This window comes from Heptranchias perlo, unplaced genomic scaffold (assembly GCF_035084215.1).
Source record: "Heptranchias perlo isolate sHepPer1 unplaced genomic scaffold, sHepPer1.hap1 HAP1_SCAFFOLD_52, whole genome shotgun sequence".
Lineage (NCBI taxonomy): Eukaryota > Metazoa > Chordata > Chondrichthyes > Hexanchiformes > Hexanchidae > Heptranchias > Heptranchias perlo.
Window position 1 is genome coordinate 6,621,094 of NW_027139537.1, and position 72,089 is coordinate 6,693,182.

Sequence of the window (72,089 nt, forward strand, 5' to 3'; positions counted from 1 at the left end):
GTCACTCACTGATATACAGAGGCATCCTCCCTCTCACACACTCACTGATATACAGAGGCATCCTCCCTCTCACACACTCACTGATATACAGAGGAATCCTCCCTCTCACACACTCACTGATATACAGAGGCATCCTCCCTCTCACACACTCACTGATATACAGAGGCATCCTCCCTCTCACACACTCACTGATATACAGAGGAATCCTCCCTCTCACACACTCACTGATATACAGAGGCATCCTCCCTCTCACACACTCACTGATATACAGAGGCATCCTCCCTCTCACACACTCACTGATATACAGAGGCATCCTCTCTCTCACACACTCACTGATATACAGAGGCATCCTCCCTCTCACACACTCACTGATATACAGAGGCATCCTCTCTCTCACACACTCACTGATATACAGAGGCATCCTCCCTCTCACACACTCACTGATATACAGAGGCATCCTCTCTCTCACACACTCACTGATATACAGAGGCATCCTCCCTCTCACACACTCACTGATATACAGAGGCATCCTCTCTCTCACACACTCACTGATATACAGAGGCATCCTCCCTCTCACACACTCACTGATATACAGAGGCATCCTCTCTCTCACACACTCACTGATATACAGAGGCATCCTCGCTCTCACACACTCACTGATATACAGAGGCATCCTCTCTCTCACACACTCACTGATATACAGAGGCATCCTCCCTCTCACACACTCACTGATATACAGAGGCATCCTCTCTCTCACACACTCACTGATATACAGAGGCATCCTCTCTCTCACACACTCACTGATATACAGAGGCATCCTCTCTCTCTCACGCACTCACTGATATACAGAGGCATCCTCTCTCTCACACACTCACTGATATACAGAGGCATCCTCTCTCTCACACACTCACTGATATACAGAGGCATCCTCTCTCTCTCACACACTCACTGATATACAGAGACATCCTCTCTCTCACAAACTCACTGATATACAGAGGCATCCTCCCTCTCTCACACACACTGATATACAGAGGCGTCCTCTCTCTCACACTCACTCACTGATATACAGAGGCATCCTCTCTCTCTCACACACTCACTGATATACAGAGGCATCCTCTCTCACACACACTGAAATACAGAGGCATCCCCTCTCTCACACTCACTCACTGATATACAGAGGCATCCTCTCTCTCTCACACACTCACTGATATACAGAGGCATCCTCTCTCTCTCACACTCACTGATATACAGAGGCATCCTCTCTCTCACACACTCACTGATATACAGAGGCATCCTCTCTCTCACACACTCACTGATATACAGAGGCATCCTCTCTCTCACACACTCACTGATATACAGAGGCATCCTCTCTGTCACACACTCACTGATATACAGAGGCATCCTCTCTCTCACACACTCACTGATATACAGAGGCATCCTCTCTCTCACACACTCACTGATATACAGAGGCATCCTCTCTCTCACACACTCACTGATATACAGGGTCATCCTCTCTCACACACTCACTGATATACAGAGGCATCCTCTCTCACACACTCACTGATATGCAGAGGCATCCTCTCTCTCACACACTCACTGATATACAGAGGCATCCTCTCTCACACACTCACTGATATACAGGGTCATCCTCTCTCACACACTCACTGATATACAGAGGCATCCTCCCTCTCACACACTCACTGATATACAGAGGCATCCTCTCTCTCACACACTCACTGATATACAGAGGCATCCTCTCTCTCACACACTCACTGATATACAGAGGCATCCTCTCTCTCTCACGCACTCACTGATATACAGAGGCATCCTCTCTCTCACACACTCACTGATATACAGAGGCATCCTCTCTCTCACACACTCACTGATATACAGAGGCATCCTCTCTCTCTCACGCACTCACTGATATACAGAGGCATCCTCTCTCTCACACACTCACTGATATACAGAGGCATCCTCTCTCTCACACACTCACTGATATACAGAGGCATCCTCCCTCTCTCACACACACTGATATACAGAGGCGTCCTCTCTCTCACACTCACTCACTGATATACAGAGGCATCCTCTCTCTCTCACACACTCACTGATATACAGAGGCATCCTCTCTCTCTCACACACTCACTGATATACAGAGGCATCCTCTCTCTCTCACACTCACTGATATACAGAGGCATCCTCTCTCACACACTCACTGATATACAGAGGCATCCTCTCTCTCACACACTCACTGATATACAGAGGCATCCTCTCTCTCACACACTCACTGATATACAGAGGCATCCTCTCTCTCACACACTCACTGATATACAGAGGCATCCTCTCTCTCACACACTCACTGATATACAGAGGCATCCTCTCTCTCACACACTCACTGATATACAGAGGCATCCTCTCTCTCACACACTCACTGATATACAGGGTCATCCTCTCTCACACACTCACTGATATACAGAGGCATCCTCTCTCTCACACACTCACTGATATACAGAGGCATCCTCTCTCTCTCACACTCACTGATATACAGAGGCATCCTCTCTCTCCCACACACTCACTGATATACAGAGGCATCCTCTCTCTCTCACACTCACTGATATGCAGAGGCATCCTCTCTCTCACTCACTCACTGATATACAGAGGCATCCTCTCTCTCACACACACTCACTGATATACAGAGGCATCCTCCCTCTCACTCACTCACTGATATACAGAGGCATCCTCGCTCACACACACTCACTGATATACAGAGGCATCCTCTCTCACACTCACTCACTGATATGCAGAGGCATCCTCCCTCTCACTCACTCACTGATATACAGAGGCATCCTCGCTCACACACACTCACTGATATACAGAGGCATCCTCTCTCACACTCACTCACTGATACACAGAGGCATCCTCCCTCTCACTCACTCACTGATATACAGAGGCATCCTCCCTCTCACACACTCACTGATATACAGAGGCATCCTCTCTCTCACACACTCACTGATATACAGAGGCATCCTCTCTCTCACACACTCACTGATATACAGAGGCATCCTCTCTCACACACTCACTGATATACAGTGGCATCCTCTCTCTCTCACTCATTGATATACAGAGGCATCCTCTCTCACTCACACACTCACTCACTGATATACAGTGGCATCCTCTCTCTCTCACACTCACTGAAACACAGAGGCATCCTCTCTCTCACACACTCACTGATATACAGTGGCATCCTCTCTCTCTCACTCATTGATATACAGAGGCATCCTCTCTCACTCACACACTCACTCACTGATATACAGTGGCATCCTCTCTCTCTCACTCACTGATATACAGAGGCATCCTCTCTCTCTCACACTCACTGAAACACAGAGGCATCCTCTCTCTCACACACTCACTGAAATACAGAGGCATCCTCTCTCACACACTCACTGATATACAGAGGCATCCTCTCTCTCACACACTCACTGAAATACAGAGGCATCCTCTCTCACACACTCACTGATATACAGAGGCATCCTCTCTCTCACACACTCACTGAAATACAGAGGCATCCTCTCTCTCTCACACTCACTGAAACACAGAGGCATCCTCTCTCTCACACACTCACTGAAATACAGAGGCATCCTCTCTCACACACTCACTGATATACAGAGGCATCCTCTCTCTCACACACTCACTGAAATACAGAGGCATCCTCTCTCACACACTCACTGATATACAGAGGCATCCTCTCTCTCACACACTCACTGATATACAGGGTCATCCTCTCTCTCACACACTCACTGAAATACAGAGGCATCCTCTCTCACACTCACTGATACACAGAGGCATCCTCTCTCACACACACTCACTGATATACAGAGGCATCCTCTCTCTCCCACACTCACTCACTGATATACAGAGGCATCCTCTCTCTCTCACACTCACTGAAATACAGAGGCATCCTCTCTCTCTCACACTCACTGAAACACAGAGGCATCCTCTCTCACACTCACTGATATACAGAGGCATCCTCTCTCTCTCACTCATTGATATTCAGAGGCATCCTCTCTCTCATACACTCACTGATACACAGAGGCATCCTCTCTCTCTCACACTCACTGAAACACAGAGGCATCCTCTCTCTCACACACTCACTGATATAAAGAGGCATCCTCTCTCTCTCACACTCACTGATATACAGAGGCATCCTCTCTCTCTCACTCATTGATATACAGAGGCATCCTCTCTCTCTCACACTCACTGATATACAGAGGCATCCTCTCTCTCTCACTCATTGATATACAGAGGCATCCTCTCTCACTCACACACTCACTCACTGATATACAGGGGCATCCTCTCTCTCTCACTCATTGATATTCAGAGGCATCCTCTCTCTCACACACTCACTGATATACAGAGGCATCCTCTCTCTCTCACACTCACTGATACACAGAGGCATCCTCTCTCACACACACTCACTGAAATACAGAGGCATCCTCTCTCTCTCACACTCACTGAAACACAGAGGCATCCTCTCTCTCTCACACTCACTGATATACAGAGGCATCCTCTCTCTCTCACACTCACTGATATACAGAGGCATCCTCTCTCTCTCACTCATTGATATACAGAGGCATCCTCTCTCTCTCACACTCACTGAAACACAGAGGCATCCTCTCTCTCACACACTCACTGAAATACAGAGGCATCCTCTCTCACACACTCACTGATATACAGAGGCATCCTCTCTCTCACACACTCACTGAAATACAGAGGCATCCTCTCTCACACACTCACTGATATACAGAGGCATCCTCTCTCTCACACACTCACTGAAATACAGAGGCATCCTCTCTCACACACTCACTGATATACAGGGTCATCCTCTCTCTCACACACTCACTGAAATACAGAGGCATCCTCTCTCACACTCACTGATACACAGAGGCATCCTCTCTCACACACACTCACTGATATACAGAGGCATCCTCTCTCTCCCACACTCACTCACTGATATACAGAGGCATCCTCTCTCTCTCACACTCACTGAAATACAGAGGCATCCTCTCTCTCTCACACTCACTGAAACACAGAGGCATCCTCTCTCACACTCACTGATATACAGAGGCATCCTCTCTCTCTCACTCATTGATATTCAGAGGCATCCTCTCTCTCATACACTCACTGATATACAGAGGCATCCTCTCTCTCTCACACTCACTGAAACACAGAGGCATCCTCTCTCTCACACACTCACTGATATAAAGAGGCATCCTCTCTCTCTCACACTCACTGATATACAGAGGCATCCTCTCTCTCTCACTCATTGATATACAGAGGCATCCTCTCTCTCTCACACTCACTGATATACAGAGGCATCCTCTCTCTCTCACTCATTGATATACAGAGGCATCCTCTCTCACTCACACACTCACTCACTGATATACAGGGGCATCCTCTCTCTCTCACTCATTGATATTCAGAGGCATCCTCTCTCTCACACACTCACTGATATACAGAGGCATCCTCTCTCTCTCACACTCACTGATACACAGAGGCATCCTCTCTCACACACACTCACTGAAATACAGAGGCATCCTCTCTCTCTCACACTCACTGAAACACAGAGGCATCCTCTCTCTCTCACACTCACTGATATACAGAGGCATCCTCTCTCTCTCACACTCATTGATATACAGAGGCATCCTCTCTCACTCACTCACTGATATACAGGGGCATCCTCTCTCTCTCACTCATTGATATTCAGAGGCATCCTCTCTCTCACACACTCACTGATATACAGAGGCATCCACTCTCTCTCACACTCACTGAAACACATAGGCATCCTCTCTCTCACACATTCACTGAAATACAGAGGCATCCTCTCTCACACACTCACTGATATACAGAGGCATCCTCTCTCTCACACACTCACTGAAATACAGAGGCATCCTCTCTCACACACTCACTGATATACAGAGGCATCCTCTCTCTCACACACTCACTGAAATACAGAGGCATCCTCTCTCACACACTCACTGATATACAGGGTCATCCTCTCTCACACACACTCACTGAAATACAGAGGCATCCTCTCTCTCTCACACTCACTGATATGCAGAGACATCCTCTCTCTCACACACTCACTGATATACAGAGGCATCCTCTCTCTCTCACACTCACTGAAACACAGAGGCATCCTCTCTCTCACACACTCACTGATATACAGAGGCATCCTCTCTCTCTCACTCATTGATATACAGAGGCATCCTCTCTCTCACACACTCACTGATATACAGAGGCATCCTCTCTCTCTCACACTCACTGAAACACAGAGGCATCCTCTCTCTCACACACTCACTGATATACAGAGGCATCCTCTCTCTCTCACTCATTGATATACAGAGGCATCCTCTCTCTCTCACACTCACTGAAACACAGAGGCATCCTCTCTCTCACACACTCACTGAAATACAGAGGCATCCTCTCTCACACACTCACTGATATACAGAGGCATCCTCCCTCTCACACACTCACTGATATACAGAGGCATCCTCTCTCTCACACACTCACTGATATACAGAGGCATCCTCCCTCTCACACACTCACTGATATACAGAGGCATCCTCTCTCTCACACACTCACTGATATACAGAGGCATCCTCGCTCTCACACACTCACTGATATACAGAGGCATCCTCTCTCTCACACACTCACTGATATACAGAGGCATCCTCCCTCTCACACACTCACTGATATACAGAGGCATCCTCTCTCTCACACACTCACTGATATACAGAGGCATCCTCTCTCTCACACACTCACTGATATACAGAGGCATCCTCTCTCTCTCACGCACTCACTGATATACAGAGGCATCCTCTCTCTCACACACTCACTGATATACAGAGGCATCCTCTCTCTCACACACTCACTGATATACAGAGGCATCCTCTCTCTCTCACACACTCACTGATATACAGAGACATCCTCTCTCTCACAAACTCACTGATATACAGAGGCATCCTCCCTCTCTCACACACACTGATATACAGAGGCGTCCTCTCTCTCACACTCACTCACTGATATACAGAGGCATCCTCTCTCTCTCACACACTCACTGATATACAGAGGCATCCTCTCTCACACACACTGAAATACAGAGGCATCCCCTCTCTCACACTCACTCACTGATATACAGAGGCATCCTCTCTCTCTCACACACTCACTGATATACAGAGGCATCCTCTCTCTCTCACACTCACTGATATACAGAGGCATCCTCTCTCTCACACACTCACTGATATACAGAGGCATCCTCTCTCTCACACACTCACTGATATACAGAGGCATCCTCTCTCTCACACACTCACTGATATACAGAGGCATCCTCTCTGTCACACACTCACTGATATACAGAGGCATCCTCTCTCTCACACACTCACTGATATACAGAGGCATCCTCTCTCTCACACACTCACTGATATACAGAGGCATCCTCTCTCTCACACACTCACTGATATACAGGGTCATCCTCTCTCACACACTCACTGATATACAGAGGCATCCTCTCTCACACACTCACTGATATGCAGAGGCATCCTCTCTCTCACACACTCACTGATATACAGAGGCATCCTCTCTCACACACTCACTGATATACAGGGTCATCCTCTCTCACACACTCACTGATATACAGAGGCATCCTCCCTCTCACACACTCACTGATATACAGAGGCATCCTCTCTCTCACACACTCACTGATATACAGAGGCATCCTCTCTCTCACACACTCACTGATATACAGAGGCATCCTCTCTCTCTCACGCACTCACTGATATACAGAGGCATCCTCTCTCTCACACACTCACTGATATACAGAGGCATCCTCTCTCTCACACACTCACTGATATACAGAGGCATCCTCTCTCTCTCACGCACTCACTGATATACAGAGGCATCCTCTCTCTCACACACTCACTGATATACAGAGGCATCCTCTCTCTCACACACTCACTGATATACAGAGGCATCCTCCCTCTCTCACACACACTGATATACAGAGGCGTCCTCTCTCTCACACTCACTCACTGATATACAGAGGCATCCTCTCTCTCTCACACACTCACTGATATACAGAGGCATCCTCTCTCTCTCACACACTCACTGATATACAGAGGCATCCTCTCTCTCTCACACTCACTGATATACAGAGGCATCCTCTCTCACACACTCACTGATATACAGAGGCATCCTCTCTCTCACACACTCACTGATATACAGAGGCATCCTCTCTCTCACACACTCACTGATATACAGAGGCATCCTCTCTCTCACACACTCACTGATATACAGAGGCATCCTCTCTCTCACACACTCACTGATATACAGAGGCATCCTCTCTCTCACACACTCACTGATATACAGAGGCATCCTCTCTCTCACACACTCACTGATATACAGGGTCATCCTCTCTCACACACTCACTGATATACAGAGGCATCCTCTCTCTCACACACTCACTGATATACAGAGGCATCCTCTCTCTCTCACACTCACTGATATACAGAGGCATCCTCTCTCTCCCACACACTCACTGATATACAGAGGCATCCTCTCTCTCTCACACTCACTGATATGCAGAGGCATCCTCTCTCTCACTCACTCACTGATATACAGAGGCATCCTCTCTCTCACACACACTCACTGATATACAGAGGCATCCTCCCTCTCACTCACTCACTGATATACAGAGGCATCCTCGCTCACACACACTCACTGATATACAGAGGCATCCTCTCTCACACTCACTCACTGATATGCAGAGGCATCCTCCCTCTCACTCACTCACTGATATACAGAGGCATCCTCGCTCACACACACTCACTGATATACAGAGGCATCCTCTCTCACACTCACTCACTGATACACAGAGGCATCCTCCCTCTCACTCACTCACTGATATACAGAGGCATCCTCCCTCTCACACACTCACTGATATACAGAGGCATCCTCTCTCTCACACACTCACTGATATACAGAGGCATCCTCTCTCTCACACACTCACTGATATACAGAGGCATCCTCTCTCACACACTCACTGATATACAGTGGCATCCTCTCTCTCTCACTCATTGATATACAGAGGCATCCTCTCTCACTCACACACTCACTCACTGATATACAGTGGCATCCTCTCTCTCTCACACTCACTGAAACACAGAGGCATCCTCTCTCTCACACACTCACTGATATACAGTGGCATCCTCTCTCTCTCACTCATTGATATACAGAGGCATCCTCTCTCACTCACACACTCACTCACTGATATACAGTGGCATCCTCTCTCTCTCACTCACTGATATACAGAGGCATCCTCTCTCTCTCACACTCACTGAAACACAGAGGCATCCTCTCTCTCACACACTCACTGAAATACAGAGGCATCCTCTCTCACACACTCACTGATATACAGAGGCATCCTCTCTCTCACACACTCACTGAAATACAGAGGCATCCTCTCTCACACACTCACTGATATACAGAGGCATCCTCTCTCTCACACACTCACTGAAATACAGAGGCATCCTCTCTCTCTCACACTCACTGAAACACAGAGGCATCCTCTCTCTCACACACTCACTGAAATACAGAGGCATCCTCTCTCACACACTCACTGATATACAGAGGCATCCTCTCTCTCACACACTCACTGAAATACAGAGGCATCCTCTCTCAAACACTCACTGATATACAGAGGCATCCTCTCTCTCACACACTCACTGATATACAGGGTCATCCTCTCTCTCACACACTCACTGAAATACAGAGGCATCCTCTCTCACACTCACTGATACACAGAGGCATCCTCTCTCACACACACTCACTGATATACAGAGGCATCCTCTCTCTCCCACACTCACTCACTGATATACAGAGGCATCCTCTCTCTCTCACACTCACTGAAATACAGAGGCATCCTCTCTCTCTCACACTCACTGAAACACAGAGGCATCCTCTCTCACACTCACTGATATACAGAGGCATCCTCTCTCTCTCACTCATTGATATTCAGAGGCATCCTCTCTCTCATACACTCACTGATACACAGAGGCATCCTCTCTCTCTCACACTCACTGAAACACAGAGGCATCCTCTCTCTCACACACTCACTGATATAAAGAGGCATCCTCTCTCTCTCACACTCACTGATATACAGAGGCATCCTCTCTCTCTCACTCATTGATATACAGAGGCATCCTCTCTCTCTCACACTCACTGATATACAGAGGCATCCTCTCTCTCTCACTCATTGATATACAGAGGCATCCTCTCTCACTCACACACTCACTCACTGATATACAGGGGCATCCTCTCTCTCTCACTCATTGATATTCAGAGGCATCCTCTCTCTCACACACTCACTGATATACAGAGGCATCCTCTCTCTCTCACACTCACTGATACACAGAGGCATCCTCTCTCACACACACTCACTGAAATACAGAGGCATCCTCTCTCTCTCACACTCACTGAAACACAGAGGCATCCTCTCTCTCTCACACTCACTGATATACAGAGGCATCCTCTCTCTCTCACACTCACTGATATACAGAGGCATCCTCTCTCTCTCACTCATTGATATACAGAGGCATCCTCTCTCTCTCACACTCACTGAAACACAGAGGCATCCTCTCTCTCACACACTCACTGAAATACAGAGGCATCCTCTCTCACACACTCACTGATATACAGAGGCATCCTCTCTCTCACACACTCACTGAAATACAGAGGCATCCTCTCTCACACACTCACTGATATACAGAGGCATCCTCTCTCTCACACACTCACTGAAATACAGAGGCATCCTCTCTCACACACTCACTGATATACAGGGTCATCCTCTCTCTCACACACTCACTGAAATACAGAGGCATCCTCTCTCACACTCACTGATACACAGAGGCATCCTCTCTCACACACACTCACTGATATACAGAGGCATCCTCTCTCTCCCACACTCACTCACTGATATACAGAGGCATCCTCTCTCTCTCACACTCACTGAAATACAGAGGCATCCTCTCTCTCTCACACTCACTGAAACACAGAGGCATCCTCTCTCACACTCACTGATATACAGAGGCATCCTCTCTCTCTCACTCATTGATATTCAGAGGCATCCTCTCTCTCATACACTCACTGATATACAGAGGCATCCTCTCTCTCTCACACTCACTGAAACACAGAGGCATCCTCTCTCTCACACACTCACTGATATAAAGAGGCATCCTCTCTCTCTCACACTCACTGATATACAGAGGCATCCTCTCTCTCTCACTCATTGATATACAGAGGCATCCTCTCTCTCTCACACTCACTGATATACAGAGGCATCCTCTCTCTCTCACTCATTGATATACAGAGGCATCCTCTCTCACTCACACACTCACTCACTGATATACAGGGGCATCCTCTCTCTCTCACTCATTGATATTCAGAGGCATCCTCTCTCTCACACACTCACTGATATACAGAGGCATCCTCTCTCTCTCACACTCACTGATACACAGAGGCATCCTCTCTCACACACACTCACTGAAATACAGAGGCATCCTCTCTCTCTCACACTCACTGAAACACAGAGGCATCCTCTCTCTCTCACACTCACTGATATACAGAGGCATCCTCTCTCTCTCACACTCATTGATATACAGAGGCATCCTCTCTCACTCACTCACTGATATACAGGGGCATCCTCTCTCTCTCACTCATTGATATTCAGAGGCATCCTCTCTCTCACACACTCACTGATATACAGAGGCATCCACTCTCTCTCACACTCACTGAAACACATAGGCATCCTCTCTCTCACACATTCACTGAAATACAGAGGCATCCTCTCTCACACACTCACTGATATACAGAGGCATCCTCTCTCTCACACACTCACTGAAATACAGAGGCATCCTCTCTCACACACTCACTGATATACAGAGGCATCCTCTCTCTCACACACTCACTGAAATACAGAGGCATCCTCTCTCACACACTCACTGATATACAGGGTCATCCTCTCTCACACACACTCACTGAAATACAGAGGCATCCTCTCTCTCTCACACTCACTGATATGCAGAGACATCCTCTCTCTCACACACTCACTGATATACAGAGGCATCCTCTCTCTCTCACACTCACTGAAACACAGAGGCATCCTCTCTCTCACACACTCACTGATATACAGAGGCATCCTCTCTCTCTCACTCATTGATATACAGAGGCATCCTCTCTCTCACACACTCACTGATATACAGAGGCATCCTCTCTCTCTCACACTCACTGAAACACAGAGGCATCCTCTCTCTCACACACTCACTGATATACAGAGGCATCCTCTCTCTCTCACTCATTGATATACAGAGGCATCCTCTCTCTCTCACACTCACTGAAACACAGAGGCATCCTCTCTCTCACACACTCACTGAAATACAGAGGCATCCTCTCTCACACACTCACTGATATACAGAGGCATCCTCTCTCTCACACACTCACTGAAATACAGAGGCATCCTCTCTCACACACTCACTGATATACAGAGGCATCCTCTCTCTCACACACTCACTGAAATACAGAGGCATCCTCTCTCACACACTCACTGATATACAGGGTCATCCTCTCTCTCACACACTCACTGAAATACAGAGGCATCCTCTCTCACACTCACTGATACACAGAGGCATCCTCTCTCACACACACTCACTGATATACAGAGGCATCCTCTCTCTCCCACACTCACTCACTGATATACAGAGGCATCCTCTCTCTCTCACACTCACTGAAATACAGAGGCATCCTCTCTCTCTCACACTCACTGAAACACAGAGGCATCCTCTCTCACACTCACTGATATACAGAGGCATCCTCTCTCTCTCACTCATTGATATTCAGAGGCATCCTCTCTCTCATACACTCACTGATATACAGAGGCATCCTCTCTCTCTCACACTCACTGAAACACAGAGGCATCCTCTCTCTCACACACTCACTGATATAAAGAGGCATCCTCTCTCTCTCACACTCACTGATATACAGAGGCATCCTCTCTCTCTCACTCATTGATATACAGAGGCATCCTCTCTCTCTCACACTCACTGATATACAGAGGCATCCTCTCTCTCTCACTCATTGATATACAGAGGCATCCTCTCTCACTCACACACTCACTCACTGATATACAGGGGCATCCTCTCTCTCTCACTCATTGATATTCAGAGGCATCCTCTCTCTCACACACTCACTGATATACAGAGGCATCCTCTCTCTCTCACACTCACTGATACACAGAGGCATCCTCTCTCACACACACTCACTGAAATACAGAGGCATCCTCTCTCTCTCACACTCACTGAAACACAGAGGCATCCTCTCTCTCTCACACTCACTGATATACAGAGGCATCCTCTCTCTCTCACACTCACTGATATACAGAGGCATCCTCTCTCTCTCACTCATTGATATACAGAGGCATCCTCTCTCACTCACTCACTGATATACAGGGGCATCCTCTCTCTCTCACTCATTGATATTCAGAGGCATCCTCTCTCTCACACACTCACTGATATACAGAGGCATCCACTCTCTCTCACACTCACTGAAACACATAGGCATCCTCTCTCTCACACATTCACTGAAATACAGAGGCATCCTCTCTCACACACTCACTGATATACAGAGGCATCCTCTCTCTCACACACTCACTGAAATACAGAGGCATCCTCTCTCACACACTCACTGATATACAGAGGCATCCTCTCTCTCACACACTCACTGAAATACAGAGGCATCCTCTCTCACACACTCACTGATATACAGGGTCATCCTCTCTCACACACACTCACTGAAATACAGAGGCATCCTCTCTCTCTCACACTCACTGATATGCAGAGACATCCTCTCTCTCACACACTCACTGATATACAGAGGCATCCTCTCTCTCTCACACTCACTGAAACACAGAGGCATCCTCTCTCTCACACACTCACTGATATACAGAGGCATCCTCTCTCTCTCACTCATTGATATACAGAGGCATCCTCTCTCTCTCACACTCACTGATATACAGAGGCATCCTCTCTCTCTCACTCATTGATATACAGAGGCATCCTCTCTCACTCACACACTCACTCACTGATATACAGGGGCATCCTCTCTCACTCATTGATATTCAGAGGCATCCTCTCTCTCACACACTCACTGATATACAGGGGCATCCTCTCTCTCTCACACTCACTGAAACACAGAGGCATCCTCTCTCTCTCACACTCACTGATATACAGAGGCATCCTCTCTCTCTCACTCATTGATATACAGAGGCATCCTCTCTCACTCACACACTCACTCACTGATATACAGAGGCATCCTCTCTCTCACACACTTACTGATACACAGAGGCATCCTCTCTCTCACACACTCACTGAAATACAGAGGCATCCTCTCTCTCACACACTCACTGAAATACAGAGGCATCCTCTCTCACAATCACTGATACACAGAGGCATCCTCTCTCTCACACACTCACTGAAATACAGAGGCATCCTCTCTCTCTCACTCATTGATATACAGAGGCATCCTCTCTCACTCACACACTCACTCACTGATATACAGGGGCATCCTCTCTCTCTCACTCATTGATATTCAGAGGCATCCTCTCTCTCACACACTCACTGATATACAGAGGCATCCACTCTCTCTCACACTCACTGAAACACAGAGGCATCCTCTCTCACACTCACTGATATACAGAGGCATCCTCTCTCTCTCACTCATTGATATTCAGAGGCATCCTCTCTCTCATACACTCACTGATATACAGAGGCATCCTCTCTCTCTCACACTCACTGAAACACAGAGGCATCCTCTCTCTCACACACTCACTGATATAAAGAGGCATCCTCTCTCTCTCACACTCACTGATATACAGAGGCATCCTCTCTCTCTCACTCATTGATATACAGAGGCATCCTCTCTCTCTCACACTCACTGATATACAGAGGCATCCTCTCTCTCTCACTCATTGATATACAGAGGCATCCTCTCTCACTCACACACTCACTCACTGATATACAGGGGCATCCTCTCTCTCTCACTCATTGATATTCAGAGGCATCCTCTCTCTCACACACTCACTGATATACAGAGGCATCCTCTCTCTCTCACACTCACTGATACACAGAGGCATCCTCTCTCACACACACTCACTGAAATACAGAGGCATCCTCTCTCTCTCACACTCACTGAAACACAGAGGCATCCTCTCTCTCTCACACTCACTGATATACAGAGGCATCCTCTCTCTCTCACACTCACTGATATACAGAGGCATCCTCTCTCTCTCACTCATTGATATACAGAGGCATCCTCTCTCTCTCACACTCACTGAAACACAGAGGCATCCTCTCTCTCACACACTCACTGAAATACAGAGGCATCCTCTCTCACACACTCACTGATATACAGAGGCATCCTCTCTCTCACACACTCACTGAAATACAGAGGCATCCTCTCTCACACACTCACTGATATACAGAGGCATCCTCTCTCTCACACACTCACTGAAATACAGAGGCATCCTCTCTCACACACTCACTGATATACAGGGTCATCCTCTCTCTCACACACTCACTGAAATACAGAGGCATCCTCTCTCACACTCACTGATACACAGAGGCATCCTCTCTCACACACACTCACTGATATACAGAGGCATCCTCTCTCTCCCACACTCACTCACTGATATACAGAGGCATCCTCTCTCTCTCACACTCACTGAAATACAGAGGCATCCTCTCTCTCTCACACTCACTGAAACACAGAGGCATCCTCTCTCACACTCACTGATATACAGAGGCATCCTCTCTCTCTCACTCATTGATATTCAGAGGCATCCTCTCTCTCATACACTCACTGATATACAGAGGCATCCTCTCTCTCTCACACTCACTGAAACACAGAGGCATCCTCTCTCTCACACACTCACTGATATAAAGAGGCATCCTCTCTCTCTCACACTCACTGATATACAGAGGCATCCTCTCTCTCTCACTCATTGATATACAGAGGCATCCTCTCTCTCTCACACTCACTGATATACAGAGGCATCCTCTCTCTCTCACTCATTGATATACAGAGGCATCCTCTCTCACTCACACACTCACTCACTGATATACAGGGGCATCCTCTCTCTCTCACTCATTGATATTCAGAGGCATCCTCTCTCTCACACACTCACTGATATACAGAGGCATCCTCTCTCTCTCACACTCACTGATACACAGAGGCATCCTCTCTCACACACACTCACTGAAATACAGAGGCATCCTCTCTCTCTCACACTCACTGAAACACAGAGGCATCCTCTCTCTCTCACACTCACTGATATACAGAGGCATCCTCTCTCTCTCACACTCACTGATATACAGAGGCATCCTCTCTCTCTCACTCATTGATATACAGAGGCATCCTCTCTCACTCACTCACTGATATACAGGGGCATCCTCTCTCTCTCACTCATTGATATTCAGAGGCATCCTCTCTCTCACACACTCACTGATATACAGAGGCATCCACTCTCTCTCACACTCACTGAAACACATAGGCATCCTCTCTCTCACACATTCACTGAAATACAGAGGCATCCTCTCTCACACACTCACTGATATACAGAGGCATCCTCTCTCTCACACACTCACTGAAATACAGAGGCATCCTCTCTCACACACTCACTGATATACAGAGGCATCCTCTCTCTCACACACTCACTGAAATACAGAGGCATCCTCTCTCACACACTCACTGATATACAGGGTCATCCTCTCTCACACACACTCACTGAAATACAGAGGCATCCTCTCTCTCTCACACTCACTGATATGCAGAGACATCCTCTCTCTCACACACTCACTGATATACAGAGGCATCCTCTCTCTCTCACACTCACTGAAACACAGAGGCATCCTCTCTCTCACACACTCACTGATATACAGAGGCATCCTCTCTCTCTCACTCATTGATATACAGAGGCATCCTCTCTCTCTCACACTCACTGATATACAGAGGCATCCTCTCTCTCTCACTCATTGATATACAGAGGCATCCTCTCTCACTCACACACTCACTCACTGATATACAGGGGCATCCTCTCTCACTCATTGATATTCAGAGGCATCCTCTCTCTCACACACTCACTGATATACAGGGGCATCCTCTCTCTCTCACACTCACTGAAACACAGAGGCATCCTCTCTCTCTCACACTCACTGATATACAGAGGCATCCTCTCTCTCTCACTCATTGATATACAGAGGCATCCTCTCTCACTCACACACTCACTCACTGATATACAGAGGCATCCTCTCTCTCACACACTTACTGATACACAGAGGCATCCTCTCTCTCACACACTCACTGAAATACAGAGGCATCCTCTCTCTCACACACTCACTGAAATACAGAGGCATCCTCTCTCACAATCACTGATACACAGAGGCATCCTCTCTCTCACACACTCACTGAAATACAGAGGCATCCTCTCTCTCTCACTCATTGATATACAGAGGCATCCTCTCTCACTCACACACTCACTCACTGATATACAGGGGCATCCTCTCTCTCTCACTCATTGATATTCAGAGGCATCCTCTCTCTCACACACTCACTGATATACAGAGGCATCCACTCTCTCTCACACTCACTGAAACACATAGGCATCCTCTCTCTCACACACTCACTGAAATACAGAGGCATCCTCTCTCACACACTCACTGATATACAGAGGCATCCTCTCTCTCACACACTCACTGAAATACAGAGGCATCCTCTCTCACACACACACACTGATATACAGAGGCATCCTCTCTCTCACACACTCACTGAAATACAGAGGCATCCTCTCTCACACACTCACTGATATACAGGGTCATCCTCTCTCACACACACTCACTGAAATACAGAGGCATCCTCTCTCTCTCACACTCACTGAAACACAGAGGCATCCTCTCTCTCTCACACTCACTGATATGCAGAGGCATCCTCTCTCTCACACACTCACTGATATGCAGAGGCATCCTCTCTCTCTCACACTCACTGAAACACAGAGGCATCCTCTCTCTCACACACTCACTCATATACAGAGGCATCCTCTCTCTCTCACTCATTGATATACAGAGGCATCCTCTCTCTCTCACACTCACTGATATACAGAGGCATCCTCTCTCTCTCACTCATTGATATACAGAGGCATCCTCTCTCACTCACACACTCACTCACTGATATACAGGGGCATCCTCTCTCACTCATTGATATTCAGAGGCATCCTCTCTCTCACACACTCACTGATATACAGAGGCATCCTCTCTCTCTCACACTCACTGAAACACAGAGGCATCCTCTCTCTCTCACACTCACTGATATACAGAGGCATCCTCTCTCTCTCACTCATTGATATACAGAGGCATCCTCTCTCACTCACACACTCACTCACTGATATACAGAGGCATCCTCTCTCTCACACACTCACTGATACACAGAGGCATCCTCTCTCTCTCACACTCACTCACTGATATACAGAGGCATCATCTCTCTCTCACACTCACTCACTAATATACAGAGGCATCCTCTCTCTGACACACACACACTGATATACAGAGGCATCCTCTCTCTCTCACTCTGATATACAGAGGCATCCTCGCTCTCACACACTCACTGATATACAGGGGCATCCCCTCTCTCACACACTCACTCACTGATGTACAGAGGCATCCTCTCTCACACACTCACTCACTCAGAGTCACTCACTGAAATACGGGGGCATCGTCTCTCTCACACACTCACTGATATACAGGGGCATCCCCACTCTCACACACTCACTCACTGATATACAGAGGCATCCTCTCTCTCACACACTCACTGATATACAGAGGCATCCTCTCTCACACATCCTCTCTCTCAAACACACTCACTGATGTACAGAGGCATCCTCTCTCTCTCACACTCACTCACTGATATACAGAGGCATCCTCTCTCACACATCCTCTCTCTCAAACACACTCACTGATATACAGAGGCATCCTCTCTCTCACACACTCACTGATATACAGAGGCATCCTCTCTCACACATCCTCTCTCTCTCACACATTCACTGATATACAGAGGCATCCTCTCTCTCTCACACTCAATCACTGATATGGACACGCATCCTCTCTCACTGTCTCTCTCACACGGTTCACTGCCGTCCCCCGAGTGTGTGACACTGTGTCATTACCCGTTTGTTTCACACCCCACCCAATAAACAGTGCACAGGAACAGGAGGAGGCCGTCCAGCCCCTCGAGACTGTTATACAGGAACAGGAGGAGGCCATTCAGCCCCTCGACCCTGTCCCGCCATTCTATTAAATCATAGCCGATCTGTACCTCAACTCCATATCACTTCGATATATCTAATAAAAGGGTAGATTTGATTACCTGTTACTTTGTACTGAAAACAGAATCGGACCCTGTTGGGGAAACTGAAAACCAGGGACACAGACAGACTCAGTGAGTGAGGAAAACTGTGGGAGATGGTGTTTAATGTGGGCAAGTGTGAGGTCATCCACTTTGGATCAGAAAAAGACAAATCAGAATATTTTCTGAATGGGAAGAGTGTGGGAACTGTGGATGAGCAGAGAAATTTAGGGGTCCAAGTCGACAAATCTCTAAAACCCAGTGGGCGGGTACAAGAAGTGATCAAAAAGGCGAATGGAGTGTTGGCCTTTATCTCAAGGGCTGGAATATAAAGGGGAGGAAGTTATGTTACAGCTGTACAGAGCTCTGGTTAGAGCTCATCCAGATCTCAATGAGGTAGGTTTTAAGGAGCGTCTTAAAGGAGGAGAGAGAGAGGTGGAGAGGTTTCGGGAGGGAATTCCAGAGCTTGGGGCCCCGGCAGGTGAAGGCACGGCCGCCAATGGTGGAGTGATGGAAATCGGGGGTTGGGCAAGAGGCCAGAATTGTAGGAGTGCAGAGATCTTGGAGGGTTGTCGGGCTGGAGGAGGTTATAGAGATGGGGAGAGGGGCGAGGGTCATGGAGTGATTTGAAAACCAGGATGAGAATTTTAAAATGGAGGAGTTCCCGGACCGTGAGCGGATGTCGGTCAGTGAGCACAGGGGGTGATGGGTGAACGGGACTTGGTGCGAGTTCAGATACGGGCAGCAGAGTTTCGGATGAGCTGATGTTTATGGAGGGTGAAAGATGGGAGGACGGGCAGGAGGGTATTGGAATAGTGGAGTCTGGAGGTGAGAAAGGAATGGATGAGTCTGATTAACCGTCTGATTCACACCCCCGCCCGGGGGAGGATGGCGGTGGATTGAAATGATGGCGGTGGATGGGGACCGGTTGATCCTCTCCAGGGGGAGGATGGCGGTGGATTGAGATGATGGCGGTGGATGAGGACCGGTTGATCCTCTCCAGGGGGAGGATGGCGGTGGATTGAGATGATGGCGGTGGATGGGGACCGGTTGATCCTCTCCAGGGGGAGGATGGCGGTGGATTGAGATGATGGCGGTGGATGGGTCCCGGTTGATCTTCTCCAGTCCCCTGAACTCTCCCATCAGTCGGCTGACGGCACCGCCTCTCGACACACGTCACACGCGCGCCGTTGCCAGGTTACGACCGTCACACGCGCGCCGTTGCCATGTTTACGAACGTCACACGCGCGCCGTTGCCAGGTTATGAACGTCACACGCGCGCCGTTGCCAGGTTACGAACGTCACCGCGCCTTTGCCAGTTTTCCAACATCGCCCGCGCTCCCGGCCCGCGCTGTTTCTGTTCAACGGCCGCGCAGTTTTAAAGTCAGCTGCCGCGTGACCCCGAGCCGCACCTCGATTGGTGGACCTCGCGTTGACGTCAATCACCAGGTTCCGAACCGCAGGAGCGGACTCTGGGAGGGGGCGTTTATTGACGGTGAATGTCCGCAGTGCGCATGCCCCGGCCATCCAATCCCCGGATGGAGCAGGGTCGGCGGAGAAGAAGACGGTTTGGAGGAAAAATGGCGGTGGAGGCGCAGGGGGTGAAATGGAGAGAGAGAGAGAGAGAGAGTGAGTGAGTGTGTGGGATTGGGGGCCGCTCCGATGGAGGGAGGCTGTACTCCCCGCCCCCGCCCACGTACCGGCATGTGGGGGAATTGAAACTCAGAGACAGGAGCAAACGGTTCACCTGTTTGTGGGAATTCACTCTCAATCTTTGGCTCGATCTGAGGAGGAGTTTTCTGATCCTTTGCCCCCAGACACCACTTGCTGAGTCTGATCCAACCTGTGATGTGGACACGTGTCTTCTGGCAATTTAACTTGTTCAGTCCCAGTCTGTGTTGGATTTTACATGTTTTTAATGGTTAAAGGTTGGGTTTCATCATCCTGCTGCTTGTCCCCAACACAAAATACACACGGATACTCAGTCACTCACTGATATACAGAGGCATCCTCCCTCTCACACACTCACTCACTGATATACAGAGGCATCCTCTCTCTCCCACACTCACTCACTGATATACAGAGGCATCCTCTCTCTCACACATTAACTCAGGGTCACTCACTGATATACAGGGGCATCCTCTCTCACACTCACTCTGAGAGACAGAGGCATCCTCTCTCTCTCACTCATTGATATACAGAGGCATCCTCTCTCACTCACACACTCACTCACTGATATACAGGGGCATCCTCTCTCTCACACTCACTGAAACACAGAGGCATCCTCTCTCACACTCACTGATATACAGAGGCATCCTCTCTCACACACACTCACTGATATACAGGGGCATCCTCTCTCTCACACTCACTGAAACACAGAGGCATCCTCTCTCACACTCACTGATATACAGAGGCATCCTCTCTCACTCACACTCACTGATACACAGGGGCATCCTCTCTCTCTCACTCATTGATATACAGAGGCATCCTCTCTCACTCACACTCACTGATACACAGGGGCATCCTCTCTCTCACACTCGCTGATATACAGAGGCATCCTCTCTCACACACTCACTGATATACAGAGGCATCCTCTCTCTCACACACTCACTGATATACAGAGGCATCCTCTCTCTCACACACTCACTGATATACAGAGGCATCCTCTCTCTCTCACACTCACTGATATACAGGGGCATCCTCTCTCTCACACACACTCACTGATATACAGAGGCATCCTCTCTCTCTCACACACTCACTGATATACAGGGGCATCCTCTCTCTCTCAAACACTCACTGATATGCAGAGGCATCCTCTCTCTCACACACTCACTGATATACAGAGGCATCCTCTCTCTCACACACTCACTGATATACAGAGGCATCCTCTCTCTCACACTCACTGATATACAGGGGCATCCTCTCTCTCACACACACTCACTGATATACAGAGGCATCCTCTCTCTCCCACACACTCACTGATATACAGAGGCATCCTCTCTCTCTCACACTCACTGATATACAGGGGCATCCTCTCTCTCTCACACTCACTGATATACAGAGGCATCCTCTCTCTCACACACTCACTGATATACAGAGGCATCCTCTCTCTCTCACACTCACTGATATACAGGGGCATCCTCTCTCTCACACACACACTCACTGATATACAGAGGCATCCTCTCTCTCTCACACACTCACTGATATACAGGGGCATCCTCTCTCTCTCACACACTGATATGCAGAGGCATGCTCTCTCTCACACACTCACTGATATACAGGGGCATCCTCTCTCTCTCACTCACTGATATACAGAGGCATCCTCTCTCACACACTCACTGATATACAGAGGCATCCTCTCTCTCACACTCACTGCTACAAAGAGGCATCCTCTCTCTCACACACTCACTGATATACAGAGGCATCCTCTCTCTCACACACTCACTGATACACAGAGGCATCCTCTCTCTCACACACTCACTGAAATACAGAGGCATCCTCTCTCTCTCACACACTCACTGATATACAGAGGCATCCTCTCTCACACACTCACTGATATACAGAGGCATCCTCTCTCTCACACACTCACTGAAATAAAGGGGCATCCTCTCTCACACTCACTGATATACAGAGGCATCCTCTCTCTCACACACTCACTGATATACAGAGGCATCCTCTCTCTCTCACACACTCACTGATATGCAGAGGCATCCTCTCTCACACACACACTGATATACAGAGGCACTCTCTCTCTCTCACACACTCACTGATATGCAGGGGCATCCTCTCTCTCACACACACTCACTGATGCACAGGGGCATCCTCTCTCTCACACTCACTCACTGATATGCAGGGGCATCTTCTCTCTCACACACACTCACTGATATACAGAGGCATCCTCTCTCTCACATTAACTCAGGGTCACTCACTGATATACAGGGGCATCCTCTCTCTCACACTCACTGAAACACAGAGGCATCCTCTCTCACACTCACTGATATACAGAGGCATCCTCTCTCACACACACTCACTGATATACAGGGGCATCCTCTCTCACTCACACTCACTGATACACAGGGGCATCCTCTCTCTCTCACTCATTGATATACAGAGGCATCCTCTCTCACACACACTCACTGATATACAGGGGCATCCTCTCTCTCACACACTCACTGATATACAGAGGCATCCTCTCTCTCTCACACTCACTGATATACAGGGGCATCCTCTCTCTCACACACACTCACTGATATACAGAGGCATCCTCTCTCTCCCACACACTCACTGATATACAGAGGCATCCTCTCTCTCTCACACTCACTGATATACAGGGGCATCCTCTCTCTCTCACACTCACTGATATACAGAGGCATCCTCTCTCTCACACACTCACTGATATACAGAGGCATCCTCTCTCTCTCACACTCACTGATATACAGGGGCATCCTCTCTCTCACACACACACTCACTGATATACAGAGGCATCCTCTCTCTCTCACACACTCACTGATATACAGGGGCATCCTCTCTCTCTCACACACTGATATGCAGAGGCATCCTCTCTCTCACACACTCACTGATATACAGGGGCATCCTCTCTCTCTCACTCACTGATATACAGAGGCATCCTCTCTCACACACTCACTGATATACAGAGGCATCCTCTCTCTCACACTCACTGCTACAAAGAGGCATCCTCTCTCTCACACACTCACTGATATACAGAGGCATCCTCTCTCTCACACACTCACTGATACACAGAGGCATCCTCTCTCTCACACACTCACTGAAATACAGAGGCATCCTCTCTCTCTCACACACTCACTGAAATACAGGGGCATCCTCTCTCTCACACACTCACTGATATACAAAGGCATCCTCTCTCTCACACACTCACTGAAATACAGAGGCATCCTCTCTCTCACACACTCACTGAAATGCAGGGGCATCCTCTCTCTCTCACTCCCTGATATACAGAGGCATCCTCTCTCACACACTCACTGATATACAGAGGCATCCTCTCTCACACACTCACTGATATACAGAGGCATCCTCTCTCTCACACACTCACTGAAATAAAGGGGCATCCTCTCTCACACTCACTGATATACAGAGGCATCCTCTCTCTCACACACTCACTGATATACAGAGGCATCCTCTCTCTCTCACACACTCACTGATATGCAGAGGCATCCTCTCTCACACACACACTGATATACAGAGGCACTCTCTCTCTCTCACACACTCACTGATATGCAGGGGCATCCTCTCTCTCACACACACTCACTGATGCACAGGGGCATCCTCTCTCTCACACACTCACTCACTGATATACCGGGACATCCTCTCTCTCTCTCTCACACACTCACTGAAATACAGAGGCATCCTCTCTCACACACACACACGCACACACTCACTGATATACAGAGGCATCCTCTCTCTCTTTCTCACTCACTGATATACAGAGGCATCCTCTCTCTCTCTCTCGCTCACTGATGTACAGAGGCATCCTCTCTCTCACTCACTCACTGATACATACAGGGGCATCCTCTCTCACACACTCACTCACTGATATACAGGGACATCCTCTCTCACACACTCACTGATATACAGGAGCATCCTCTCTCTCACACACACTCACTGATATACAGAGGCATCCTCTCTCTCTCACACACTCACTGATATACAGAGGCATCCTCCCTCTCTCACACTCACTGATATACAGAGGCATCCTCTCTCTCACACTGATATGGAGGCATCCTCTCTCACACACTCACTGATACACAGAGGCATCCTCTCTCTCACACACTCACTGATGTACAGGGGCATCCTCTCTCTCACACACACTCACTGATCTTCAGAGCCATCCTCTCTCTCACACACTCACTCACTGATCTTCAGAGGCATCCGCTCTCTCACACACACTCACTGATATTCAGAGGCATCCTCTCTCTCTCACACTCACTGATATACAGGGGCATCCTCTCTCTCTCACGCACTCATGGATATACGGGGGCATCATCTCTCTCTCACACTCACTGATATACAGAGGCATCCTCTCTCTCTCACACACTCACTGATATACAGAGGCATCCTCTCGCTCACACACACTGATGTACAGAGGCATCCTCTCTCTCACACACTCACTGATATTCAGAGGCATCCTCTCTCACACACACACTCACTGATATTCAGAGGCATCCTCTCTCTCTCAAACTCACTGATATTCAGAGGCATCCTCTCTCACACACACACTCACTGATATACAGGGGCATCCTCTCTCTCTCACACTCACTGATATACAGGGGCATCCTCTCTCTCTCACACTCACTGATATACAGGGGCATCCTCTCTCTCACACACACTCACTGATATACAGGGGCATCCTCTCGCTCACACACACTCACTGATACACAGGGGCATCCTCTCTTTCACACACTCACTGATATACAGAGGCATCCTCTCTCTCTCACACACTCACTGATATACAGGGGCATCCACTCTCTCACACTCACTCACTGATATGCAGGTGCATCCTCTCTCTCTCACACTCACTGATATACAGGGGCATCCTCTCTCTCACACTCACTCACTGATATACAGGGGCATCCTCTCTCTCACACTCACTCACTGATATACAGGGGCATCCTCTCTCTCACACACACTCACTGATATACAGGGGCATCCTCTCGCTCACACACACTCACTGATACACAGGGGCATCCTCTCTTTCACACACTCACTGATATGCAGAGGCTTCCTCTCTCTCACACTCACTCACTGATATACAGGGGCATCCTCTCTCTCACACACACTCACTGATATACAGGGGCATCCTCTCGCTCACACTCACTCACTGATGTGCAGGGGCATCCTCTCTCTGACACACACACACTCACTGATATCCAGGGGCATCCTCTCTCACACACTCACTGAAATACAGAGGCATTCTCTCTCTCACACACACACACACACACACACTCACTGATACACAGGGGCATCCTCTCTCTCACACGTTCACTGATACATAGAGGCATCCACTCTCTCACACACTCACTGATACACAGGGGCATCCACTCTCTCACACACTCACTGATACACAGGGGCATCCTCTCTCTCACACGTTCACTGATACACAGAGGCATCCTCTCACACACACTCACTGATATACAGGGGCATCATCTCTCTCACACGTTCACTGATACACAGAGGCATCCTCTCTCTCACACACTCACTGATAGACAGAGGCATCCTCTCTCTCTCACACACACTCACTGATATACAAAGGCATCCTCTCTCACACACACACTGATATACAGAGGCACTCTCTCTCACACACTCACTGATGCACAGGGGCATCCTCTCTCTCACACTCACTCACTGATATGCAGGGGCATCCTCTCCCTCACACACACTCACTGATATACAGAGGCATCCTCTCTCTCACACACTCACTCACTGATATACCGGGATATCCTCTCTCTCTCTCACACACTCACTGATGTCCAGAGGCGTACTCTCTCTCTCTCACACACTCACTGACATACAGAGGCATCCTCTCTCTCTCTCTCACACACACACACACACACACTGATATGCAGAGGCATCCTCTCTCACACACACACTCACTGAAATACAGAGGCATCCTCTCTCTCACACACACACACACACACACACACACACACTCACTGATATACAGAGGCATCCTCTCTCTCTCTCTCACACACACACACACACACTGATATACAGAGGTATCCTCTCTCTCTCACACACTCACTGAAATACAGAGGCATCCTCTCTCACACACACACACACACACTCACTGATATACAGAGGCATCCTCTCTCTCTCACACACACACACTGATATACAGAGGCATCCTCTCTCTCTCTCACACACTCACTGACATACAGAGGCATCCTCTCTCTCACTCACTGATATACAGGGGCATCCTCTCTCTCACACTCACTCACTGATATACAGAGGCATCCTCTCTCTCACACACTCACTGATATACAGAGGCGTCCTCTCACACACACACTCACTGATGTACAGGGACATCCTCTCTTTCTCTCACACACTCACTGATATACAGAGGCATCCTCTCTCACACATTCACTGATGTACAGAGGCATCCTCTCTCTCACACACACACACTCACTGATATACAGAGGCATCCTCTCTCTCACACACTCACTCACTGATATACAGGGGCATCCTCTCTCTCTCTCACACACTCACTGATGTACAGAGGCGACCTCTCTCTCTCTCACACACTCACTGAAATACAGAGGCATCCTCTCTCACACACACACACACTCACTGATATACAGAGGCATTCTCTCTCTCTCACACACACACACACACACACACACACACACACTGATATACAGAGGCATCCTCTCTCACACACACACTCACTGATATACAGGGGCATCCTCTCTCTCTCACGCACACACACACACACACACACTCAGTGATATACAGGGGCATCCTCTCTCTCTCGCACACACTGAAATACAGAGGCATCCTCTCTCACACACACACACACACTCACTGATATACAGAGGCATCCTCTGTCTCTCACACACACACACACTGATATGCAGAGGCATCCTCTCTCTCTCTCACACACACACACACACACACACACACTGATATACAGAGGCATCCTCTCTCTCTCTCACACACTCACTGATATACAGAGGCATCCTCTCTCACACACACACACACTCACTGATATACAGGGGCATCATCTCTCTCTTACACGCACTCACTGATATTCAGGGGCATCCTCTCTCTCTCACACACACACTGATATATAGAAGCATCCTCTCTCTCACTCACTCACTGATCTTTTCAGGGGCATCCTCTCATATACACACTCACTGATCTGCAGGGGCATCCTCTCTCTCACACACACTCACTGATATACAGGGGCATCCTCTCTCTCACACACACTCACTGATATACAGGGGCATCCTCTCTCTCACTCACTCACTTATCTTTTCAGGGGCATCCTCTCACACACACACTCACTGATATGCAGAGGCTTCCTCTCTCTCACACACTCACTCACTGATATGCAGAGGCTTCCTCTCTCTCTCACACTCACTCACTGATATGCAGGGGCATCCTCTCTCTCACACACACTCACTGATATACAGAGGCATCCTCTCTCTCACACTCACTGATATACAGAGGCATCCTCTCTCTCACACACTCTCTCACTGATATACCGGGGCATCCTCTCTCTCTCTCACACACTCACTGATGTACAGAGGTGTACTCTCTCTCTCTCACACACTCACTGAAATGCAGAGGCATCCTCTCACACAGACACACACACACACACACACACACACACTGATATACAGAGGCATCCTCTCTCACACACACACTCACTGAAATACAGAGGCATCCTCTCTCACACACACACACACTCACTGATATACAGAGGCATCCTCTCTCTCTCTCTCTCACACACACACACACACACACACACACACACATTGATATACAGAGGCATCCTCTCTCACACACACACACACACTCACTGATATACAGAGGCATCCTCTCTCTCTCTCTCTCACACACACACACACACACACACACACACACACACACATTGATATACAGAGGCATCCTCTCTCACACACACACACACTCACTGATATACAGAGGCATCCTCTCTCTCTCTCACACACTCACTGATATACAGAGGCATCCTCTCTCTCACTCACTGATATACAGGGGCATCCTCTCTCTCACTCACTGATATACAGAGGCATACTCTCTCTCTCTCTCACTCACTGACATACAGGGGCATCCTCTCTCACACACTCACTGATATACAGAGGCATCCTCTCTCTCACACACTCACTCACTGATATACAGGGGCATCCTCTCTCTCTCACGCACTCACTGATATACAGAGGCATCCTCTCTCTCTCACACACTCACTGATATACAGAGGCATTCTCTCTCTCACACACTCACAGATAGACAGAGGCATCCTCGCTCACACACACTGATATATAGGGGCATCCTCTCTCTCTCACACTCACTGATATTCAGAGGCATCCTCTCTCTCTCACACACTCACTGATATTCAGAGGCATCCTCTCTCTCTCACACTCACTGACATTCAGAGGCATCCTCTCTCACACACACACTCACTGATATACAGGGGCATCCTCTCTCTCTCACACTCACTGATATACAGGGGCATCCTCTCTCTCACACTCACTCACTGATATACAGAGGCATCCTCTCTCTCACACACTCACTGATATACAGAGGCGTCCTCTCACACACACACTCACTGATGTACAGGGACATCCTCTCTTTCTCTCACACACTCACTGATATACAGAGGCATCCTCTCTCACACATTCACTGATGTACAGAGGCATCCTCTCTCTCACATACACACACTCACTGATATACAGAGGCATCCTCTCTCTCACACACTCACTGATATACAGGGGCATCCTCTCTCTCACACACTCACTGATCTTCAGAGGTATCCTCTCTCACACACACTCACTGATATGCAGAGGCGTCCTCTCTCACACACACACTCACTGAAATCCAGGGGCATCCTGTCTCTCTCACACTCACTGATATACAGGGGCATCCTCTCTCTCACACACACTCACTGATATACAGGGGCATCCTCTCTCTCACACACACTCACTGATATACAGGGGCATCCTCTCTCACACACACACTCACTGATATACAGAGGCATCCTCTCTCTCACACACTCACTGATATACAGAGGCATCCTCTCTCTCACACACTCAGTGATATACAGAGGCATCCTCTCTCTCACACACTCACTGATATACGGAGGCATCCTCTCTCTCTCACACTCACTGATCTGCAGAGGCATCCTCTCTCTCACACACACACACACTCACTGATATATAGAGGCATCCTCTCTCTCTCACACACACACACACACTCACTGATATACAGCGGCATCCTCTCTCTCACACACTCGCTGATATACGGGGTCATCGTCTCTCTCACACATTCACTGATGGACAGAGACATCCTCGCTCACACATTCACTGATGGACAGAGACATCCTCGCTCACACATTCACTGATGGACAGAGATATCCTCGCTCACACATTCACTGATGGACAGAAACATCCTCTCTCACACATTCACTGATGGACAGAGACATCCTCGCTCACACATTCACTGATGGACAGAGACATCCTCGCTCACACATTCACTGATGGACAGAGGCATCCTCGCTCACACATTCACTGATGGACAGATACATCCTCGCTCACACATTCACTGATGGACAGAGACATCCTCGCTCACACATTCACTGATGGACAGAGACATCCTCTCTCTCTCTCACACATTCACTGATGGACAGAGACATCCTCTCTCACACATTCACTGATGGACAGAGACATCCTCGCTCACACATTCACTGATGGACAGAGACATCCTCGCTCACACATTCACTGATGGACAGAGACATCCTCGCTCACACATTCACTGATGGACAGAGACATCCTCGCTCACACATTCACTGATGGACAGAGACATCCTCGCTCACACATTCACTGATGGACAGAGACATCCTCGCTCACACATTCACTGATGGACAGAGACATCCTCGCTCACACATTCACTGATGGACAGAGACATCCTCGCTCACACATTCACTGATGGACAGAGACATCCTCGCTCACACATTCACTGATGGACAGAGACATCCTCGCTCACACATTCACTGATGGACAGAGATATCCTCGCTCACACATTCACTGATGGACAGAGACATCCTCGCTCACACATTCACTGATGGACAGAGACATCCTCACTCACACATTCACTGATGGACAGAGACATCCTCTCTCTCACTCACACATTCACTGATGGACAGAGACATCCTCTCTCTCACTCACACATTCACTGATGGACAGAGACATCCTCTCTCACACACTCACTGATGGACAGAGACATCCTCGCTCACACATTCACTGATGGACAGAGACATCCTCGCTCACACATTCACTGATGGACAGAGACATCCTCGCTCACACATTCACTGATGGACAGAGACATCCTCGCTCACACATTCACTGATGGACAGAGACATCCTCTCTCTCACTCACACATTCACTGATGGACAGAGACATCCTCGCTCACACATTCACTGATGGACAGAGACATCCTCTCTCTCACTCACACATTCACTGATGGACAGAGACATCCTCGCTCACACATTCACTGATGGACAGAGACATCCTCGCTCACACATTCACTGATGGACAGATACATCCTCTCTCTCACTCACACATTCACTGATGGACAGAGACATCCTCGCTCACACATTCACTGATGGACAGAGACATCCTCGCTCACACATTCACTGATGGACAGATACATCCTCTCTCTCGCTCACACATTCACTGATGGACAGAGACATCCTCGCTCACACATTCACTGATGGACAGAGATATCCTCGCTCACACATTCACTGATGGACAGAGACATCCTCTCTCTCACTCACACATTCACTGATGGACAGAGACATCCTCGCTCACACATTCACTGATGGACAGAGACATCCTCTCTCTCACTCACACATTCACTGATGGACAGAGACATCCTCGCTCACACATTCACTGATGGACAGAGACATCCTCGCTCACACATTCACTGATGGACAGATACATCCTCTCTCTCACTCACACATTCACTGATGGACAGAGACATCCTCGCCCACACATTCACTGATGGACAGAGACATCCTCGCTCACACATTCACTGATGGACAGAGACATCCTCGCTCACACATTCACTGATGGACAGAGACATCCTCGCTCACACATTCACTGATGGACAGAGACATCCTCGCTCACACATTCACTGATGGACAGAGACATCCTCGCTCACACATTCACTGATGGACAGAGACATCCTCGCTCACACATTCACTGATGGACAGAGACATCCTCGCTCACACATTCACTGATGGACAGAGACATCCTCGCTCACACATTCACTGATGGACAGAGACATCCTCGCTCACACATTCACTGATGGACAGAGACATCCTCGCTCACACATTCACTGATGGACAGAGATATCCTCGCTCACACATTCACTGATGGACAGAGACATCCTCGCTCACACATTCACTGATGGACAGAGACATCCTCACTCACACATTCACTGATGGACAGAGACATCCTCTCTCTCACTCACACATTCACTGATGGACAGAGACATCCTCTCTCTCACTCACACATTCACTGATGGACAGAGACATCCTCTCTCACACACTCACTGATGGACAGAGACATCCTCGCTCACACATTCACTGATGGACAGAGACATCCTCGCTCACACATTCACTGATGGACAGAGACATCCTCGCTCACACATTCACTGATGGACAGATACATCCTCTCTCTCACTCACACATTCACTGATGGACAGAGACATCCTCGCTCACACATTCACTGATGGACAGAGACATCCTCGCTCACACATTCACTGATGGACAGATACATCCTCTCTCTCGCTCACACATTCACTGATGGACAGAGACATCCTCGCTCACACATTCACTGATGGACAGAGATATCCTCGCTCACACATTCACTGATGGACAGAGACATCCTCTCTCTCACTCACACATTCACTGATGGACAGAGACATCCTCGCTCACACATTCACTGATGGACAGAGACATCCTCTCTCTCACTCACACATTCACTGATGGACAGAGACATCCTCGCTCACACATTCACTGATGGACAGAGACATCCTCGCTCACACATTCACTGATGGACAGATACATCCTCTCTCTCACTCACACATTCACTGATGGACAGAGACATCCTCGCCCACACATTCACTGATGGACAGAGACATCCTCGCTCACACATTCACTGATGGACAGATACATCCTCGCTCACACATTCACTGATGGACAGAGACATCCTCTCTCTCGCTCACACATTCACTGATGGACAGAGACATCCTCGCTCACACATTCACTGATGGACAGAGATATCCTCGCTCACACATTCACTGATGGACAGAGACATCCTCTCTCTCACTCACACATTCACTGACAGACCCAAGCACGCACAATCGGTCAGAGGACCTGTACCCTACCCCGTTGGATAGAATCTGCTGAAAAGGGAAACCTCCCCCCTCCCGGCCCCCCTATTTGCAGTGCGTGGTTACTGAGATGTCGGTTGGCCTCTAACTGGTGTAAGATGTCCATTCCCAGAATCCGCTCCTCGTTCTTGGGACCTACCCAGAGCGTGTCCCACCAGGTTCGTCCTCCAGGAGATAGCTGTAGGGGGATTGGGATGCTCCGGCGAAGGACGACGTTCTCCCCACTTACCCCGCTGATATGTATTTTTTTGATTCCGGTCGGAAAATCTGAGTCGGTTATTGACACCGAGGCTCTCGTGTCTAAAAGAGCAAAATACTGCCGGCCTCCTAACAGTCCGTTTATACATGGGTGGGTGGCCCCCGGTCCTCCAACGGAGGAGACCGGGGTGTCCTATCCGTGATGAGGGGAATATGGGAGGAGGAGAGCCCGCAGTCCCTTCAATTCCCTGTCGGATAAGCCCCCTTTTGGTGGTCTCTGCGACCCCTGAGTGGTCCCCCGGGGCCCCTGTCCTTCCCTTCCCCATTTGCTGCCCCTCCAGCTGGCTTTCCTCGGACAGGGGCCATGGCTTTCACCTCCCCATTTCCAGGTTGTACCGGTGCCGAAGGGCAGATACGGTTGTATTCGGCGGGGGGGCACTCGGGCTGCGGTGTTTTGTGCTGCTGCTGAACCTCCATTGTCTTTACAATCCTCACCCCCCCCCCAATCCTTTAAATCCTCTAACTCCTCCATTGCTGGCACTTCCAGATCCAAAAGAGTGCTGACTCGAGCTTTCGCCTCCTGTACAGGTCTCAAAAGGTCCTGTAGAGGAGACGGCCTCCCCCATTTGTCCACGATTCAAGGTCCTGTCTGATCTGCCCAACTAGCGAGCAGAACGGTACCATAATGAGCTTGTTTAGAAGCCTTCTGCCCTGCCCACCACTTTATTTGATCATCCACTGGACTCGTCTCCTTCCTTCCGTTCCTGATCATTTCACTTTGATATTTTAAAGTAGCCTCTTGGACTCGTTTTACAACAGCAACACTGGTGGGCATAGGCGGGACATCCGGAGGAAGGGGATTCCCCTCGTTACTCATGTCAATCATTATGTATATCCTTATGCTCTATCTTATACTTTAATTTATTTGACTCTAATCTTACACTTTAATCGGCACAAACGGATCACCTTATACTCTAATTTATACACACTCACTAGTCATGGGATCACAATCCTGTGATGGTTGTAGTTCCCGACGCCTACTTAATCCTGGCCGTCACGTGGGACTACGTCCTCTTAATTCAGGCTCAGGCTCGGTGTTTGAGATAAACCACCACCCTTGTCCATGGTGATCACCATGTGACTCTCAAAATCCAATCTTATACTGTATCGGAATAACAGCATAAACTTGTACTATAAGTAAACAAACACTTATATTCTACCTTCTGTACCTGCAGGTCTCGTCAATTCCATCAATCCGTCGTCTCCGTGAGGAATTTTACTGCATGGATAATTTTAATACTGCGGTAAGTGCCAGTGCCAATCCTGTCTCCAATGATGAGCCGAGCCCCTACCATAGGTACCGGCCTTACCCTCGAGGGCTTTATGCAGGGCCACCCCCTGTCTCGAGCAAAGGGCTAACCTGTCTCACGATACTACCACGTCCCCTCCAATACAGGCTCCGTTAGCCTACCTGCAGCGCAGTATGCCACTTCTGACACCAACTGTTAGACTCGAATTTTTGGAGCAAAACCAGATGGAGACGGAACTGCTGACCAAGTTAAAGTTTATTCGAAAGCTTTGCACACAAAGGGAGAGTGGTAAGCTTCCTGAAGCTCGCATCAAACTCTCAAAGGAACATCAGCACTACAAGCATCTTTATACCTTTCAATAAGCAACATCCTCCTGCTGTGAAAGGTGAGGGTACATGTTTACGTAACTACAGTGGGTTTCAAAGGGTGGTATCGTCTGCCACTCACTTGTCAGGGGCTGCCTTGTGTCGTCCCATAACATTAAACATCTCACATTCCTGAGAAGGACCCTTATCAATAAACACAAAAGTCCCAGACATTGAAACTACACGAGGGTCTTCCCAAACCCTTGATCCGCTCATCCCTCTCTCCCTTTTGTGCTGGGGTGACCTTGGAGATCTCCACCGCTCCTCCCTTAATCATCCGAAGTAAGCTGGTTAGGATAAACAATGTCAGCCTCGGCCTTGGGTAAACATTCCTTAATGTGTTCTGGAGATAAGCGAGGTGGTGGCCATAAATCCAACAAACCTGCCTTTGTCAGCTTTTACAGTGTGAGTTACGAACTGCTATCATAATGGTCAAGTATCCCATCATGCTTTGCTGCTACCGAAATGCTGCGTGTGCGATTTAACTACTTATGTATTTGGGGATAGGAGTGGCTAATCATTCTTTAATATATATATATATATATATATATATATATGGTTAGGTGAGGGGAGGCTGGAGGTTTTGGATTTCTGTTCACAAGCCTACTTTTACAGTGGGTAGAGTCCATGATAGGTGAGACTGCACATGGGATGTGGGAGGAGGTTAATCGGTGGGTAGAGTCCATGATAGGGGAGAGTGTACATGGATGGTGGGAGGAATTTAAAGGGATGAGTAGAGTCCCTGATAGAGTATTGCATAGAATGTACAGCACAGAAACAGGCCATTCAGCCCAACAGGTCAATGCCGGTGTTTAAGCTCCTCACAAGCCTCCTCCTGCCCTATTTCATCTAACCTTATCAGCATATCCTTCTATTTCTTTCTCCCTCATGTGTTTATCTAAATTCCCATTAAATCCATCTACGCTATTCACCTCAAAAACTCCTCATGATAGCGAGTTGCATATTCTAACCACTCTCTGAGTAAAGAAGTTTCTCCTGAATTTCCTTTTGGATTTATTAGTGATTATATTTTATTTGTGGCCCCTAGCTCTTGTCTCCCTGCAAGTGGGAACATCTTTTCTAATTCTACCCTAATAAACGCTTTCCTAATCTTAAAAACCTATATCAAGTCTCCCCTCAGTCTTCTCTTTTCTGGAAAAAAATGCTCTAGCTTGCTCAAACTTTCCTGATAACTGTCAGCTCTCAGTTGTGGTATCATCCTCGTCAATCTTTTTTGCAAATTGTCCAGTGCCTCTCTTTATTTTTTATAATATGAAGACCGGAACTGTAGAGTGTACATGGGTTGTGGGAGGAGATTAAATGGGTGGGGAGAGTACATGATAGGGGAGAGTGTACATGGGCTCTGGGAGGAGATTAAATGGGTGGGGAGAGTACATGATAGGGGAGAGTGTACATGGGCTCTGGGAGGAGATTAAATGGGTGGGTAGAGTCCATGATAGGGGAGAGTGTACATGGGCTGTGGGAGGAGATGAAATGGATGGGTAGAGTCTATGATAGTGGAGAGTGTACATGGGGTGTGGGAGGAGATTAAATGGGTGGGTAGAGTCTATGATAGTGGAGAGTGTACATGGGCTGTGGGAGGAGATTAAATGGGTGGGTAGAATTCATGATGGGGGAGAGTGTACATGGGGTGTGGGAGGAGATTAAATGGGTGGTTAAAATCACTGATAGGGGAGAGTGTACATGGAGTGTGGGCGGAGATTAAATGGGTTGTTAAATCCATGAAGGTGGAGAGTGTTCATGGGCTGTGGGAGGAGATTAAATGGGTGGATAGAATTCATGATGGGGGAGAGTGCACATGGGCTGCGTGGGTAGATTTCATGATAGGGGAGAGTGTTCATAGCCTTCCAGAACCCATTTGGCCGCAGAGAATTCCCCTGAGCTTCGTCCAATTCGATTTCATCATGCAACCCACTCCCAGGTATCCGTTATGCTATTTATAACCACCCTCCCCTCCCCCCCAGCCCCCCCACCAAACAGCTCGATTAGATTCCAGCCTCTAACTCACTCCCGGGTATCCATTCTACATATAACCCCGCCCCCCGAGACCCTCGATAAGATTCCAGCCTGTCACTCCCGCCCGAGTATCCGTTATTCTATATATAAACCATCTGAACCCTTCGATTAGATTCCAGCCTGTAATTCACTCCTGGATACCTGCTCTTCCATATATAAACGGCCGAGGCCCTCGATTAGATTCCAGTCTGTAACTCACTCCCTGTTTTCAGTTATTCTATATTTAAACTTTCTGGGGCGCAGTTCCACACCGGGTGAGATCAGTTAACTGAGCGAAGAGGTCTGTTGTCAGGAGCATCTTAATGGAGGAAAGGGAGAGGTTGTATAGATTTAGGGATGGAATTCCAGAGCTTAGGGCCAAGACAACTGAAGGCACCGTCGCCAAAGGTGCAGCAATCAAAACTAGGGATTTGCAAGAGACCAGAATTGGAAGAGCGCAGGGATCTCGGAGGGTCGTTGGGCGAGAGGAGGTTTCAGAATGAGGGAGGGGGCGAGACCAGGAAGGGATTTGAACACGATGTGAGGTTTTTAAAATCGAGGCATTGCCGGAGCGGGAGCCAATGTAGTAACACACGAACAGAAACATACGGTTCACTGCCCGGCAGAGAGGTGGAGAAGACATTGATGTCCACGGAGGAACAGTCAGGGTCACAGTGACAGGCGAGTTCACAGACTCCCCCAGTCAGGTCACAGGTACAAATGGGAACTGCTGGAACAAGACACAGACAGAGAGATCTTACAACAGAGCACGGACGGTCTCAAAGACCACCTCCCTCCCTTGTCTGAATCGACGATCACCGTCTTCTCCATCTCCCAAAATCAATCTACAGACTTATCCTCTCACTGCTTTCTACTCACCGAATTACAGCCTCCAGATACCCAGCGCAACCCACTTAATAAAAAGTAACAATTACGGTTGTTTTTGTTGTACAATTTTCAATGAGGTGCAGGAATAGAGAGACTTTATGATGGCTGGGCGATGCTATGGCTGTTAAATAAGCACACGGGATCCTTGGCTTCATAAATAGAGGCACAGAGTACAAAAGCATGGAAGTTATGCTAAATCTTTATAAATCACTGGTTAAGCCCCAGCTGGAGTAATTCTGTCCAATTCTGGGTATTGTACTTTGTTACGGATGTCAAGGCCTTGGAGAGGGTGCGGAGCAGATTTACCAGAATGGTACCAGGGATCAGGGACGTCGGTTAGCGGAGAGACTGGAGAAGCTGGGGTTGCTCCCAATGGCAGAAGGGTCTGTGATCAGAGGAAACAGATTTAAAATAATCGACAAAAGAGCAAGGTGGGGAGATGAGGAGACGAGGGTGGTGGAAGCAGATTCAATAATAACTTTCAAAAGGGAATTGGATCAATCCTTGCAGGGGGAAATTTGCGAGACTGTGGGGAAAGAGCAGTGGAGTTGGACTCATGTGCTCGCCCTTTCACAGACCCGGCAGAGGCGCGATGGGCTGAGTGGCCTCTTCCTTTGCTGTTTGATTCTCGGTCACTTTCGGGCTCCGACTCACTGCCCATTTGACTGGGAGACGGCAGAGTGACCGCTCCATCCTCCCCTTCCCCCGAGCCCAGCTGTTAATTGTATCCATGTGATTTATATCAATTAGTGTTAATTGTATTCAGCTGGTGCGTATCAATTCGGGACTCTCTTGTATCATTCATACAAGAGATTATCCAGGGGGTGGGTTGTGAATAAAGGTTTGGAAGCAACTGAAGACCAGGCTTTAGTATACTATCCTTCAGCACATGGATTTCCAGTTATAACACCAGCTGGACACCGGGCGCTGTGAAAGTCGATATTCACAGACTACGCAGGAGGCCCCAAGTAACTCCATCCATCTCCCCACTTCAACCCCCTTCAGACCGTCCCCATCCCCATCAGTCCCTCCCCCAGTTACCCTCCTCAGTCTCTCCCATTCACATCTCCCTACCTCTCCCCCTCTGATCTTCACCATCCCATCCTTCCCAGTCTCACCCAGAGGTCCTCCCCTCCCCTCAGCCCCTCCCCTCCCCTTTTCTCCACCTCTTCCCACTCAGTCGCTCTCCATCAACCATCATTCCCTCCCCCCATCAGTCCTTCCACCCGTCTCTGCAATCAGTCACTCTCCTTCCTGTCTCCCCACCTCTCCCCGTCAGGCCCTCCTATCCCCATTCAGTCCCATCTCCCATCTCCCCCTTTAGACCATCCCCTCTCCGTCTCCCCACCTCTCCACCCTCAGACTCTGCCCCTGCCCCATCAGTCCCTGCTCCAGTCTCCCACTTCAGTCCATCCGCTCCCTGGCACCCCACCTCTCTGTCCACAGACCCTCCCCTTCCCCCAGCAGGCCGTTCTCCAGTCTCCCTTCTCTCCACTCAGTCCCTCCCCTCCCGTCTCCCCACTTCGCCGCCCATAGACCCTCCCCCCGTCAGTCCCTTACCCAGTCTCCCCCTTCAGTCCCTCCCCTCCCCGTCTCTCCGCCCTCAGTCCATCTCACTCCCCCATCAGTCCCTTCTCCCATGTCCACCATCAGTCCCTTCTCCAGTCTTCTCCCTCAGTCCCTAACTCCACATCTCCGCCTCTCTCCGCACTCAGTCCCTCCCCCTCCTCATCAGTCCCTTCTCCAGTCTCCCCCCTCAGTCCCTCCCTCCACATCTCCCCATCTCTCCGCACTCAGTCCCTCCCCCTCCCCATCAGTCCTTTCTCCCGTCTCCCCCTCGGTCCCTCCTTCCGCATCTCCCCATCTCTCCGCATTCAGTCCCTTCTCCAGTCTCCCCCTTCAGTCCCTCCCCTCCACGTCTCTCCATCTCGCTGCCCTCAGACCATCTCACTCCGCCATCAGTCCCTTCTCTCGTGTCGACCATCAGTCCCTTCTCCTATCTCTCCCCTTAGTCCCTCCCTCCACATCTTCGCCTCTCTCCACACTCAGTCCCTTCCCCTCTCCATCAGTCCTTTCTCCGGTCTCCCCCTCAGCCCCTCCCTCCGCATCTCCCCATCTCTCCGCATTCAAACTCTCCTCCTCCCCATCAATCCCTTCTCACGTCTCCCCCCTCAGTCCCTCCCTCCACATCTCCCCATCTCTCCGCATTCAGTCCCCCATTCCCCATCAGTCCCTTCTCCAGTCTCCCCCTTCAGTGTCCTCCACCTCTCCACCCTCAGACCATCTCACTCCCCCATCAATCCCTTCTCCCGTGTCCGCCATCAGTCCCTTCTCCTGTCTCCCCCCTCAGTCCCTCCCTCCGCATCTCCCCGTCTCTCCGCATTCAGTCCCTCCCCCTCCCAATCAGCCCCTTCTCCCGTCTCCCGCCATCAGACCCTCCCCCTCTCATTCCCTCCCGCGGTTACCCCACTCAGTCCCTCCCATTCCCGTCTCACCATCACCCCCTCAGACCTTCACCCTCCCGTCTCCCACTTCAGTCACTCCCCTCCCCGTCTCCCCACCTCCCCTCCCTCAGACCCTCCCCAGCCCCCATCATTTCCTTCTCCCGTCTCCCCAACTCTCCGCCATCAGACCCTCACCCTCCCGTTTCCTGTCTTGATGTTCCAAGTCGCACTTTTTGCTGTTACATCGGCTGGAGATTGGGTCCCTCCGTTCCGGGGGTCTCGGTCCCTCCGTCCCGGGGTCTCTGGCCCTCCGTTCCTGGGGTCTCGGTCCCCCCATCCCGGGGTCGCGGCCCCATTAACGCCGCTCGGGCATGGAATCAGATGAGCTTCAGCTCGGACCGCCCTCCGTGTGCGGGCCCTCCCTCTGTCGGTCTCGCCCCCGCCCGCCAAGCCCAGCCCGAGGCCGCCATCATCATCCTCCCGGCGCCGGCCTGTTGCTGTGGGAATGTGGCACAGGGACCGCGCGGCGCATGCGCGGCGTCCCTCGGGTGGGGGCGCTCGGGACGTTTCATGTCGCTTTCGCGTGTCACGTGATGGGAGGAGTCAGCCCAGGAGGAGGCGGGGGTCTGGGTTGGAGGTGAGAGCTGTCAATCAAAGGGCCTGGAGTCAGCATTCACAGCGCACAGGGTTTGGAGATTTTGTTTAAAATGCAAAATCTGCAAGAATGAATTAAAGACAAGAAATGTACAAAAAAGGGAAAAAACCGCAAATGCAATAATCTGCATTTAAAACAGAAATGTCCAAACTCACATAAATCTGTGACAGTCTTGAAATTGGGATCATTATTATTTATACATGTGCACAAACATTTATTGATTGGTGTACCTGGACATCCAAATACCTTTACTCCTCTGCAGTCACTAGTTTCTCACCATTAAGAAATTACTCCTATTTCTCACCTGATGCCTGCAATAAATGCTCTTTGTATAACTCCCCACATCTTTACTGTCCAGCTCTGTTTCCACTGTTCACTGTCCAATAATAACAGACACTGTGAGACTTTAACATTTTTTAGATTTCGAAATATACTTTATTTCAATAAATTAATGGACACACACAGTTCAATGTAAATATCACTTAACCAATTCAAAACAATACAATACAGATCGTGCACACTACGATTCCATTATTACAATTCAAAACAGGGTATATATCTTCCAATACATGCAGTACAATGCAAAGTGAAATGGCCTTACACAGTAACCATTCCCCATAGACCCTTTGCATAGGTCGCACTTTGCTTCAGTGCGTCCCACAGCACGTACTCCTGGACCTTGAAGTGTACCAGTCCGCAACACTGAGTCATGGACAGATCCTTCAGATGGAAGACCAGCAGGTTTCGGGATGACCAAACGGCCCCCTTCACCGAGTTGATGGTCTTCCATCAGCAGTTGATATGTCTCAGTGTGTGTCCCGGGGAACAGTCCGTAGAGCACAGCGTAATGTGTTACTGAACTGTTGGGGGTGAACCCCTCTTCGACTCCATGGTATCGGGATTCTGTGGAGGGGGGTTATCACCTTTTACCCGAGTACACGGATCCATTCGACCGCATTCATGTCAATGTTTGGCAAACACTGTCCGATGTCTTTCACACACCTGTCGAACCTTGGGGTCAGAGACGGAGGGGGTAATTTCACCTTCACTGCTTGGTCGGTAAACTGATGGAGCAGAAATTAAAATCGGGCCATTTCTATAAGGGGCGGGTGATCCGCTCCACCAGTTCAGCCCCCAGCGATGGTGAAATTATCCCTCCACGTATTGTGAATACAGGCAATTTGAGACAATGGACCAGCTTGTGGACTTCGAAGATTGATACTAGGGCGGAGGTCAGGAAAGGTGTGGCCGATTTTAAGTATCTCCGCCTGGTGGAAATGGGGTGGGAGAGACTGGTAAATGGTGTCAGGTCACTTACCGCCCCTTTAACACTGGCGCTGCTGCCTCCACCATCGTGTGTAGGGTCCTGAGAAGAGCAGACGGAGCAACACCCACTTGTTTCCGGTCAGGCCACGTGTAATATGTAAATCAGAGTATTATGACGTACACGGGACACCATTAAATGTTGGTTACAAATGGATGGATGAGCCGCCCTGTCGATGGGCATTGAATGGTCCAGAACACTGAGCCGTTTCTTAATAACTGATAATTTCTGGGGCAAAGAGGAGCAGGAGAGCTTTCCCTTGGCCTGCTGCGGTCGAGCGAAATCTCCCGACCCCTGATCGTCTCCGAAATGTATCAGGAGGTTTCCTTATAGACCTGTGTAACCAGGTCCAGCCTCATGTCCCATTAATCTCCCTGCAGTAAGTAAACATTGCTGCACAGCAGCTCAGAGAGCAAACGATCTCCAGAACTCCCCACTGGAGTTTGAAATTACATTAATATTTTACCAGTTAGGAACGGTCCGCGTGTTGGTCCATTAGTATTCTGTTCTGGTCAAAACAAAGGCCCCAATGAACAGGACTCTGTCTGACCCTGACAGCTCACCCTCAGTCCATCCCACCGGGCTGTGTGTGTGATGGGAAATAAACATCAACCGAAAAGGAGGATTTGATTGTTTTCATTTCAGGATCAAACATTTAATATTGAAATCATATTATTTCCAAACTAATAACAGCAAACCATTTCATGTTAGAATCACATCTTTTATCATTTCACAATATTGCATTTATCGGGTAAAATATAATTCCTGTCTGGGATTTCCAAATTTTATTAAAGCATTGGATTGATATCAGTTACTTTAGTGAACTCATTGATGTCAATGGATGGTAAAATCAGGCGCGGTGAATAACGGGCGCCCAATTTACTACCGCCCGACTTACGCCAGCGCCAAACTTGAAAATCTACTCTAGTTGACTCTTTATTTAATTTTGGATGAAAAGTCTTCAGATGTTTCTATGATTTGATTAATGTAACAATTAGATTGAGTGGGTATTTCACCCCGTTCTTCAGCTCCTCTCTGAATTTAGTCTGGGTCACAGCATAAATACACGTGTTTGTGCAGGAACTGAGAAGTTGAAGCATGAATCCGGCTGACTCAATGTCACTGGCAGGATAGTACTGGACATTTGTTGTCTGCAGAGAGATAACAAAGAAAACGAGTGTGCTCCATAACAATATAAAACTGCCTGATATACTGAAGAGTAAAATGATGGATTTCCTTCGGTTCTCCATCTCTGGATCCTTGTGATTCTCTCCATTGCTGCGGCCCCGGAGTCCCCTGCGGACTCTACTGGCCGCTAAAATGTGCCTGGCGGTGAGAACATTGAACAGCAAAATCAGAATGCATGGGAGACAAGGAGTTAACACAAGATAAAACAATTCAAACGCTGCCCACGCGGGCGAAGTGAAAAACATCGCTTTCAAGACACAACCCCGGGGTATATTGTCCATTTCATATTCCGGGTCAAGTACAAAGTACCAGGGAATGTTTAGTAAACAGCTCAGCGCACTCACCACCCCGATAACAGCAGCCGCAGTTTTCTCGGTGCAATATTTTGTTTTCAGCTTCTGACAACTAATGGCTGCAAATCGATCAAAGGTGAAAACCACTGTGAAACAGACAGAGGCCGTTGTAGCTGCTAATTTCAGGACGTCAATGAGACGGCACACGGGGGTGATGGTCAAGAATGAAACTGGGAAATAAATATCAACAATGCGCCACAACATGACATCAGTAATAACGACCAGGAGATCGGCCACTGCCATTCCCACCAGGTAGCGAGTGATACATTTGGAGAGACCGCACTTTCCTCGGGATAGGATCACAATCGCCACCAAGTTAACTGTAAGAGAGAGAAAAGGAGTCAGAGACATCAGACCTGGAGCGAAAGCAGCAGTTTGACAGAATCTCGGGTGAAATTTCAGCTTTATTGCTGCATCAAACGGTGGAAACTGATTCACGAATCTGGGCAGAGAAATGATTTTAAATAAAATTATCAGTAATGAATTGGGAAATTGATATAAATAGTGAATAAAGTGAGCACCGGATCCACTGGAAGTGCCGAATGAGGGCGCAGTGTTGGTGGGGAAGGAGAAGGCGTTTTACGGACCAGTAATCCAACGGTTTAAATCCAGACTTAGGCTCCAGATGGACGAGAAAGTGGGCGAGAGCCGGAAAGATTAGGGGACAGGGGGAGGTGGAGCTGGTTTGTTGCTCTGGGTTAACTGGGCCGACAGGGGCCCGCACAAAAAGGGAAAGATTGGGATCGGCGGCAGCGTGTTTGAAACTTCGGATCGGATTGGAAGAGGCAGCTGGAGGCCGAGACAGTGAGTGAGATTGGGAGGGAGACAAGAAAAATGACATGTAGGAGCTGGAGGAGAGTCAGGAGCAGATGGTTTGGGAAGTGTGTAACTGAAGCAACGAATGAGGAGACAGAGGATGCAATGCAGTGAGTGTAAATGCTGGGATTCACTGGGAGAGACGGCAGCAGATTGTCAGAGGAAGTCTAATCTATAGGTCCTAGCAACACAATGCAACTAATAAATTCAACTTTAATGTCTGTGGTTATTGATGTCACGGAACAAATCGTTGGTTCAATAAGTTTACTTTGCACATTCAATGAAAACTAAATCAAAATGCATGAATTGAATTTGCCTAATTCTTAATTGAATTAATCTGACACACAGCTTCTAGAATAGAGTATCCTAATAATTCAATGCGATCAAGAAATCACTGATTGTATTCTTCAAATACAGTTGAATTATTTTATGTATTCAATCAGTAAACAAGTAAAATGAACATTCACATAAACAGACCGAGGACCTGATAGCGATGAACACACTCGGCGAGGCTACAATAAAACTCTCACAAGCTGACAATATCCTAATAACACTCTCAAGTCAAATTTCCGCATCAGAATTGTACTGGAAGTTTCAGCAATTTATTTCGATGAATTATTCTCACCTCCACCGCTCTCTCTCTCTCTCCCCCTGCCTCTCTCTCTCTCTCTCTTCCTCTCATTACTTCTCCCCCTCCCTCGTTTCCCTTCTCAGTATCGTTCTATTTCGCTCCTCTCTATCTCTCTGCAATGTGTCTACTTTCTTTCTCAATGCCCCTTTTCCCATTGGAGTAAATACTAACATCCTGCGCCTGCTTTCTCTTTACCAGCCCCGTGTTCCAACGATTCTATTCTTAGTGTCAGTTTGTTGAATGGTGACGCCTCCATGAATGTTTCTACAGATCGTCTAAGTCTCCACCTGTTCACCTACACTCTTCACTTCATCCATAATGCATGGAATAAACAGAATCGAATGCCACTTCCAGAAACAACTCTCCGTGATTGAAATTCCTAAAAAGTACAGCGTTAGATGGCGACATTGTTCAATCAACAAAACACCAACATCACCGCTGCTACTTATAAACTACAGATAAATAGAAGGGCTCATGATTACAACAGATAAAGTGCAAACTGATTACAACATAACCTCAAAATATTGCATTTTACAGTGAATTCATCCACAGTTAATCAGAGAATGAGATGTGAAAGAATCAGCATCAAACTCAGTTCAATAACCAGACATCTGAAGCGGCGTCAGATACACACACAATGAAATAATCTTTCATTACAGTGATAACCAATAAATACATTGAAATCCCAGTTAAACTGAACCATGTTATCTGGGAGGGAGGACATTGAGCTGCCACCTTGTAACACCGAGACCGTGAGCTGTCTCATGACCAATCACTGAAAACACATTGATGAAAAAATATTCCAGGCGAGGTGAGTTCCACAACATGAAACGGTTAACAGCTCCCGGTGGTCTGATACCAGCTATTAGCCCAATTGGGTTCCAATACATTCAGTGCAGAGAATATTTCAGTAACAATGACAAGGTTAGATGTACAAGATCATACCGCATACAATGCAGCTGCTGCAAGACAAAAAGAGCAGACTGATAGAACGGAACAGTCCACTGCGTAATACATGATGGGCGAAAAATAGTGCCAAGTACAGCAGCGGAGTTAATATCGATTTACACCATGAACAGCTGAGATAATGGCTTACCTGGAACCCCAACGGCTGCAAATATTGGATAATAAATACATTCTATCTGATACGTTATTGAATATCCCATTTCTGTGAGAAGCAATGACTTCTGTTGTCCTGGAAACCGCAGCTCCGGCAGGCAGTCTGTGTGGATTCATTACAGCGATCCCTGATTTATACAGGGGGTAAATCTCCACTGACACGGTTATACCCCTGATCATTGCTATTAGTTACAGTCATCTGAACAAACACATTTCTTCAGCAGCTTTGACTCCGATGTAAATGATGACGTGGATATATCACAAACTTCTCAAAGTTCAGAACCTTGTCTTAATGAGACCTCTCTCAGGAATAAAGTAAAAATCTGTGCTCAGAAAGGACTGGTCCAACAATGAGCGGCTTCATTTACAGTTTTCATCTAATTGTATTGACCATGTTCACTCCTGCTGATTCATTTATACATTTTACACATTTCTCCATATTATACATTGAATCCCGGGACAAAAACAGACCCGTTTCACTCTGTTCCTGCAGTTTCCCAGTTATGATATGAATTTGGAGTCTCTGACACGAAGGCAGCCTCTAAAAGGGACCCCATCCTTTCAGGCAATGCTTAACAACACTGTGTGTGAAAACTATTCTCCTCACATCCCCGTCTTTATTTTATTTTAAACCTATGACTTCTGGTTTTCAATCCAGTTGCCAGAGTAAACAATTTCCCATATTTTCTCTATAAAAACACATCATTATTGTGAACACCTCTCCTTAACCTTCTCTGATCTAAGGCGAACAATCCCAGCTTCTCCAATCCCTCCACATAACTGAAGTCCCTCATCGCTGGTTTCACCCTGGTAAGTCTGCACTGAACCCTCTCCAAGGCCTTGACATCCTTCTGAAAGTGTGATACCCAGTGTTGTACACAATAGTCCAGCTGAGGCCTAACCAGTCTTTTGTAAAGGTTTAACATGACTTCCCTATTTGTGCATTCAATGCCCCTATTTACAAACCCCTGTATCCCATCCGCTTGCTTAACCGCCTTATCAACTTGCCCTGCCACCTTCAAAGTTTTGTGAATATGCGCCCCCATGTCCCTCTGCTCATCCACCACCCTCAAAATAGTACATTGACTTACATCGAAACTCCAGCACTGAAACAGGCAATTCGGCCCAACTGGTTTATGCCAGTTATGTTGCTGCACACGAGCCCCCTCCCTCTCACTTCATCTAACCCTATCAGGATACCCTATTCCTTTCTCCATCTTGTGCTTATCGAGCTTCCCCTTAAATGCCTCTGTGTTATTTGCCGCAACTACTCCTTATGGCAGCGTATTCCACATTCTTACCACTCTTTGGTAAAGATCTTTCTCCTGAATTCCCTATTGGATTTATTAGTGACTATCTTATATTTATGACCTCTAATCTTGGACTCTCGCAAGTGGAAACATTTTCTCTACGTCTACCCTATCAAACCCCATCATTGTCTTAAAGGCCTCCATCAGGTCACCCCTCACCTTTCTCTTTTCTACAGAAAAGAGATCCAGCCTGTTCACCCTTTCCTGATAAGAATACCCTCTCAGTTCTGGAATCAACATTGCGAATCCTTTTTGCACTCTCTCCAATGCCTTTATATATGTTTTTAATATGGAGACCTGAACTGTGCGCAATACCACAAGTGTGGCCTAACCTAGGCTCCACACAAGTTTTACATAACTTCATTAGTTGTAAATTCTATCCCTCTAGATTTGAAGCCCAGTGCGTGATTTGCCTTTTTTAACCTGTGTCGCTACTTTTCGTGATTTGCGTATTTGTGCCCCAAGATTTTATTCTTCTAGTACATTCTGTGCAAAACAATGTGAAATGACCTGACACGGCAGCCTTTCCCCATAGACCCTTTGCATAGGCCGCACCTCGCTTCATTACATCCCTCAGCACGTACTCCTTGATCTTGGAGTATGTCAGTTGGCAACACTCGATCATGGACAGCTCCATCAGCTGGAAGACCATAAGGTTTCGGGCGGACCAAAGGGCCTCCTTCACCGAGTTGATGGTCTTCCAGCAGCAGTTGATATATCTGTCTTGGTGTGGGTCCTGGGGAACTGCCGGTAGAGCACAGCATCCTGTGTTACTGAGGCGTTGGGGATGAACCGGGACAGATACAAATGCATCTGTTTCCACACCTTCTGCACCAAAGAGCAGCCCACCAGGAGATGGACGACGATCTCCTGCCCGCCGCAGCCTCGAGGGAAGCTCACGGTGGTGCTGAGGACAGTGAACTTACTGCTGATCGGAGCAAACGTCGGTGACGTCGTCCATTTATTGGGAGGCCTTAACCTGAGAGCATCCGCTGCCTAGGGTAGTGACCCCCTGATGTCTGCATCCTACCTGATCAACGCAGCAAACTGCTCGATGCAACATACGATCAAGGCCGCGGAGAGAGGACAGACCTGCCTGACTCCATATCTGATGGAGGGCTCTCCGACACTTACGCGTTGGTTCGGACTGTGCTCTGGATGTCTGCGTAGTGCAGCCAGATCCAATCGCGGATTCCATCCCCAAAACACATTTTGGAGAGCACGCCCACGTGTGGGATATACTGTCAAATGCCTTCTCCTGGTCCAGGGTGATCCCTGAGCAGCACGAGGCTATCAGAGATCTTCCAGCCGGGTACAGTACAAGTCTGATCCGGGCCAGTTATCGTGGTGCATATAGGTACCAACGATATAGGTAAAAAACGGGATGAGGTCCTACAAGCTGAATTTACCGAGTTAGGAGTTAAACTAAAAAGTAGGACCTCAAAGGTAGTAATCTCAGGATTGCTACCAGTGCCACGGGCTAGTCAGAGTAGGAATGACAGGATAGATAGGATGAATACGTGGCTTGAGAGATGGTGCAAGATGGAGGGATTCAAATTCCTGGGACATTGGAACCGGTTGTGGGGGAGGTGGGACCAGTACAAATTGGACGGTCTGCATCTGGGCAGGACTGGAACCAATGTCCTAGTGGGAGTGTTTGCTAGTGCTGTTAGGGAGGGTTTAATCTAAAGTGGCAGGGGGATGGGAATCGATGCAGGAAGTCAGTGGGAAGTAAAGTGGTGACAGAAACAAAAGGCAGTAAGGGAGAGTGTACAAAACATGACCGGACAAATGGTCTGAGAAAGCACGGCAAAGACCAAGGGAAGTCCAGACTAAACTGCATTTATTTAAATGCAAGAAGTCTGATGGGCAAGGGAGATGAACTCAGGGCATGGATGGGTACATGGGACTGGGATGTTATAGCTATTACTGAAACATGGCTAAGGGAGGGGCAGGACTGGCAGCTAAATATTCCAGGGTACAGATGCTGTAGGAAAGATAGAGCAGGAGGTAAGAGAGGAGGGGGAGTTGCGTTCTTGATTAGGGAGAACATCACGGCAGTAGTGAGAGAGGATATATCCGAGGGTTCGCCCACGGAGTCGAAATAAGAAGGGAGAGATCACTTTGATAGGATTGTACTACAGACCCCCAAATAGTCAACGGGAAATTGAGGAGCAAATATGTAAGGAGATTACAGACAGCTGCAAGAAAAATAGGGTGGTAATAGTAGGGGACTTTAACTTTCCCAACATTGACTGGGACAGCCATAGCATTAGGGTTTTGGATGGAGACAAATTTGTTGAGTGTATTCAGGAGGAATTTCTCATTCAGTATGTGGATGGCCCGACTAGAGAGGGGGCAAAACTTGACCTCCTCTTGGGAAATAAGGAAGGGCAGGTGACAGAAGTGTTAGTGAGGGATCACGTTGGGACCAGTGATCATAATTCCATTAGTTTTAAGATAGCTATGGAGAACATAAGAACACAAGAAATTGGAGCAGGAGTAGGCCAATCGGCCCCTCGAGCCTGCTCCGCCATTCAATAAGATCATGGCTGATCTGATCCCAACCACAAATCTAAAGAACACAAGAAGTCGGAGCAGGACCCGGCCACACAGCCCCTGGGCCCTCTCCGCCACCCACAGGGCATTGACCGATCCGAACTCAGCTTCATGTCCAATTTCCTGCCCGCTCCCCATAACCCCTAATTCCCTTTACTTCTAGGAAACTGTCTATTTCTGTTTTAAATTTATCTAATGATGTAGCTTCCACAGCTTCCTGGGGCAGCAAATTCCACAGACCTACCACCCTCTGAGTGAAGAAGTTTCTCCTCATCTCAGTTTTGAAAGAGCAGCCCCTTATTCTAAGATTATGCCCCCTAGTTCTAGTTTCACCCATCTTTGGGAACATCCTTACTGCATCCACCCGATCAAGACCCTTCACAATCTTATATGTTTCAATAAGATCGCCTCTCATTCTTCTGAACTCCAATGAGTAGAGTCCCAATCTACTCAACCTCTCCTCATATGTCCGCCCCCTCATCCCCGGGATTAACCGAGTGAACCTTCTTTGTACTGCCTCGAGAGCAAGTATGTCTTTTCTTAAGTATGGAGACCAAAACTGTATGCAGTATTCCAGGTGCGGTCTCACCAATACCTTATATAACTGCAGCAATACCTCCTTGTTTTTATATTCTATCCCCCTAGCAATAAAAGCCAACATTCCGTTGGCTTTCTTGATCACCTGCTGCACCTGCATACCAACTTTTTTATTTTCTTGCACGAGGACCCCCAGATCCCTTTGTACTGCAATACTTTCCAGTCTCTCACCATTAAGAAAATAACTTGCTCTCTGATTTTTCCTGCCAAAGTGCATAACCTCACATTTTCCAATATTATATTGCATCTGCCAAATCTCCGCCCACTCACCCAGCCTGTCTATATCCCCTTGCAGGTTTTTTATGTCCTCCTCACTCTCTACTTTCCCTCCCATCTTTGTATCATCTGCAAATTTTGATATGTTGCACTCGGTCCCCTCCTCCAAATCGTTAATATAGATTGTAAAGAGTTGGGGACCCAGCACCGACCCCTGCGGAACACCACTGGTTACTGGTTGCCAGTCCGAAAATGAACCATTTATCCCAACTCTCTGCTTCCTGTTCAATAACCAATCCTCCACCCATGCCAGAATATTATCCCCAATCCCGTGATTTTTTATCTTGAGTAATAATCTTTTATGTGGCACCTTGTCGAATGCCTTCTGGAAGTCTAAATACACTATGTCCATTGGTTCCCCTTTATCCACCCTATACGTTATATCCTCGAAGAACTCAAGCAAATTTGTCAGACATGACTTCCACTTCATAAAGCCATGCTGACTTTGTCCTATTAAATTATGCTTATCTAAATGTTCCGTTACTGTCTCCTTAATAATAGACTCCAAAATTTTACCCACCACAGATGTTAAGCTAACTGGCCTATAATTTCCAGCCTTCTGCCTACTACCCTTTTTAAATAACGGTGTTACATTAGCAGTTTTCCAATCTGCCGGGACCTCTCCTGAGTCCAGGGAATTTTGGAAAACTATCACCAAAGCATCCACAATCCCTACTGCCACTTCCCTCAAGACCCTAGGATGGAAGCCATCAGGTCCAGGGGATTTATCCGCCTTGAGTCCCATTATTTTACTGAGTACCATCTCCTGAGTGATTTTAATCGTATTTAGCTCCTCCCCCCCGAGAGTCCCCTGTTTGTCCAGTGTTGGGATATTCTTAGTGTCCTCTACTGTAAAGACTGAAACAAAATATTTGTTCAGCATTTTTGCCATCTCCATGTTTCCCACCATTAATTTCCCGGTCTCATCCTCTAAGGGACCTATGTTTGCCTTAGCCACCCTTTTTCTTTTTATATAACTATAGAAACTCTTTCTATCTGTTTTTATATTTTTTGCTAATTTCTTTTCATAATCTAACTTCCCTTTCTTAATCAATCCTTTAGTTACTTTTTGCTGTCTTTTGAAGAATTCCCAATCTTCTATCCTCCCACTAAGTTTGGCTACCTTATATGTCCTTGTTTTTAGTCGGATACTATCCTTGATTTCTTTACTTAGCCACGGATGGCTGTCATTTCTTTTACACCCTTTTTTCCTCAGTGGAATATATTTATTTTGAAAGTTGTAAAATAACTCCCTAAATGAACACCACTGCTCATGTACCGTCTTACCCTTTAATCTATTTTCCCAGTCCACTTTAATCAATTCCGCTCTCATACCATCATAGTCTCCTTTATTCAAGCTCAGTACGCTTGTTTGAGAATCAACCTTCTCACCCTCTAATTGGATATGGAATTCAACCATGTTGTGGTCGCTCGTTCCAAGGGGATCCTTAACTAGGACATTATTAATTAATCCTGACTCATTACACAGGACCAGGTCCAAGGTTGCCTGCCCCCTTGTAGGATCAGTTACATACTGCTCAAGAAATCCATCCCTGATGCATTCAATGAACTCGTCCTCAAGGCTGCTCTGCCCAATTTGATTTGTCCAGTTAATATGATAATTAAAATCCCCCATAATTATGGCTGTTCCCTTATTACATGCCCCGACTATCTCCTGATTAATACTTCTTCCAGCAGAGTTGCAACTATTAGGAGGCCTATATACTACGCCCACTAATGTTTTTTTTCCCTTATTATTCCTTATCTCCACCCAAACTGTTTCATTATCTTGATGCTTTGTCCCAATATCATTTCTCTGTGTTACAGTGATTCCTTCCTTTATTAACATAGCCACCCCACCTCCCCTTCCTTCCTGCCTGTCCTTCCTGATTGTTAAATACCCTGGCATATTTAATTCCCAGTCGTTGTCACCCTGCAGCCATGTTTCTGTAATGGCCACAAGATCATACCCATGATTCTGTAATAAATGACAATGTACTCTTACCCCTTCTGCTGTGTTACTAAACTGGACAGTGTCCCGCAGCACTCTCCTGTTCTGTTACTCTTACAAGTACTGTTTTTGTTTCAGATTAAAGAAAAATATGAATAACAGAGAAATGAACCAAATGCTCGATCAGACCTGCATTCAGATTGAGTCCAATTTTACTCTGATTTATTGATAGAAGCTAGAATTACAAACTCTACACAAAACGGCTCATTTGACTTTTCCTCCGAATGTCTGGTCTTTCCTTCTCCACAAGCATTACGCCCAAATAATCAAATGTTAATCCAATTTTTTGCAGAAGTTCACATTTTGGTCCTTGATTTCCTCACTGCTCCGCTGTCTTTGTGTTAAACACCAGCTAGTGCCAGTCTCACTCCATTTGTATCTTTAACTATAGTTCAACAGTGATTTAGCAGTAACAGCAAATGAACTCTCTCCATATCTCACACCACAGAGAGCTTCATCTTGCCCCTCAGTAAGATGGATGCCTTATTGGTGGCCATCAGGTTTCAGGATCAAGGCGCCCAATTTGTTTAAGCTTCATGGCGGCCAATTTGTTGAATATGATCATCTTGTCCCCCAGTAATTTGGCCAACTTGCCCCTCAGTTAAATGGCCGACTTGCCCCTCAGTATGATGTCCAGCTTGCCCCTCAGTAAGATGACTGCCTTACTGGTGTCCATTTTGTTTCAGGTTCATGACATTGAAGTTGTTGTTCATAGATTTAAGGTTTCATGGTAAATATGGCACAAGAGGAGGCCTTTCGCCCCACTGTGCCTGTGCCAGCTCTTTGAAAGGGCTGTCGAATTAGTCCCATTTCCCCCTTTGCTCTTTCCCCACATCCTTTATGGAGGCTTTGTAATAGTAGTTGTATTATGCAAATACATATATATGTAATAATGCAAATTGATGCTGTCGTATTTGCTGTAAGATATAAATACAAGTTGTTGTCGATAAAGATTGTCTCTCAATCTTTTACTACTTAGATTCTTCTCCTTTATAAACTGGGCTTTGTTTCTGTGTAAATGAATGTTGCTGAGAGATTGTCCCTGTAACGGATGAGGGATCTTGCCGTCCGTTCGGTTTTTTAAAAAGCTTTTTGCATTGACTCTTTTGAATGTCATGAATTTGTTTGAACTCTTTGGCTGATTGGAAAAAGCCACAAACTGTAAGTTGACCACAAACTGCAGGCTTTCTCTCCACAGGGTACTGACCGAGGCCTTTAACACAGGCTGCACCCAATGGGACTCACGTGAGTTTTGTCTGGGTCACTGTGGGGTCACAGGTTGCTGTGGGATAACTGGGACACTGCAGGTCCACTGGGGTATTTTGGATCACTGGGACACTGTGGGATCAGTGGGATCACTTTGAGAGAACTGGGGCACATTGGGATCAAGGAGACACTTTGGATCACTGCGGCAATATCACTGGGTGCACTGTAGGGTCACTGGGTCACGCTGCGATCACTGTAGGATCACTGGGACACTGTGGATCAATGGGGCACTATCACTGGGTGCACTGTGGGATCACTTGGTCACTGTGGGAACACTGTGGGATATTTAATTATCCAGATGGGCCGAATGGCCTGTTTCGGTGACGTGCGGAATTCTATGCAATATTTATATAAAGATATATTGTGTTGTATTTTATGTTAAAAAAGTAGCTGTTGTAAAGCAGAAATAGTAGTCGGGCCGAATGGACACTGTACTGTGCTGTACTTTACATTCGATGTTAAATATATATACGTAGAATATTACATTATGTATTGTATTATATTTTCTACTCCAGAAGTTGTTGTCAAATTAAAAAATCAGAGGAACTTCTTTATCCAGATGGGCTGAATGGCCTGTTTCTGTGTCGTGCTGTATTAGAACATAAGAACATAAGAAATTGGAGCAGGAGTAGGCCAATCGACCCTCGAGCCTGCTCCGCCATTCAATAAGATCATGGCTGATCTGATCCCAACCACAAATCTAAAGAACACAAGAAGTCGGAGCAGGACCCGGCCACATAGCCCCTGGGCCCTCTCCGCCACCCACAGGGCATTGACCGATCCGAACTCAGCTTCATGTCCAATTTCCTGCCCGCTCCCCATAACCTCTAATTCCCTTTACTTCTAGGAAACTGTCTATTTCTGTTTTAAATTTATCTAATGATGTAGCTTCCACAGCTTCCTGGGGCAGCAAATTCCACAGACCTACCACCCTCTGAGTGAAGAAGTTTCTCCTCATCTCAGTTTTGAAAGAGCAGCCCCTTATTCTAAGATTATGCCCCCTAGTTCTAGTTTCACCCATCTTTGGGAACATCCTTACTGCATCCACCCGATCAAGACCCTTCACAATCTTATATGTTTCAATAAGATCGCCTCTCATTCTTCTGAACTCCAATGAGTAGAGTCCCAATCTACTCAACCTCTCCTCATATGTCCGCCCCCTCATCCCCGGGATTAACCGAGTGAACCTTCTTTGTACTGCCTCGAGAGCAAGTATGTCTTTTCTTAAGTATGGAGACCAAAACTGTATGCAGTATTCCAGGTGCGGTCTCACCAATACCTTATATAACTGCAGCAATACCTCCTTGTTTTTATATTCTATCCCCCTAGCAATAAAAGCCAACATTCCGTTGGCTTTCTTGATCACCTGCTGCACCTGCACACCAACTTTTTGATTTTCTTGCACTAGGACCCCCAGATCCCTTTGTACTGCAGTACTTTCCAGTCTCTCGCCATTAAGAAAATAACTTGCTCTCTGATTTTTCCTGCCAAAGTGCATAACCTCACATTTTCCAATATTATATTGCATCTGCCAAATCTCCGCCCACTCACCCAGCCTGTCTATATCCCCTTGCAGGTTTTTTATGTCCTCCTCACTCTCTACTTTCCCTCCCATCTTTGTATCATCTGCAAATTTTGATATGTTGCACTCGGTCCCCTCCTCCAAATCGTTAATATAGATTGTAAAGAGTTGGGGACCCAGCACCGACCCCTGTGGAACACCACTGGTTACTGGTTGCCAGTCCGAAAATGAACCATTTATCCCAACTCTCTGCTTCCTGTTCGATAACCAATCCTCCACCCATGCCAGAATATTACCCCCAATCCCGTGATTTTTTATCTTAAGTAATAATCTTTTATGTGGCACCTTGTCGAATGCCTTCTGGAAGTCTCAATACACTACGTCCACTGGTTCCCCTTTATCCACCCTATACGTTATATCCTCGAAGAACTCAAGCAAATTTGTCAGACATGACTTCCCCTTCATAAAGCCATGCTGACTTTGTCCTATTAAATTATGCTTATCTAAATGTTCCGTTACTGTCTCCTTAATAATAGACTCCAAAATTTTACCCACCACAGATGTTAACCTAACTGGCCTATAATTTCCAGCCTTCTGCCTACTACCCTTTTTAAATAACGGTGTTACATTAGCAGTTTTCCAATCTGCCGGGACCTCTCCTGAGTCCAGGGAATTTTGGAAAACTATCACCAAAGCATCCACAATCCCTACTGCCACTTCCCTCAAGACCCTAGGATGGAAGCCATAAGGTCCAGGGGATTTATCCGCCTTGAGTCCCATTATTTTACTGAGTACCATCTCTTGAGTGATTTTAATCGTATTTAGCACCTCCCCCCCCAGATTCTATGCAATATATATATATATATATGTATATATAACGATATGAACGGGGTTAAATTCGATAACCTCCGAATCCGGGCGCGGGGGGCGATTAACCCCCACGTGATTAACCTGCACCCGGTCGTTGAGATGCAGACAGTCCGTGAGATTGGTGCTGCCTGGTGATTTACCTGATTCCTGCGAGCAGTCAGGCCTGGCTGAGCTGTTGAGCAGATTCTCACCAGCAAGGGGGGCCCCGATATTGCGTGAGTGGTTCGCACCTCTTAAAGGCAACCTGACCTCACAAAGTCAAACATTCGATTCAGATACAAACCTCCGGGGTCACAGTTTTGATTGGCAGCTGCGTTTGAATTAAACAGAACATTGCTTAAAATGACTGGCTCCCAGTCACTGTTTTGAAGGCATTTATCAGCCTGTCTTTTTCAAACTTGTAAATCTGTTTGGAATCTCTGAGAATATTAAGCAAGTCGACAGCTTCCATAGTTTGTGAGAAAAAGACAACAAAGAACCAGGATGTTCAAAAGTTCGGTCACAGTTTCGTATAGTATTTGTGAATTATTTATTATTTTCTTTTCCAATAACGATCTGGTTGAGCTTCACAGTAAAACTGTTGTCTTATTGCTACTATTTGTTTGTTCTCTTACTGTTTCATCAATTTGTTTGGCAGTTAAAGTCTAAAACAAGGCCTCGTGTAGTGTGAATCTGTCACTCTCTGAAGAGCAGGCACTATTAGGCACTGGATAGAACGAGTGGGCTGAGATAATCTGAAGGGGTTTCACTGTTCATTACCTGGAGCCCTTCAAATGTTACATTGATATCAGGACAAGTGGAAACACTGAGACATTGGGAGTGAAGCCTCACCAAACAGAGGAGCTGCTTTTTCAAGCTTAGAAATACAGCTGATTTTAAATCAGCAAAATTTCACTCCATTAAAGTAGGCACAAAGGCAACTATCTCTGAACTGTCGCCACTATCTGAAAAACACGGACATTTTACTGATCGGCGAATAATGATCTTGTTCAAAAAATACAAAATAAAAATCAATTCTAATCTTTTTACAATAACGATCTGATATGAAGCATTCTCCAACCAAACAAAAGCACCAAGCATTCCGAGGACTTTGAGAGATTATGTGAGTGGGCAAAACTGTGGCAAATGGAGATTAATGTGGGGAAATGTGAGGTCATCCAATTCGGATCTAAGAAAGATAGATCAGAGAATGTTTTATATGGTGAGGAGCTCGGAACTGTGGAGGAGCAGAGAGATTTAGGGGTCCAAGTACAGAAATCATTAAAAGCTGGTGGACAGTTACAAAAATAATTTAAAAGGCTAATAGAATGTCAGCCTTTATTTCAAGAGGGCTGGAATATAAAGGGGTGGAAGTTATGTTCCAACTGTACAGAGCTCTGGTTAGAGCCCATCTGGAGGACTACATTCAGTTCTGGGCACTGCACCTTAGGAAAGATATATTGGCCTTGGAAGGGCTGCAGCGCAGATTCCCCGGAATGATATCGGGTCTAAAAGGGTTAAATTATGAGGACAGGTTGCATCGACTCGGCTTGTATTCATCTGAATATAGAAGATTAAGGGGGTGATCTAATTGAGGTGCTTAAGATGATTAAATGATTTGATAGGGTAGATGGAGAGAAACTAATTCTCCTGGTGGGGTAGTCCAGAACAAGGGAGCATAACCTTAAAATTAGTGCTGGGCCGTTCAGGGATTATGTCAGGAAGGACTTCTTCACACAAAGGGTAGTGGAAATCTGGAACTCTCTCCCACAAATTTGAGGTAGAGATCAATACGAAATTTCAAAACGGAGATTGATAAATTTTTGTTCGCCAAGGGAATTATGGATTAAGGAACCAAGGCGGCAGATGGAGTTAAGATAAAGATCAGTCATGATCGAACTGAATGTCGGAACAGGCTCAAGGAGCTGAATTCTCCAGTCCTGTTCCTATGTAACAGCCTTGAGGGGCTGAATGGCCTCCTCCAGTTTCTAACTAATAGGCTCGAGCGGCTGAATGGCCTCGTCATTTTCCAGTGTAACAGGCTCGAGTGGCTGCATGGCCTTCAGTTCCTGCATCAAGGGCTAATTGGGCTGATTAGCCTCCTCTTCCTGAGTAACAGGCTCGAGGGTTTGAACGGCCTCCTCTTGTTGCTGTCTGACAGGCTTGAGTGATCGATTGGCCTGCTGTTCGTGTGTAACAGGCTTGAGGGGCTAAATGACATCGTCCTGTTCCAGTGTCATCGGCTTGAGGGTTTGAATGACCTCCAGTTCCTGTACAACAGGCTCCAAGGGCTGAAAAGCCTCATCCTGTTCCGACCTAACAGGCTTGAGGGGCTGATTGGCATCCTATTACTGTGTAACAGGCTCAAAGTGCTGAATGGCCTCCTGCTGTTCCTGTCCAACAGCCTTGAGGTGCTTGCAGCCATTTCATCCAAGGTGGCTGCCGTAATCGCCGTAATTTTGTCCAAGATGGCCGTCATACCTGTGGCCATTATGCCCAAGATGGCCACGGTGCTTGCCGCCATTTTGTCCAAGATACTTACCGTACTTGCCGTCATGCGGTCCGTGTGTAAATACACACACATGCATATATATATATATATATGTTATAAATGCAGGTTTTTGTTTTATAGTACTAGTTGTTGTGGTGGTGGTCTAAACATAAAGACTGCTACTCTGGGATCATTCCGAGGTGACTGGGTGCATTCTGTTATCCCTGGGTGCACTCTGGGATCACTCTGGTGTGAATCGTTGCACTCTGGGATCAATGGGTGTTCTCTGGATTCACTGTGGGATCACTGGGGACGCTCTGAGCGGTACTGGCCGCCATTTTGTCCAAGACGCTCGCATTACATGCCGCCATTTTGTCCAAGATGGTCAACGTATTTGCCGCCTGCTGGCCGTGTGTAAATACACATATATATGTCAAATATATATATATGATACATACCTTATAAATACAACTTGTGTAGTTGTGGTCGTGGTCTAAATATATAGACTGGCACGCTGGGATCACTCTGAGGTGACTGAGTGCGCTCTGGGATCCCGGGGCGCACTCTGCGATCAATCTCGGGTGACTGGGTGAATTCCAGAAACACTCTGATGTGACTGGATTCACTCTGGGATACTGCGAGCACTCTGGGGTCAGGTCTGGGTGAGTGGGTGCACTCTGGGATCACTCTGAGGTGACTGAGTGCGCTCTGGGATACTGCGAGCACTCTGGGGTCAGGTCTGGGTGAGTGGGTGCACTCTGGGATCACTCTGATGTGACTGGATTCACTCTGGGATACTGCGAGCACTCTGGGGTCAGGTCTGGGTGAGTGGATGCACTCTGGGATCACTCTGTGGTGACGAGGTGCACTCTGGAGTCACTGTGTGTTCACTCGGACATTCTGGGGTCACTGTCATATCACTGTCAACAATCTGCGTGGTAATCTCCGCCATTTCGTCCAAGATGGCCACCGTACTTGCTGCCATTTTGTCCAAAATGCCACCCTGCTGGCCGTGTGTAAATAAATTTATACACAGTATATATATATATTATAAATACAAGTTGTTGTTATTGTAGTAGTTGTTGTGGTGGTGGTCTAAATATAAAGCCTGCCACTCTGGGATCACTCTGGGGTGACTCGGTGCACTCTGGGGTTCTATTGCACTCCGGGATCACTCTGGGGTGACTGGGTGCACTCTGGGGTTCTAAGTGCACTCCGGGATCACTCTGGGGTGACTGGGTGCACTCTGGGGTCCCTAGTGCACTCCGGGATCACTCTGGGGTGACTGGGTGCACTCTGGGATCCCTGGGTGCAGTCTGGGATCACACTGGGGTGATTGAGTGCACTCTGGGGTCACTGGAACATTGTATGATCACTGTGGTATCACTGGGGACATTCTGCGCGGTATTTTCCACCATTTTGCCCTAGAAGGCCGCCTGATTGCCGCCATTTTGTGCAGGATGGCCGCCGTATTTTCCGTTGTTTTGTCCAAGCTGCCACCGTGCTGGTCGTGTGTAAATACACATAAATAATATATATTATGCATATAAGTATTTGTTGTTGCACTAGTAGTTGTTGTGGTGGCGGTCTAAATATAAAGACTGCAACTCTGGTATCCCTCTGGGGTGCCTATTGCCTCCCCTGCAGGGGCAGACAGAATCCTCTCCCCGAGGGGACCGACCGAGGCCTCCCCCCGAGGGGACCGACCGGGGCCTCCCCCGAGGGGACCGACCATTGTTTCCCCCATAGAAGACCGTATGACGCCTCCCCCAGTGGGGACCGACCGGGGCCTCCTCAACAGGCTGCACCCAAACAGGGCCCACCTGAGTTCGGTCTGTTTATTGCCCTGGGGTTTAATTTCCTCTCTGGGCCCTGGTTTTGGGGATTGGGTTTAACATGTTCCTGTTCGATTGTAGCCTATGTCTAGAAGTGAATGATGCCTAATATTGCTCGCTGAACTGTCTGACATCTCCCAGTTCAGATTGAATGAGTTCACCTCACCGACCATTAATTAGGATCCCCACAAGCGACTGAGTGAATGGATTAACACTTTCTGACCAAATCTTCAAAGGAGAAGTCAGAGGGCAAATCATGCACAACAGTGATTTATTAACTTGGAATTCATAATTATCATTATTTAACCATTGAGTATAACAATAATAATTACATATAAACAGAGCCACCGAACAATGTTAATAATAAATAATTAATAGGCAGATAATTAACACAATGAATAACCGATTATAAAAGCAGCTGAGAGTATCACCGTAATTCAGCATTAGCTGGATCACTGATTATCACATTATAATTCAGATCAGTGTCTGACACGACTGCAGATTGGTGAGATTAATTTCGGATTCACCATTAAGATATCTGACAATTTAACCCCATTCGATCGCCAGCTTGGGCAATAGATCAGAGAATAAATTCACCTCGGGCATTGGAGCAAAACGGGCGATAGCGAATTGGCAGCTCTTTTTCCAGTCTGACTGATTTTATTTTCCATTGATTGTTGCTTTCACCGATGAGATGCGAAACCAGAGCTCACTCTGTCTGTTTCAGTGGACGGAACAGATCCAGGAACAATAACTGAAGAAGAGATGGGGAGTCCCTGGTGCTCCGATAAACATTGAACCAATGTTGACCCGGTGTCCCACTGCAGCCCAGTCTGAGCCCCACCCTGGGCCCTTCCTGTTTGTACATTGACCCAGTGTCGCACCGCAGCCCAGACTGAGCCCCACCCTGGGCCCTTCCTGTTTGTACATTGACCCAGTGTCGCACTGCAGCCAAGACTGAGCCCCACCCTGGGCCCTTCCTGTGTGTACATTGACCCAGTGTCGCACGGCAGCCCAGTCTGAGCCCCACCCTGGGCCCTTCCTGTCTGTGCACTGACCCAGTGCCCCACAGCAGCCCAGACTGAGACACATCCTGGGCCCTTCCTGTCTCCACATTGACCCAGTGCCCCACTGCAGCCCAGACTGAGCCTCAGCCTGGGCCCTTCCTGTCTGTACATTGACCCAGTGTCCCACTGCAGCCCAGGCTGAGCCACACCCTGGGCCCTTCCTGTCTGTACATTGACCCAGTTTCCCACTGCAGCCCAGACTGAGCCCCACCCTGGCCCATCCTGTCTGTACATTGACCCAGTGTCCCACTGCAGCCCAGACTGAGCCCCACCCTGAGCCCTTCCTGTCTGTACATTGACCCAGTGTCCCACTGCAGCCCAGACTGAGCCCCACCCTGGGCCCTTCCTGTCTGTACATTGACCCAGTGTCCCACTGCAGCCCAGACTGTGCCCCACCCTGGGCCCTTCCTGTCTGTACATTGACCCAGTGTCCCACTGCAGCCCAGACTGAGCCCCACCCTGAGCCCTTCCTGTCTGTACATTGACCCAGTGTCCCACTGCAGCCCAGACTGAGCCCCACCCTGGGCCCTTCCTGTCTGTACATTGACCCAGTGTCCCACTGCAGCCCAGACTGAGCCCCACCCTGGGCCCTTCCTGTCTGTACATTGACCCAGTGTCCCACTGCAGCCCAGACTGAGCCCCACCCTGGGCCCTTCCTGTCTGTACATTGACCCAGTGTCCCACTGCAGCCCAGACTGAGCCCCACCCTGGGCCCTTCCTGTCTGTACATTGACCCAGTGTCCCACTGCAGCCCAGACTGAGCCCCACCCTGGGCCCTTCCTGTCTGTACATTGACCCAGTGTCCCACTGCAGCCCAGACTGAGCCCCACCCTGGGCCGTTCCTGTCTGTACATTGACCCAGTGCCCCACTGCAGCCCAGACTGAGTCCCACCCTGGGCCCTTCCTTTCTGTACATTGACCCAGTGTCCCACTGCAGCCCAGACTGAGCCCCAACCTGGGCCCTTCCTGTCTGTACATTGACCCAGTGTCCCACTGCAGCCCAGACTGAGCCCCACCCTGGTCCCTTCCTGTCTGTACATTGACCCAGTGTCCCACTGCAGCCCAGACTGAGCCCCACCCTGGGCCCTTCCTGTCTGTACATTGACCCAGTGTCCCACTACAGCCCAGACTGAGCCCCACCCTGGGCCCTTCCTGTCTGTACATTGACCCAGTGTCCCACTGCAGCCCAGACTGTGCCCCACCTTGGCCCCTTCCTGTCTGTACATTGACCCAGTGTCCCACTGCAGCCCAGACTGAGCTCCACCCCGGGCCCTTCCTGTCTGTACATTGACCCAGTGTCCCACTGCAGCCCAGACTGAGCCCCACCCTGGGCCCTTCCTGTCTGTACATTGACCCAGTGTCCCACTGCAGCCCAGACTGAGCCCCACCCTGGGCCCTTCCTCTCTGTACATTGACCCAGTGTCCCACTGCAGCCCAGACTGAGCCCCACCCTGGGCCCTTCCTGTCTGTACATTGACCCAGTGTCCCATTTGGGACCATCCAGCCCCGGATATCCGGCAGAATTAGCGCTGGGGGACCGGGTGACTGAGTCTCGTGACCCTGTCGCTGGGCCTCTGACGTCACAATGGGAGACGACGCTCGCTCAGCTCGAGCTGGAAACCGTTAAAGGGCCGTTCGGATTTAAACCTGGAGCGCAGCCGGTTAAAGGGGAGGGACAGAGAGTCGGCCAAAAATGTTCACATAATGAGACCAGGAATGGTTAAAAATTGAAATGTTCATATAATGAGACCGGGAATGGTTATAAATTGAAATGTTCATATAATGAGACCAGGAATGGTTATAAATTGAAATGTTCATATAATGAGACCAGGAATGGTTATAAATTGAAATGTTCATATAATGAGACCAGGAATGGTTATAAATTGAAATGTTCATATAATGAGACCAGAAATGGTTATCAATTGAAATGTTCATATAATGAGACCAGGAATGGTTATAAATTGAAATGTTCATATAATGAGACCAGGAATGGTTATAAATTGAAATGTTCATATAATGAGACCAGGAATGGTTATAAATTGAAATGTTCATAGAATAAGACCAGAAATGGTTATAAATTGAAATGTTCATATAATGAGACCAGGAATGGTTATAAATTGAAATGTTCATATAATGAGACCAGGAATGGTTATAAATTGAAATGTTCATATAATGAGACCAGGAATGGTTATAAATTGAAATGTTCACACTACCACACTCAGTCTGTGTCTGGATTCCCGCAGTGACTCCAGGTGTCTCTTTCCGTTTGGACTGAACTGATTCTCCACCAGCCTGAAACAGATTAAAGATTAAACAGGAAATAAACAGATTGAACAACAGTGTAAATAACAGGGAAACTGCGGTTAATATTTCAATAATAATTACAGACAAATATTACCCATAAAAGGGACTGAATGACATTGATATTTTATATATTACTTTAAACTCACTGGATCCACTCCAGACTCCTGCAGGTCAGTATGAGGGAGCGGAGAGCGGGGACAGATTGGTCTGTGAAGGAGTTTGTTCTCAGATTCAGCCATGTCAGTGACCGGTTTGTTCTGAGAGCGGAGTAGAGATCCTCCGCGCAAGAATCTGTGAGACGGTTATCACTTATACTGTGGATCAGAGAGAGAGAAATAACAGGAATCAGGTTGAATCCCCAGTGTTAATTAATAACACAATTACTGATACTAATAATGTACAGTATTTATTTGTATTATTATTACTTATACTGACATTAATGTACCGTGTCAGACTTCCAGTTATTATGAACACCATCTCACACAGTCTGATACTTACTCCAGTTCCTGTATTTTACAGTCCGGATTCCTCAGAGCCGCAGACAATAGTTTCACTCCTGAATCTCCCAGGTTATTGCAACCCACGTTCAGTGCCGTCAGTGACCGGTTTGTACTGAGAGCGGAGGAGAGATCCTCGGTACAAGAAGCTGTGAGACCGTTATCCCATAACCTGGAGATCAGAGAGAGAGAGAGAGACGATCAGAGATAACAGGAATCAGAGTAAATTCCCAAAGTTTATTTGTATTATTATTACTGATACTGAGATTAATGTACAGTGTTCGACTTCCAGTTATTATAAACACAATCTCACACAGTCTGGTACTTACCACAGTCTCAGTATTTTACAGTCTGGGTTCCTCAGAGCCGCAGACAATAGTTTCACTCCTGAATCTCGCAGTTTATTGGCCCCCAGTCTAAATACAAACAGACAGAAAGTGAGAAACAAACTGAATCCAATCCCTGACCTGACACAATTTATCTCTGATATTGCAGGAAACAATTGAAAAATCTTCTGGAAATTAATAACCAGATTTCCCTGTCACTGACAATGAATCTCACTCTGCCCAGCTCCCCATATATTCAGGGACTGTCAGTAAATGTATTTATTAAATAAAGTGTTGTCTGTGTGAAGCCTATAAATGTCCCTCAGTCCGGTCTCATTTCCTGATGATCAGAATTACCCTCCTGGAGATCAGTGGCCGATCCCGTCAAGTTTGGCGAAATTGTCTCATTTCTGCTGCTTCTCAAATCCCAGATTTTATGGGAATCCATCGATTTTCCCTGAATTAAATGATAAAGCGGTGATTCCCTGTACTTTATGCAGTATTATATTAATCTGTGTAATATCTCGGGGTGAGTTATCTTGTGAAACGGCTGTAAAATCCGTCCCACAGGATTTCATGTAACAAGGAGAGTTTATTCCGTCCTGTTACAAGTTTTAAATGTCCCTTTACTCCTAGTTTATAGGGGAGGGGAGTCTCTCACTTTATTCCCATTCAACTGGCTCTACATTTATTTCAGGTGAAACGGGCCCGACAATTTGTGGGGAATTTTCTGAAGTTCCGTCCCCGAGCGGGGCCTCACAAACAGGGGGCAGATTATGGGAAATTCCCGGGTTCACTGCCTCTCGTTAACCCAGGAACCTCCCGCTGTGTGTGGGGCCACACCGCTGGCCGGTATGTGTCTGCACTCCTGGGCTAATCCCTCACAACCCATTAGATTTGAACATTTTTACCGGCAGATTTCAGCTCCTAAATCCCACTGAAGTGTCGGCCTGGATTAATGAGCGAGGGGCCTGAATCCACGACCTTCTGACTCAGAGGAACGAGTGCTGCCAGCTGGGTGAAGAGACGGTGGATGTATTGGAGAGTGTGAAGGGCTGTGTCATTGATGAGTTAAGATAACGGACCGCCGTCCTGCGGGGAAAGCTCAGCTCGCCCACTGACGGTTGACTGCCCGAAAGCTGTGTTTTGCTCTTTGTTACTGAATGTTTGGTGTTTCTGCTTCCCTCTCCTACACACGTTGACAGTCCGGTGACGGTCACTTGCCCCCACACCTCGGTAAGAGGGTGGGATGCTCCGACACACGGACTGCTGCAGTTAGTGTCGGTCTCAGTGTAAGTAACAGTGAGAAGGAGCCTCTTCAATGGGCGTAACTCAGGCAGTGAGAAAAACAGCAACAAATATCATTTATTGCAATTAAATTATCAGACTCTTTCAGTGACCTGTATTTACTGATCCGATAAAGACTGTAAAATCCCCACTTGTTCACAAGGATCCATTTTAGATTCTCCAGTCCTCAGGGAATTACTAACCGATCATCTTATCATTTGTCATATTTGTGTTGAATCTGCTTCTCTCTGGTTTAACTGAACTGTTTTTTTCCCTTCATTACGGAGCAACAATACAATCCGTGACTGTTCTACGATTAGCCAAACAGTTAGAGACAAATAAACAGTTACCTCAACACCTGGCATTTGTGCAGTCCGGGTCCCAGCCGCTGGAATCCTTCACACTGAATGGAGCAGTACTCTCGATCGAGGTATTTTATTGTATCACAGAGTCCAATGACATGAGAGAGCACCGCACAGTCAATCGGGGTCAGTTGCAATGTGCACTCTGCTTCCCTGTCTCCAAATGTAAGTGTTTCCACAGATCCCACTGTGGCCCGAGCCAGTGCTGTATTCTGAGACTCAAACAGGTAGTGGAGTGTGTTCAGGAGGTTCCTTTTACCAGTTTTACTACCGCTCTTTCTAATCTGTCCTTCAATCATCTCCTTCACCCAGTCAATCACTCTGCAGATTGTTTGATGAAGAAATGGACCCAGAAACTCCTCCAGGGGCCGAGCTGACTGTGAGGAGGAGAGACCAACAACAAAACGGAGAAATATCTCAAATCGTCCATCTTTCTTGCTGTGGGCTTCACTGAGGAGTTTCCGGATGTTCCCTGGATATGGAGACAGGAATTGTGCGAGTGCGGCTACAAACTCTTGGATGGTGAGGTGGGGGAATGTGTAAACCACACTCTGGGCAGAATCATCTCTCTCCAAAAGTTCCATCATGAACCCAGACAGGAACTGGGAAGGTTGCAGATTGTACTTGATCAAATCTCCATTTCTGAACACAATCTTCTTCTTGGAGACCCAAGTGAAAGCCATCTCACCGATCTTCAGTAACACATCACGGGGGGATTCAATCTCTCGGCCATGGTTTTTCAGAATGTTGTAAATATAGTAGGAATATAGTTGGGTGATGGTCTTGGGAACACGCTGCTGTTTCCTTTCCCTTTGTGTGAAGAAGGGACCCAGTGACAGACCGAGGATCCAGCAGTAGGAAGGGTTGTAACACATGGTGTACAGGATCTCGTTCTCCTCCACATGATTGAAAACAGCTGCTGCCACCGACTGATCTTCAAAAAACTTGTTGAAATATTCCTTCCATTCCTCACCAACAAATCCAAGGATTTCAGCCCAGACACTGATCTCAGCCTTTTCCAATAAATGTAATGCAGTGGGGCGGCTGGTCACTAGCACTGAACATCCTGGGAGCAGCTTGTGCTGTAATAAACTGTACACAATGTCAGACACTTCACACCAGTCTTCAGGATCTGTGCACATGTACTGAGGTTCTGTATTTCTCCGATTGTCAGCAAAATTGATACTGTCCTTGAATTCATCTAAACCATCGAATGTAAACAGTAATCCCTCTGGGTTCTTCCAGAGTTCTCCCAGAATATTTCCAAAGTAAGGATACAGATCCAGTATCAGATTCCTCAGGTTTATTCTACAGTTAATAGCATTCAAATCCCGGAACCTAAAGCTGAAAACTTTCCCAGTGGCCCAGTCATGAACAATCTTTTGTACCATTGTTGTTTTTCCAATCCCCGCGACTCCGCTCACTGCTGCTGAACTCCCAGATTTGGATTTTCTCCGGGAAAAACTGCTCTGGAACAGTTGATCAGTTCGGATTTTTTCCAGTTCTCTCCGGAGATGTTTCTTTCTCCACTCTTCATGGTCTCGGCCTCTTGCCAGCAGTTCATGTTCTACAAGTGTCCGATCACGAACAGTGGAAATGACCGTTAGTTCAGTGTATAGATTGACCAGCTGGAAAATCTTAACCTTCTCCTTTGTTAGGATCGTGTTCACTCTCAGTGTTTCAGTTTGGACCCGGAGTGTTTCCTTGTGTTTCTGTTGAACATCTTCAATGAGAACAGACAGAAAGTGGTTCTCAATGTTAGTTGTATTGATATAAAAACAAATTCTCAATATCACTTTACTATTCAGTGAAATGTTCCGAGATTTAATTCACAGCTTCAATTGAGGTGCGAGCAGGAAATTAAACTCAGTTGCTGAAAACCTCGCTTGAAAGTGAACAAGGGCTGTGAAAAGTTTCAAATCCTCACTTGATTCTAATATTTACTGAACATGGAGATTTCGATGAAGGTGATATTTTCGCTCTGATAATTAATCCTATCAGCCCTGAAATGCACTGGAGACATCTGATAGAAACCTTAACATGATCCTGGTTATACGACAGTGGAGGTTCCATTTGATCAATCTATGAAACTGTCAGTGTTGCTGTCCTTCTGCGGAAATGGTAAATAGGGTTTTGCGTATCAGTGGGACAGAGACAGACGATGAATGGACAGATGTTCCACTGTTATTGTATCAGACCTCAGGCAGGTTATCTGGGATATTGTGGGCACTGGGAGAGGGACAGACTGTGAATGGACAGAAGTTCCACTGTTTAACCTCGATGGAGGGGAAGCTTTCAGAAACGGGACTCGGATAGGTTATCTGGGGTATTACCTGTTGTTCTATATCACGTGATAGCAAGTAAATCTTAATGCCATTCTTAATGTACAGTGGGGAATCAGAAAGATGATTTAAGATATCGGAGTTTGCGTTGAGGAAAGGGTGGCGCATTAATGTATTTTGTTTGGCTGAGAAACTTCGGTTCTGAAATGTTTTAATGGAATTCAGAACATGAGTGCAGGAAACAGGCTCACAATCAACAAAATAATTAATAACAGAGAAAATTGAAAGTCAGAAATACGAAGGGAAATCACCCAAAGCTTTGGAAAGCAGGGACCAGATACCGGGGAAGGACACTAAAGGGACAGTGTAAGTGGGGTGAAGTGATAATTGAACGTGTTTCTGTGGATTCACTGAGAGGAAGCAAAAGTGGGGTCATCTCTCTAACAGGGACAGGCTTATTTGGGCCAAATGGTCTTTTCCTGTCTCTAATCATTCTCCTGTTGTATTGTGTTTCAGAAATAGTGAACACTTTTTCAGCAATTATTATGTATATTAATTGAATGTGTTTTTATAACAGTCCTGTCATATCACCGATTATTATTAATAATACAACTGTTGCTCACTTCACTCAGTGTAATGTTAGAGCAGAAAACATTCACAGTTCATTTCAACTGTTCCCCAGTAATTATACTCCGTTGTTTCATTTTGGTCTGATATTCCTCCAATGAAGGTTTGGGAAATTAAATCTGTTTCCATTAGTCATTACATTAGGTCTTAAAAGACCCTGAGTTAAAGGGCTATTCTTTGAGTAAAATAAGGTTCTCTGTTTCACTGCCATTAGGGAGCCAGCCCATAACTTCCTTGTGTGAACATCTCGGAAGTGTGAACTTCTCAGATCAGATCGAACATTTTGGCGTCTCGCTCTGTGCTGTGAAATGATAACATTTTAAAGTTTCGCTTTTCTCCACCTCTTTCCTTCCAGTTGGTGGTGGGGAGATTCCAAGGGGGGGGCAGTAACATCTGGCACAAGGCACTGCTCTTCAATTATGAAAACCAGAATGTCCGGGCAGCACGAAGGAGGTGCGTATTGGGATTCACAGTGTATCAGGATCCTGACAGGTGTGCATTGGAATTCAAAGTGTATCAGGATCCTGACAGGTGTGCATTGGGATTCACAGTGTATCAGGATCCTGACAGGTGTGTATTGGGATTCACATTGTATCAGGATCCTGACAGGTGTGTATGGGGATCCACGGTGTATCAAGATCCTGCCAGGTGTGTATTGGGTTTCACAGTGTTGGGATCCTTACAGGTGTGTATGGGGTTTGACAGGGTATCAGGATTCTGCCAGATGTGTATGGGGATTCACAGTGTATCAGGATCCTGCCAGATGTATATGTGGTTTCAGAGTGTATCAGGATCCTGCCAGGTGTGTTTGGGGTTTTGCAGTGTATCAGGATCCGGTCAGGTGTGTTTGGGGTTTCACAGTGTATCGGGTCGCTACCAGGTGTGTATGGGGAGTCACAGTGTATCGGGATCCTGCCAGGTGTGTATGGGGATTCACAGTGTATCGGGATCCTGCCAGGTGTGTATGGGGATTCACAGTGTATCAGGATCCTGACAGTTGTGTATGGGGATTCACAGTGTATCAGGATCCTGCCAGTTTTGTATGGGGATTCACAGTGCATCAGGATCCTGCCAGGTGTCCATGGGATTTCACAGTGTATCAGGACAATGTCAGTTGAGTATAAGAATTAAGAAGTGATAGTGATCAGCATCTGGATTAAGTGCAACAGTGGAACTTCTGTATATTTAGAAAATATGTCAGAAACCGCATGAATTAGAACTTGAAAAGTTGGGTGTTGATGACAAGTTCAAACGAGGTTCATTTCTATTCCCTCCAGCCTTTCAATTTCGGATTCCCAGATTCCGACAATCTCTAAACAAAAGTCTACAGTCAAACATTCTGATTCTCAGAAGTGAAATAAACGGTTTAAAATTTCCATTTCATCACTTACCTTTCAGGTGACTGGGTATTTCAGATAAACCTCGTCCGATGTTCATATAATCAAATGGATCAGGACCTGTTTAAATCAATGAGCTTTCATGAAATCAGATCTGTGTAATATTTTAGTAAATTCTGTAGTGTTTCAATCTGAAATTGAATTCAGTTTGAGATTTTACCGTATCAAGTTCCTGCATCTCTTTCAGTATTTTGTCCAACTTTGGTACCACATGGTGCATTTTCACAAAGGATTCCCACATCATCCTTCGGGCC

At 47.4% G+C, this 72,089-nt stretch overlaps 1 protein-coding gene and 1 long non-coding RNA gene across 2 annotated transcripts; one reads left to right on the forward strand and one right to left on the reverse strand.

Annotated features, from left to right (window-relative positions):
- The first annotated feature begins 20,983 nt into the window (after nucleotides 1-20,983).
- LOC137314516 (uncharacterized) lies at nucleotides 20,984-54,564 on the forward strand. The gene is made up of 3 exons (XR_010961211.1): nucleotides 20,984-21,123; nucleotides 35,097-35,165; nucleotides 53,802-54,564. It is a non-coding gene; the product is annotated as an uncharacterized lncRNA (long non-coding RNA).
- Nucleotides 54,565-64,741: 10,177 nt separating this feature from the next.
- Nucleotides 64,742-72,048, reverse strand: LOC137314535 (NACHT, LRR and PYD domains-containing protein 3-like). Its single transcript, XM_067979842.1, has 7 exons — nucleotides 72,036-72,048; nucleotides 71,830-71,895; nucleotides 67,518-69,252; nucleotides 65,884-65,970; nucleotides 65,556-65,726; nucleotides 65,204-65,371; nucleotides 64,742-65,045 (listed from the first exon to the last, which is right to left on the reverse strand). The coding sequence occupies exons 1-7, from the start codon at nucleotides 72,046-72,048 to the stop codon at nucleotides 64,958-64,960; spliced, it is 2,328 nt and encodes a 775-aa protein (XP_067835943.1). The 3' UTR covers nucleotides 64,742-64,957.
- Nucleotides 72,049-72,089: the final 41 nt, after the last annotated feature.

Coding starts and splice junctions, on each gene's coding strand:
- LOC137314535 (XM_067979842.1), bottom strand. Junction 65,971..67,517: donor CACAAATGCCAGGTGTTGAG/GTAACTGTTTAT, acceptor GTTTGTATTTAG/ACTGGGGGCCAATAAACTGC. Junction 65,046..65,203: donor AGGAGTCTGGAGTGGATCCA/GTGAGTTTAAAG, acceptor AATCTGTTTCAG/GCTGGTGGAGAATCAGTTCA.